Source organism: Salmo salar, chromosome 19 (assembly GCF_965601325.2).
Source record: "Salmo salar chromosome 19, fSalSal1, whole genome shotgun sequence".
Classification (NCBI taxonomy): domain Eukaryota; kingdom Metazoa; phylum Chordata; class Actinopteri; order Salmoniformes; family Salmonidae; genus Salmo; species Salmo salar.
Window position 1 is genome coordinate 52,964,727 of NC_138309.1, and position 72,089 is coordinate 53,036,815.

The 72,089-nt window shown below is 42.6% G+C and overlaps 2 protein-coding genes and 2 pseudogenes across 5 annotated transcripts in view; 3 read left to right on the forward strand and 1 right to left on the reverse strand.

Moving 5' to 3' along the window:
* Positions 1 to 219: 219 nt before the first annotated feature.
* On the forward strand, positions 220 to 23,617 carry LOC106579037 (poly [ADP-ribose] polymerase tankyrase-2-like; annotated as a pseudogene).
* A 20,129-nt stretch (positions 23,618 to 43,746) lies between these two features.
* LOC106579038 (D(5)-like dopamine receptor) lies at positions 43,747 to 44,856 on the reverse strand. Its single transcript, XM_014158468.3, has one exon. It carries the CDS (start codon positions 44,854 to 44,856, stop codon positions 43,747 to 43,749), a length of 1,110 nt encoding a protein of 369 aa, XP_014013943.2.
* Positions 44,857 to 46,109: 1,253 nt separating this feature from the next.
* LOC106578974 (TBC1 domain family member 12) lies at positions 46,110 to 66,968 on the forward strand. Of its 3 annotated transcripts, XM_014158327.3 has the most exons (14): positions 46,111 to 47,735; positions 49,540 to 49,663; positions 52,214 to 52,270; positions 53,903 to 54,033; positions 54,539 to 54,621; positions 55,027 to 55,144; positions 56,526 to 56,632; positions 58,536 to 58,610; positions 59,289 to 59,380; positions 60,346 to 60,417; positions 60,516 to 60,644; positions 61,051 to 61,160; positions 61,332 to 61,590; positions 65,166 to 66,968. In XM_014158327.3, exons 1-14 carry the CDS (start codon positions 46,537 to 46,539, stop codon positions 65,235 to 65,237), a joined length of 2,628 nt encoding a protein of 875 aa, XP_014013802.3. In that variant the 5' UTR covers positions 46,111 to 46,536; the 3' UTR covers positions 65,238 to 66,968. The 3 variants fall into 3 exon arrangements, with proteins under 3 accessions (XP_014013804.3, XP_014013802.3, XP_014013803.3); XM_014158329.3 differs by lacking the exon at positions 65,166 to 66,968 and having other exon boundaries at positions 46,110 to 47,735; positions 61,051 to 61,182; positions 61,332 to 61,471; XM_014158328.3 differs by lacking the exon at positions 52,214 to 52,270.
* A 242-nt stretch (positions 66,969 to 67,210) lies between these two features.
* Positions 67,211 to 72,089, forward strand: part of LOC106579040 (nucleolar complex protein 3 homolog) — a 5,659-nt pseudogene continuing 780 nt past the window's right edge. The window contains exons 1-7 of the transcript XR_014381574.1: positions 67,211 to 67,219; positions 67,840 to 68,052; positions 68,270 to 68,381; positions 69,596 to 69,756; positions 69,960 to 69,985; positions 70,279 to 70,443; positions 70,618 to 72,089. The exon at positions 70,618 to 72,089 is cut by the window's right edge and continues 780 nt beyond it. The product of XR_014381574.1 is annotated as a nucleolar complex protein 3 homolog (transcript). The remainder of the gene's footprint in view (positions 67,220 to 67,839; positions 68,053 to 68,269; positions 68,382 to 69,595; positions 69,757 to 69,959; positions 69,986 to 70,278; positions 70,444 to 70,617) is intronic.

The following is a 72,089-nucleotide window of genomic DNA, read 5'->3' on the forward strand; positions in this document are numbered from 1 at the left end:
AGTGAACAACACCCACAATACATTGCCTGAAAATATCAAGTTAGATCTGAATAGATTGATCCTCTTGATTCATAAAGGATGTATTGTTATTGTTTTTATATCTTATATTACAACTGATATTTTATTTATCAATGTATTTATTTATAAGCAGCAACAGTCATTTTCTAATTTCGAATATGAATCCAAGCATAATCCTTGAATGGATCTACTTAAGCCTCTATGAGGGCCAAGTGCACCTATAAATCCATACCATCTTTCATCCTCAGGATTCGACATCAGGAAATTGCGTGGAGGGATGTGGTGGACTACCTACTACAGAATGGAGCCAATGTGCACTCCCAGGATGGGGGAGGCCTCGTATCCCTACACAACGCCTGCTCCTTCGGCTATGCTGAGGTGATCAACCTCAGCTGGGCTGAGTGCAGGACTGATTCCAACCCCAGGGACAACTGGAACTACACGATCGATGTCTACATAGGTACTGTTGGAGGCTGTCCCCTAGGAAAATATGCATCGTTTAAGCAGTGACTGTCCTCTTGTGGCTTCAAGTATAATGGTCACATCTCCAGAAGACTCAGATTGATACACCAATCTGTAATATGCTTTAAGGCCCACTTTTGTAAGAGCCAAGTGTGGCAACTGATGTGCCCTCTCTATTGTTTCTGTATAACAAAGGCTATTTCTTGATATCTTGTAAATGGTGATATGGGTGATTTGGTGTTGTATTTCTGCTGCAACATGGAGCAGAGACAATGATTCGTAACGCAGATGGGAGGACAGTGCTGGACCAGGCTGAAGCGTCCACTAAAGCAATGCTGAACGGTGAGTGGGAGGACCATGTTCATCACAAGCATTTTATACTCATTAATTGCATGGTTGAGTTAGTTTACACTCATTGCATCTATTTTGGGCATGGGAACAGAATAGCACTGTTTCTTTGGGATAAAAGAATTGCAGAACATGTAGTTGAATTAATCAAAACAATGAAACACAAAAGTTATCTTGGAATATGTTTTCACACTTTCTTCAACACAGGTGAATATAGAAAAGATGACTTGCTTGAAAGTGCAAGGTGGAGGATATCTCAGATGCTTTAATGACCTCCATTCAGATGCCTTGTTATCAACTGTGACCATTCTTGTGCTCTTCATTCTAATACATGTGGTGCTTTCATAGGAGTGGGAATGAAGACAAGCTGATGGCCCTGCTAACACCATGTAATTAATGTAAACTGTCATGCCAGTGACGGTCGGAAGGTAAGTCACATGCTCTTCTAATCTGTTAATGAACAAACTATACATTTTTCATCACATCTCTAAAATTCCAAATGCGCAAAAGTGAGGTAAAAGACATTCGGCCGACTGGATGGTAAAATATATTTTTGCCCAAAACATTTTACCTACAAAGAGTGTGTCAGTCTGGACAAACAAACAAATCCATGTTAAATGGTTATTTGTGGTGTTTCTTTCAGTCCTTCAGCATCTGGCTTTTGGCTACGGCCGCATGACGACAGCGTAGCTGCTGGTACATCATTGGGCGGTCTAGCCTGCGACTCAGAACTAAATTATTCCACTGCTCTGTCATTCCCTACATACTTTAGTCTGAGACTAACATTATTTCAGTTGCTTGTGGTGACGAGGGGCGTTGTACAAAAAGTAATCAGCGATTGGACAAGTATCCTGCAACGAATCCTAAATTGTCTGTATATGTAATACATGATGTTTGCAAAAATAAAAATACAAAAATGAAACTGAAATGTTGTCGTTATTTGAAAGTGGCTCATTAACGTTATTGTACCTCAGAGAGGCAGGAAGGATGGCGGAGCAGGATACTTGTCCCCGTTTTCTCAATGATCCCAGCATGCAACACCCTGTATATTTGGTTTAGATTTACAGGCTTTTGTCGCTGAATTTTTAAAACACACACATCAGCTATATAAGTATATAAACAACATATGTGATACATGTTACAATTAAACGGTGTTTCAAACAAATAAAGTCAAATCTTAGACAAGTTTGTTTCTAGTTCTTCAGAATCATCCACAAGACGGGAGACCAGTTGTGTCCATTGCATACCCTCGCCCGTATGTCGTACATGATTTATGATTTGCTCCATTTTTAGCACACGCTCTACATTAGCCCAGGCATTATGGGTTGTGTAGAATGATACATTGTTCACTTTATTTTCAATAATTTGATGCATCACATTTGTAAGTTCTCTCAAAAGAAAAAACGTATTTATTCTCTCTAACAACGTATGTATATAGTTCCCCATTGCTTTACATCTAAATAACAAATAGGTATTGTCACTCGGTCTCTGGGGTTTTGTTGAGCCAGAAAGTCATCACGTCCTCCACCACAGCTTCCCGGTATTTGTTGTCGTTCACCAGGGTGTGTCGGATTTTTTTGAGTTTCTCGTGGTTGTAGATTGCCTCCTTCAGTTCATGTAGGAAAGCCTCGGTTACCCCGTAAACTCTGGGAATAGACGGCACAAGACCCATAGACTCCAGGGCTCTGACCAGCGCAGGTATAAACCTGCAGGACCACAGTCTTTTCACCAGCTCCTCAAAATGGTTGAAGTAGTATTTTGGGGGCTCGTATAAACACGGATGCCGGCGCTGGCTGGGGTGATTGATCTCACAACCGATGCATTTTTTACGTATATACTCTCCAATCACCACGTTTAAAAGTGTGGCTACAGAGGCCTTGATGGTGTCCACAAAAATAGTACTGACCACCCCATCAAACACATCCTCAGGCTGTGGACATGTAGGGGGTGTCGAGGGTCTTGGCTGGGGGGAGTAGAATTGTTGACTGCTAGGCATACAGTCCTTAGGGTCTGGCCCCCATGACGTATCAGAGTCCAGGTATGTTGTAGGAATATCCATGGTATATGCTGAAATGAAGAAGTGGAGGCTTTAAGGGACCTCCTTTTATTGTAGAACCAGGCCTTCGGGTGGGGTCAGGGCGTGGTTAACGCAGCTGCGTACTTAGTTTTCTTCGGGGACTGACCCTTCTGAGGATGACCCTTCTTGGGATTGCTTTGAATCATAATCCTCAGGATTCGTATATATTCTGCACTTCCTTAGCCGAACAATGCTCTGCCACTGTTGGCTCTGTACAAAAAGAACGTCCAACAACGCTAACATGCTCAATTCCATTAGATCCCAACTTTTAAAAGGAATAAGCATGCGCAACCTGAAATCCCCAGTCAGGCCACCATCACGAATGTTTTGGTTGCGGGTTTCCTCGTTGCTGATATAGAACTCCACGCAGCCACATGGAAGTCCATTCTTTCTCTGTATTTTCACCCTGTGAAATACTCTTCCTGAGGAGTCTGGGGTACCTTCCCAACGGGTCTCGTAGCCCGTGAACAAGCTATACCCCTTGGTGATAACTCTCAGTTCGGGACACAAAACCTTGCGAAAAACCGCCCAGTCTTCAGCCCCATAGTCCACTCCTAAAGTCTGGTCTGTATATTCTCCACCTTCGGCTACGGTATAGAGTTTCACTCTACAGGCCGGGTAATCAAACTGATACCCCCAGTGCTGTCCATTAGACATCATCACTTGATCTTTCAGTGCAGTTGCGGGCGGTATTTGGGTTCTATACACACATAGAAACCGCTTTTTTGGCGCATCGTATATTGTTGCTTTATACTGGGTCTTTTCTCTATGTTTCAACCGCGGTCCTGCTTCTGTTGTTACGGTCATCACTGCTTTACCAAAATCCATGTTTATTTTTAAAATCTTGTTTAGTGTTCTGGGGCCGCATGTGTGTCTGGAGCGTATTTACAAGACGTCTGCCTCCAACACATAACCCCCCGGACATTCCTAGTTCATAGACAACAACCCTAAGAGCAATAAAATAGGGGGGTGTGGGGTCATGCTCTTTGAAATGTTCAAACACAACCCCCCCAGTTCAATGAGGACCCTACACATCAATCATCATGACAACTTCAAAGAGATGCAATATAGATATAACACACACTCTAACACGTGACAGAACAGGATAAAACTATATGACCCTAACCACGTGACACCTTCCCGCCAGGATGTCCAGACCGGATGCCCTTATTTGGGCATGTACGACCCAGCCGGACATAGGGTCATAAATCACGATTTTGACCGATGCCGTCTACTTTATTCTCTCTCGCCTGGTATGGAGGTGCTGGATGGCAGGGAGCTCTGTGATGCACTGGGCTGTCCCCACTACCCTCTGTAGCACCTTGTGGTCAGATGCCAAGCAGTTGCCATACCAAGCGGTGATGCAGCCAGTCAAGATGTTCTCAATGGTGCAGCTGTGGAACTTTTGGAGGATCTGAGTTTCCGTGCCAAATCTTTTCAGCCTCCTGAGGGGATGAGGTGTTGTGGTGCCCTCTTCACGACTGTGTTGGTGTGTTTGGACCATGATAGATTGTTAGTGATGTGGGCACTGAGGAACATGAAGCTCTCGACCCACTCCACTACAGCCCCGTTGATGTGAATGGGGGCGTTCTCGGCCCTCCGTTTTCTGTAGTCCACGATCAGCTCCTTTGTCTTGCTGATTTTGAGGGAAAGGTTGTTGTCCTGGCATCACACAGCTAGGTCCCTGACCTCCTCCCTATAGGCTGTGTCATCATTGTCGATGATCAGGCCTACCACCATTGTGTCGTCTGCAAACTTAATGATGGTGTTGGAGTTGTGTGTGGCCACACAGTCGTGGGTGAACAGCGAGTACAGGAGAAGACTAAGCACGCACCCCTCAGGGGCCCCCATGTTGAGGGTCAGCATGGTGGATGTGTTGTTGCCTACACTCCCCACCTGAGGGCATCCCGTCAGGAGGTCCAGGATGCAGAGGAAGGTGTTCAGTCCCAGAGTCCTTAGCTAAGTGATGAGCTTGGATGGCACCATAGTATTGAATGCTGAGCTGTAGTCAATGAACAGCATTCTCACATAGGTGTTCCTTTTGTTCAAGTGGGAAAGGGAAGTAGTGTGTAGTGCAATAGAGATTGCATCATCTGTGGATTTGTTGTGGCAGTATGTGAATTGGAGTGGGTCCAGGGAGTCAGAGATGATGGTGTTGATGTGAGCCATGACCAGCCTTTCAAAGCATTTCAGATGTGAATGCTATGGGGCGATAGTCATTTAGACAGGTTACCTTGCCGTTCTTGGGCACAGGGACTAAGGTGGTCTGTCTGAAACATGTACACTCTTAGAAAAAAGGTTTCTGCGGCTGTCCTCCTAGGAGAATCCTTTTTGGTTCCAGGTAGAACCCTTTTCGGTTCCATGTAGAACCCTTTCCACAGAGGTTTCTATATCGAACTGAAAAGGGGTTCTTCAAAGGGTTCTCCTATGGTGACAGACGAAAAATAATTTTTGGTTCTTGATGGCCCCTTTTTTTCCTTAGAGTGTAGGTACTACAGACTGGGTCAGGAGAGGTTGAAAATGTCAGTGTAGACACTTGCCAGCTGGCCGGCACATGCTCTGAGTCCTGGTAATCCATCTGACCCCGCGGCCTTGTGAATGTTAACCTGTTTAAAGTTCTTATGTTAACCTGTTTAAAGAGCATGATCATACAGTCATCCGGAACAGCTGGGGGTCTCACACATGGTTCAGTGTTACTTGCTTCGAAGCAAGTGTAACAGTACTCTTCTTGAGTTTTACAAACAAATGTATATAACTTGTACATTCCAATCTACACTTAGGAGTATAAAATCCCTTTTGATGTACAATGCAACAGGTAGCCCTTTCCTGCAGTCAAATTACCAAATGGGTGGAATGTTATTAATATTTTTCATAATTTCATAATTATTCAACATTATTTTCTTTACGCCAAAATTTGTTTATATGCCAAAATGTTTTGTAATATTTCAGTCTTCTGTGATGTTTAAAAGTAATACACAGCATGATCTGGATATGTATGTAACAAAAGTTCAACATTCACCTTCTGCTACCATTTCTGACAAAGTCGTCTACACATACAGTTTGACGGATATGTTAGATACATCCACCGTATGCACCGCACCAAACGCACTGCAACTGCCTCTGAAACGCAATGCTGCAAGGCAAACGCAGCTTTCATTGGAAACGAATGTAATTCTGGTGTACCAAAATGCAATGACGCTGTCTGTGTGTTCGAAGCGTTAGTCCTGTATTGACACTTTGCCATTTTGATGGTTCGGTGGAGGGCGTAGCGTCCCGCTCTAGCCTTTAGCTCAATGCGGATGTTGCCTGTAATCCATGGCTTCTAGTTGGGATATGTACCTACGGTCATTGTGGGGATGACATCGTCAAACCACTTATTATTGAAGCCGGTAACAGATGTTGTAAACTCTTCAATGCCATTGGATGAGTCCCGGGAACATTTTCCAGTCTGTGCCAGCGAAACAGTCCTGTAGCTTAGCATCCGCTTCAACGGTCCACTTCCGTATTGAGCGCATCACTGGTATTTTCTGTTTGAGTTTTTGCTTGTAAGCGGGAATCAAGAGGATAGAGTTATTGGGAGAGCTTTGTATGCATCTCTGTATGTGGAGTAAAGGGGATCTAGAGTTTTTTCACCTTTAGTTGCACAGGTGACATGGTGGTACAAATGAGTTAAAACAGATTTAGCGTGTGTGTGTGTGTGTGTGTGTGTGTGTGTGTGTGTGTATGTGAGATAATGGTGCAATGCATGTGATTCTTGATAATACAAAGTGTAAATATTTTAATTGTATCTGTACTATTATCTCTATATAGGCCAATGCCCTGGACAACCTGGGCCAGACAGCCCTCGCCGTGTAGCCCACTGTGGCCACCTCCAGACCTTCAGCCTGCTGCTGAACTCAGGCTGCGACCCCTCATCATGTGTCTACAGGGCTTCTCTCCATCCCAAATGCCTCTCTTCATCCCAAATGGCAATGAGAGCGTGCAGGAGATATTGTATGGCAGGTAGAGACAGCTGGGAACAGCTAGGAGTGTGGTACATGTTACACAAACAGACAGAAACCTCACTGGCTGTGTTTACACAGGCAACCCAATTCTGATATTTCTTTCACTAATTAGTATTTTTTTCTGAAAAAGATCTGATCTGAAAAGATCTGATGTGATTGGTAAAAATAAATCAGTATTGGGCTGCATGTGTTAACGCAGCCATAGTAGCAGAAGGAGATGTGGTCGGTTTGTCATTTATCATTTTGGGGTTGAAATTTGGTCCCATTTCAAATGTCATTGAATGTAATATTTATCTCTTTCAGATGGAACTTGATCGGAAACTCCAATGTTGACTGGCAGTTGCTAGAAGCTTCCAAGTCTGGAGATTTGGAGATTGTTAAGGTAACTATTTCCAATACATTGGCAAAATCTGACCAATCAATAGCATATTGTTATAACACTCATATTAAAAATGATTTGTTTCAAATGGTAACAGTTTGCTGTCATCTCTGGGTTCGCAGAAGCTGTGCACCATACAGAATGTGAACTGTAGGGACGTAGAGGGCCGTCAATCCACCCTGCTCCACTTTGAGGTGGGGTATAACCGTGTGTCTGTGGTGGAGTACCTTCTACTGCATAGGGCTGACCTCCACGCCAAAGACAAAGGGTGAGCACTGGTCAGGAAAAACACAAGGCTCTACCTGTTCTCCAATGAGCCTGAGGAAGTCATCACTCAGAAGGGTAATGTCTCTCCTCTCTCTCTCTCTCTCTCTCTCACAGTGGCCTTGTCCCCTTTACAACGCCTGCTCCTACGGTCACTAAGGTGGCTGAACTGCTGGTCATCCACCTCTCTGGAAGTTCACCCCTCCGTCGCCAAGGGCAAGTACGAGTTCTGCAAACTGCCAATGCAGGTCAGATGTTAGTTGCCCCATCTTAAAGAAAACACTTGATTAAACTAATTTATCATTATGACCTTGATCAGTTGAATCAGGATTTTAGTGTATGCTGGGACAAAATGCCTGGATAGCCAGCAGCCCTTCAGGATTAGGATTGGACTAACTGATTTAGGAGAATTACAGTTTATGGTAATTGCAGTTTCTGATCATAAACAAATTCTGTGTCTATTGTGTCAGCTGGTTACAACAACTTGGAGGTAGCAGAGTACCTGTTTCAGCATGGAGCTGAAGTCAACTCCCAGGACAAGGACAAGGGAGGGCTCATCCCGCTGCAAAATGCTGCCCCAGATGGGCCAAATCCCAGTTACCCTCATCTACTGTACACTACGCTCACAGTACAATCACACTTGACAGATGTCCGTTGAGTCTTCCTACTGTCTGTACAGTATGATCTCTCTGAGACACAACAGTTAAAGGGATGCATAGAGACCTGATTGACGTGCCATGTTTTTTTCTGAAAGAGTCGGTGCCTTATGCTTGGCATACCAAACACTTACTAAGGTTCTTGTCAAGAGGCTTCTTTAAAAATGTAACCATGAATAGGTTTCAGAGATGACACATCCCTCTGTTCTTTGTTGGAAAAAGGCGCTTCTGCGGCCTCTAAAACATAAGGGCTTAGGTGGTGGGCATGACAGGGGGCGTGGTAATGGGCGTGGTCAGCCCGTTGGCGTGGCAGAAATTTACAGACAATTTTGGAGGCCCCCATCTTGCTGGTGTATAGACATTTTTGCTTTATTTTTGTAAATTACCTACATTTCAGAATATTTTTCTATGGGGCTGAGATAAAATGTTGCAGTTTTAAAGCAAATTTTCTGCAATTCTACACATTTTGCCATGGCTAGTGTGTTTCTTTGCTCAAACATAACAAAATCAATATTGCTAAATTCATTGTTTTTGGAATTTTTGATTCTCCCTGATCGTCTAGCTTTTATTTTGGTGATTGTTAGTTCTCAAAGATTATATTATTTTAAAAAGTTCAATGTCGAAAAAGTTATAAATCCTTTATCTTTTCTACATACTTTATATCTGGTTTAAATCGTTTAAGTTTACACTGAAAAGTTTTTCCACCCCTAAAACATTATTTTTTTTACTGTTTGGACTAGGCGACCCAAGAAACACAGATTGATCTGGTGTTCAGTAATAAACCAGAGAGAGTGACTAAATCATTCAATATGGTTACTTGGCTGTCTGATCATAATCTGACACTTATAGCCAGAAAGCTTTTCATGAACAGGTTTAACCTCTCTACTGTTAGAAAGCCCGATTAGCTCAGAATACCTAAGAGTGAATGAAATTATATTGAAAACACAATTAAGGGACTTAACTGCAATGATCTCTTGTCCTATACAGATGTGGAAGCTGATAGTCAGGTTTTTCTATCCACAATCCAGACTACAATAAATGGTGTCCTAAAGAAAATCAAATCCAAACCTGGCCAAAAGAATAATCTTCATTGGCTAAATGGAGAAATTTGGTAACTGATGAAATAATGAGATCGTGCTCTAAAAACAGCCCTGAAGTTGAAATTAGAGCATGACAGACGTAAGGTTTACCATGTTGAGAAATAAATCAAACAGGCCAAGGCAAACTTTATCAACAAAATTGGTGAAGCAAAGGAAAAATTCTAAATTGATCTGGGAAAATCTAGAAAAGTTAACAGGGAGAGACCATATTAACACAGCAAAAAGACTAGAAATCAATGTGAATGACAGTCTAACACAGGATGCAGTTGAAATAGCAACAGCCTTCAATTCCTACTTTGTTGACTCGGTCAAGGTACTGACACAGAACCCCTCAAAAGGTGTCTTGGGCTCAGCGCTATTGAATGACACTCAACCTAAGGGAGGTTTCTGAGTCAGAGGTGAACAATGTGATTATCTCACTACAGAACTCAAAAGCCGAAGATGTTTGGGCTGGACTTTGCCTTTCTTAAAAACTACAAAGAGTCACTCATTAGCCCCATTACTAAGGTCACCAACACATCTATTGGTCAGGGGGTGTTTCCAAGAGTCTGGAAGTCGGCCATAATTAAGTCGGCCCATTAGTATACTACATGTGGTGTCGAAGGTTGCTGAAAAGTGTATAGCAGAGCAACTGATTGCCCACCTCAACAACAGCCCCTTCACATTACACATTATTTCAGAGCAAAACACTCCATAGAAACAGCCAACTGCTTTGTTCTGGAAAATGTGCAGTCCAAGATGGACAAAGGGGGTGCGGTTAGGGCTGTATTTCTAGACCTAAGGAAAGCTTTTGATACTGTTAACCATAAGGTTCTCATCGCAAAAGTTCAACTCTTCCCCCGATGCTTTGAGATGATTGAAATCATACCTTGAAGGCAGAACCCAGTGTGTCAGAGTGAGCAATGAGCTCTCGCACGCACTCAGCTATGATGTGGGCGTGTCCCAAGGGTCAATACTGGGGTCCCTCCTGTTCAGCTTGTACATGAATGATCTGCCTTCTGTCTGTACTGAGTCTGAAGTTCAAATGTATGCAGATGATACAGTGATATATGTGCCTGAAAGAGCAAACAACAAGCTGCACAATAGCTCACTACTGTAATGGTCCAGGTTACAAAGTGTCTCAGTGATTCATGTTTGCATCTCAATGTGAAAAAAAAGTCTCCATGTTCTTCACAAAGAAGGCAACTGATGCTACTGAACTAGACGTCTATGTGTCAGGGGAGAAGAACAGTCTGCATGTTGTTCACAAAGAGGGCAACTGATGCTACTGAACTAGACGTCTATGTGTCAGGGGAGAAGAATAGTCTGCATGTTGTTCACAAAGAGGGCAACTGATGCTATTGAGCCAGATGTCTGTGTCAGGGGAGAAGCTCCAGGTGGTATAAGATTTTAACTACCATGGCATCATACTTGATTCCAATCTTTCTTTTAAAAAGCAGGTGAAAAAGGTAACTAAAATCACCAAGTTCAATCTAGCTCATTTCCGATTCACATCGAAATTGTTTGACTACTGAGGTAGCAAAACTGTACTTCAATTCTGTGATACTCCCCCACTTAACATAATGCTTGACTAGTTCGGCCCAAGCTTGCTGTACAACATTAAAACCTATTCGTCTGTCTACAAACAGGCTCTCAAAGTGCTTGATAGGAAGCCCAATAGCCATCATCACTGTTACATCCTCCGAAAGCATGAGCTTCTGAGTTGGAAAATCTTGTGCAATACAATGTCTTGTATTCAAGATCCTAAATGGCCTGACTCCCCCTCCACTTAGTACTTGTGTTAAACAGAAAATCCAAACCGTTGGTAGCAGATCCACAAGGTCTGCCATGAGAGGTGACTGTATAGTTCCCTTAAGGAAAAGCACCTTTAGTCAATCTGATTTCTCTGTGAGAGCTTCCCATTATCTGGAACACACTGCCATCAGACACACAACTGCACCACCTATCACACCTTCACAAAAAACATGAAGACATGGCTAAAGGCCAATCAGACTTGTGAACATAATCCCTAGCTGTGTATTGTCGCTTTCCATGTTGTCTGTAGCTTGTGAGGTGTTGAAGCAATGTTGCTTTTATGCATTTTGTTTTGTTGCTTTTGTAGCTATTGCTCTGTCTGCATGCTAAGTGTTGCTTGTGGTATGTTTCTCTGTCTGCATGCTACGTGTTGCTTGTCCTATGTTGCTCTGCATGTGCTCACTGCTCATTGTTTGTCTGTATTGTTATTGTAATCGTTTTTAATAACCTGCCCAGGGACTGCGGTTGAAAATTAGCCGATTAATGTGCACTGTCCGTGTAAAAATAAACTCAAAACCCTTATTTCAATGGCAGAAAAATCCCTGTCTCCTTTTTAAAAATAATGCAACTGTGAATTGGTTTCAGTGATGAGGCGAGGGGTGAAGTATGTGTATTGGCCAAATGATTAGCACTCATGTCTCTCTCAAACACAAAAGACTGTCGGACACAAAAGGTTACTAGATTGCTTTGATCAGTGTGGGTCCTCTCCAAAGACCCTTGAGAAATGAGCTCATCACACCACTGTCCTCCCCCGCTGCCTGGTGCCGCTCTAACTCTGTCAAATAAAGGGGTTTCGTCTGGACAATGTCATGCATTACATTCAATTCACTGTGGTAGAGAGTGCAAAGTAGGATTGCAATACAGATAAGTGCTACACTCGGAGAAAGCAAGGCAGTTGAGAGAGTTCTATGAACGAATGTTACAGTTACCCTTTCTCTCCCAAGAGATGTTTCCCCCTTTTTCTTTGCTTTGTTTCCTCAGCCTGTTGGTTGGGTTTCGATCTCAACCCAGAGAGAAAAACAGAAAGTGAATTAACTTGTAGAGGCCCAGTATAATACCTACTGTATATTCCATTCTGAGATACCAGTTGACATAAAGAACACCAGGAAGTTACTAGAGAGAGTCCAATGTCCAATGTGTTCTCATTTGTAGCACATAGATGTGTCTGCTTTGCTCATCAAGTACGACGTATGCGTGAACGCCACAGATATGTGGGTGTTCACCCCACTGCACGAGGTGGCACAGAAAGTGACGAACCCAGCTGTGTGCCCTGCTATTGGCTCATGGGGCCGACCCCGCCCTCCACAACCAGGAAGGCCAGTCACCACTGGACCTCGTCACGGTAACCATCCTCACACACTTGCTATTCTGAACTCGCAACCCCTCCCGGACACGGGAGCGATTCATCAGGGGTGTCATACTAATTCTGTCCTGGTTGCTGCAATCGGTCTTCAACGAGGTCCAGAGGGCCGCACTGATTTAAAAATATATATTTCCTTGCCATTGAAATTTACAAAGAATAGTCCTCTATCCATAGTTTGGGGAATTTTCTATGCTCCCTAACTGTCTAGCTTTCATTTCGGTGATTATTAGCAAGCTGGAAACAGTGAAGAAACTATATGTATGTAGATCTATTATCATTTCTACAGTTTCAATTTGGTTTTAGTCATTTTAAAGGTTATTGAGTTTGTTTCTGCCCCGGCTTCGCGGACCAGATCAGTCCTGCTTGACACTCCTGGGTTACGTTGTCTGTCACCCTCACAGATAGCCACCACACTCACCTGCTTATCATGTATATTGTTCTTCGATACATTAAATCCCTCAACTCCATATTGACCTATAATATATTGCGTTTGTGATTCATGGTAACAGCATGTTGAACATTGCCTATAGTGTCTTTGAAATTCTTCCCAGAGTTTTGCTGTTGAGGTGATTCAATATTATCTCAATGTTTGTTTCGACACACCTCCGTACATTGTCAGGCCTTCACCGGAAACTCACCGGAAACTCATTGAAAATAATGACATTGTTGATTAGTGCATTTTTTTCATTAATTAGGCTATTTTCTCTTTAACTATATGGCCTATCTACTAGAAACTCATGGACAATATGGACGCAGATATGCAAAAATGAATACTATATACTGTATGAATTAAACAAAAGTTATTCAAGTATACATTTCCAAAGTTACAATAGATTGCCATAGATGTTCTGTTAATTACAAAAATTACTAAAGAATCCGATAACTTTGTTAAATTAAAGGTAGCTTTGCAACCCTAATCATGCCCTCTTTCTGAAAAGACGAGAGGACCTGTCTCTGCCTGGCAAATAAATTCCTGGAAAGTGCTCTCAATTTCATCACTCATTGCTAAATGACTTGAATGGACTGTATGCATGTCATGGGTTAGCTCATATAGAGGCATGTAGCCTTATTCATACTCATGGGTTGTTGATGTGTTGGCATCAATCGCTAATGCAGTTAATTAGTGTTCCTCTGTACGGTTGTACTGTGATTGTCTTCATTATTTTGTGTCATTCTTAATTTCTCCTCTTGGCTTGGTCAATAAGTGACAAATACACCATTTCTTGCTCAATTTCTCTTTCTTTTTTTCAACTTTCGTATTTGCTATTTTATTAGGATCCCCATTAACTATTGTGAAAGCAGCAGCTACTCTTCCTGGAGTCAACTTTCTCCAGGCAGACGATGTTTGTGCCTTGTTGACATCAGCTAGGCCACCTTCAGCCCTGCCCGGTTGCTATAAACCCCACGTCATCATTATGACGGCCCCTGTTGGTCCCCCCCAGCCTCTCAACCAGCTCGACGCCCCTGTCCACCTCGGCCTCCAGCAGCAGTCTGGACAATCAGGCCAACAACATGCACTGCCTTCCCTGAGCTATCTGCTCTCCTAGGACCATCTGTTTAGTAGTGAATGCAACCCTCATGGTTTTTGATTTTTACTTGATCTTCTTGTATGAAAAGACAACGTGTTTCATTGAGTGGATTGAAGTTCACATCATGAAAGAAATTCTGTTCTACTTCAATATATATAAGTTCACATTCATGTGATGTAGGTTTGAACCCATACCTCACGTTGAAAACGGCAAACATTTGAATCTTACTGAAAGATCTGACATCGGACGACAAGGTGTTTCGGTGGAGGAGGAGGAGGAGGAGGAGGAGGAGGAGGAGGAGGAGGTACGACCAACAAGATGAATCACTACCAAAACCTTGTATCTTATTGATCATATCTTGTTGTAAATTAGTCAAAGTTGACACGACGTTGAGTCCTGTTCTGTTTTTGTGAACAGTTGTATGATCAGAGAACACAGAGATGGAGGACATGCCGGTGGGGTTTTCAACAGATACAACATCCTTACGGTACAGTTGGCTGGTTTCATCCACATTGGGAAGGCCAGCTCTGGCTTTATCCTGTCAGCTTTAAACCAATTCTGACCAGTTAATGGAAGTCGATATTCAACCGTACTTTCAATTCGGTTCAAGTGATTACAATTTTATTGACCACCATTGGAATGCATTCTCTTTTAGAGAGTAGATTCTTGTTCATTCACTATTTCCCCCTCTTGAACTGCAGATCCAGAAAGGTCAACCATCGAAGGAGAATCTCGTTCATTCCAATGAACGGATGGTGTTTCACGGTAAGAGAATAACACAGTCAATAGCACAGCCCACGTTCCACTGAGCACCCATCAACCCATGACACTTCAAAAGCCCCCTCAGGTCATATTGTGTTCTTGTGTTCAAGGTTGATCTTTTCTTGTGTGCATCCCCTTTCATTTTGTGTTTTAAACACTCAGAAATCCAATTTACAGTAGTGCTCATTCCAGCATTCATTGGATGACTCATCCACTCTTGGCCAAACAGGTTTTGCCGTTTGTAAAAGCCATCATCCACAAGGGTTTCGATGAGAGGCACACTTACATAGGAGGCATGTCTGGAGCAGGCAATCTACCTTACGGAGAACTCATCGAAGAGTGAACCAGTACGTCTACGGATTAGGAGGGGGCACAGGCTGCCCTCTGCACAAAGACGGGTCCTGCTACGTGTGCCGAAGGTAAACTAGCCGTCCAGTCTTTTTGATCTTTCTCTACTACAGTGAACAATATCACAGCTTAGGTCGTAGTCACCAGAGTTCAACTAAACCAAGCCGTGGCTTGTCAACATAATAAACCAATGAGACTTTCATTAAGAAAGAATTTCTCAAATGTATCAAGTGGATAGGATGGCGGTTCATTCCTGGTGTCACATGATGTCTGATTGTCTGTGATGGGTTCTATGGCTTCTATATGTCTCCAGGCACCTGCTTTTCAGTGCTATGAAGTTGGCCCACTCCCCTCCAGAACACCACTCTGTCACGGGGAGGCCCAGTGTCAACAGACTGGCACTGGCAGAGTATGTCATCTACAGAGGAGAACAGGTATGGTAACTAGTGGCTTTGGCAACTGATTTAGTGTGCTACCTTAATTTTGACACTTTGAGTCAACTACTGAAGTCGCAAGTGTCACTGGATTATCATTTTTTGTCATCAGACTTACAATAGAGTTGTAATAATTCTCCTCTTAGACCCAATGTGTTAGTTGGATGGAAGAACCTGACACCCTCAGCACACAGGGGGACAAACACCTGCCTGGAGGTGACAGCATTCCCTCCCCCATATGCCCCCCTAGGCACAACTATGACAACATAACCAACAAAAACGGGTCACAACTCCTGCAGCTCTGTTGCACGCTGGGTATGTATCTAGGCAATGGTAGGCTTCAAGGGAACACCTATGGTAGGTACACCTATAGCTCATCTCTTGGCAGTAGTACTGTAGACTACTTTATCACTGACCTCAACCCAGAGTCTCTCAGAGCGTTCACAGTCAGCCCATTGACACCCCTATCAGATCGCAGCAAAATCACAGTCTACTTGAACAGAGCAATACTCAATCATGAGGCATCAAAGTCAAAGGAACTGCACAATATTAAGAAATGCTATAGATGGAAGGAATGTAGTGTGGAAACCTACCAAAAAACAATTAGGCAACAACAAATTCAATACCTTTTAAACAACTTCCTGGACAAAACGTTCCACTGTAACAGTGAAGGCGTAAACTTGGCAGCAGAAAAACTAAAGTGTATTTCACCTCTCAGCTTCGCTATCAAATCAAAGAAATTCAAACAGAAAACTGAAGAAAATGAACAACAATGAGAAATGGTTTGATGAAGAATGCCAAAACCTAAGAAAGAAATTGAGAAACCTGTCCAACCAAAAACATAGAGACCCTGAAAACCACATCTACTATAGTGAATCACTAAAACAATACAGAAATACACTACGGAAAAAGAAGGAACAGCACGTCAGAAATCAGCTCAATGTAATTGAAGAATCCACAGACTCTAACCACTTCTGGGGAAATTGCAAAACACTAAACAAACAACAACACAAATAATTATCTATCCAAAATGGAGATGTATGGGTAAACCACTTCTCCAATCTTTTTGGCTCTATATCAAAGAACAAACATCAAAAACATATACAGTTGAAGTCGGAAGTTTACATACACTTAGGTTGGAGTCATTAAAACTCGTTATTCAACCACTCCACAAATTTCTTGTTAACAAACTATAGTTTTGGCAAGTAGCTAAGACATCTACTTTGTGCAAGACACAAGTAATTTTTCCAACAATTGTTTACAGACAGATTATTTCATTTATAATTCACTGTATCACAATTCCAGTGGGTCAGAAGTTCACATACACTAAGGTGACTGTTCCTTTAAACAACTTTAAACAACAATTCCAGAAAATTATGTCATGGCTTTATAAGCTTCTGATAGGCTAACTGACATCATCTGAGTCAATTGGAGGTGTACCTGTGGAAGTATTTCAAATGCCTACATTCAAACTCAGTGCCTCTTTGCTTGACATCATGGGAAAATCAAAAGAAATCAGCCAAGACTTCAGAAAAAAATTATAGACCTCCACAAGTCTGGTTCATCCTTTGAAGCAATTTCCAAACGCCTGAAGGTACCACGTTAATCTGTACAAACAATAGTACGCAAGTATAAACACCATGGGCCCACGCAGTTGTCATACTGCTCAGGAAGGAGACGCGTTCTGTCTCCTAGAAATGTACGTACTTTGGTGAGAAAAGTGCAAATCAATCCCAGAACAACAGCAAAGGACCTTGTGAAGATGCTGGAGGAAACAGGTACAAAAGTATCTATATCCACAGTAAAACGAGTCCTATACTGACATAACCTGAAAGGCCACTCAGCAAGGTGGAAGCCACTGCTCCAAAACCACCATAAAACAGCCAGACTATGGTTTGCAACTGCACATGGGGACAAAGATCGTACTTTTTGGAGAAATGTCCTCTGGTCTGATGAAACAAACATAGAACTGTTTGGAGGAAAAAGAGGGAGGCTTGCAAGCCGAAGAACACCATCCCAACTGTGAAGCATGGGGGTGGGTGGCAGCATCATGTTGTGGGGGTGATTTTCTGCAGGAGGAAGTGGTGCACTTCACAACATAGATGGCATCATGAGGTAGGAAAATTATGTGGATATATTGAAGCAACATCTCAAGACATCAGTCAGGAAGTTAAAACTTGGTCGCAAATGGGTCTTCCAAATGGACAATGACCCCAAGCGTACTTCCAAAGTTGTGGTAAAATGGCTTAACGACAACAAATTCAAGGTATTGGAGTGGCCATCACAAAGCCCTGACCTCAATCCCATAGATAATTTGTGGGCAGAACAGAAAAATCATGTGCGAGCAAGGAGGCCTACAAACCTGACTCAGTTACACCAGCTCTGTCAGGAGGAATGTGCCAAAATTCACCCAATTTATTGTGGGAAGCTTTTGGAAGACTACTCAAATGTTTGACCCAAACGAAACAATTTAAAGGCAATGCTACCAAATACTAATTGAGTGTATGTAAACTTCTGACCCACTGGGAATGTGATGAAAGAAATAAAAGCTGAAATAAATCATTCTCTCTACTATTATTCTGACATTTCACATTCTTAAAATAAAATGGTGATCCTAACTGACCTGAGACAGGGAATTTTTACTAGGATTAAATGTCAGGAATTGTGAAAAACTGAGTTTAAATGTATTTAGCTAAGGTGTATGTAAACTTCCGTCTTCAACTGTACATGTTCAAATACAAGTCTTAGAATCAACTATTAAAGACTACCAGAACCCACCGGATTATCCAATTACCTTGAATGAACTATAGGACAAAATATTGAATGAACCCTCCAACCCAAAAATGCCTGTGGTGTTAATGGTATCCTCAATGAAATGATAAAATATACAGTCAACAAATTCCAATTGGCTGTACTTAAACCCTCTTAAGGATCGGCCCCTTTTTCTCTATTTTTGCCTAGAATGACACACCCAAATCTACCTGCCTGTAGCTCAGGCCCTGAAGCAAGGATATGCATATTCTTGGTACCATTTGAAAGGAAACACTTTGAAGTTTGTGGAAATGTGAAAGGAATGTAGGAGAATATAACACATTAGATCTGGTAAAAGATAATACAAAGAAAAAAACACTTTTTTTACCATCTTTGAAGCGCAAGAGAAAGGCCATAATGTATTATTCCAGTCCAGGTGCAATTTAGATTTTGGCCACTAGATGGCAGCAGTGTATGTGCAACTTTTTAGACAGATCCAATGAACCATTGTATTTCTGTTCAAATTTTGTATCATGACTGCCCAAATGTGCCTAATTTGTTTAACTTTTCATGTTCAAAATTGTGCACTCTCCTCAAACAATAGCATGGTATTCTTTCACTGTAATAGCTACTGCAAATTGGACAGTGCAGTTAGATTAACAAGAATTAAGCTTTCTTCCAATATCAGATATGTCTATGTCCTGGGAAATTTTCTTGTTACTTACAACCTCATGCTAATCGCATTAGCCTACATTAGCTCAACCATCCTGCAGGGGAACCACCAATTCTGAAGAAGTTTTAACATAAACCTTAGCACTGGCATCTTCCCCAATATTTGGAACCAAGGACTGATCACCCCAATCCACAAAAGTGGAGACAAATTTGACCCCAATAACTACTGTGGGATATGCGTCAACAGCAACCTTGGGAAAAATCCTCTGCATTATCATTAACAGCAGACTTGTACATTTACACAGTGAAAACAATGTACTGAGCAAATGTCAAATTGGCTTTTTACCAAATTATCGTACGACTGACCACATATTCACCCTGCACACCCCAATTGACAAACAAACCAAAACAAAGGCTTAAACCCCACCCTCTTCAACATTTATCAAATCAAAGTGTATTTGTCATGTGCGCCGAATACAACAGGTGTAGACCTTACAGTGAAATGCTTACTTAAAGGCTCTAACCAATAGTGCAAAAAAGGTGTTAGGTGAACAATTGGTAAGTAAAGAAATAAAAACAACAGTAAAAAGACAGTGAAAAATAACAGTAGCGAGGCTATATACGAGGCTATATACAGTAGCAAGGCTATAAAAGTAGCAAGGCTACATACAGACACCGGTTAGTCGGGCTGATTGAGGTAGTATGTACATGTAGATATGGTTAAAGTGACTATACATATATGATGAACAGAGAGTTGCAGTAGCGTAAAAGAGGGGTTGGCGGGTGGTGGGTGGCGGGACACAATGCAGATAGCCCGGTTAGCCAATGTGCGGGAGCACTGGTTGGTCGGCCCAATTGAGATAGTATGTACATGAATGTATAGTTAAAGTGACTATGCATATATGATAAACAGAGAGTAGCAGCAGTGTAAAAAGAGGGGTTGGGGGCACACAATGCAAATAGTCTGGGTAGCCATTTGATTATCTGTTCAGGAGTCTTATGGCTTGGGGGTAAAAACTGTTGAGAAGCCTTTTTGTCCTAGACTTGGCACTCCGGTACCGCTTGCTATGCGGTAGTAGAGAGAACAGTCTTTGACTGGGGTGGCTAGGGTCTTTGACAATTTTTAGGGCCTTCCTCTGACACCGCCTGGTGTAGAGGTCCTGGATGGCAGGCAGCTTAGCCCCAGTGATGTACTGGGCCGTACGCACTACCCTCTGTAGTGCCTTGTGGTCAGAGGGCGAGCAATTGCATTACCAAGCACATAAATATCAATGAATTGGCAAGGGCACTAGAACAGTCTGCAGCCCCCTCCCTCACCCTACTACAATCTGAAGTCAAATGTCTACTCTTTGCTGATGATCTGGTACTTCTGTCACCAACCAAGGAGGGCCTACAGCAGCACCTAGATCTTCTGCACAGATTCTGCCAGACCTGGTCCTTGGCAGTAAATCTCAGTAAGACCAAAATAATGGTGTTCCAAAAAAGGTCCAGACGCCAGGACCACAAATACAAATTCCATCTAGACATCGTTGCCCAGAAGCACACAAACTATACATACCTTGGCTTAAACATCAGCTCCACAGGTAACTTCCACAAAGCTGTGAACAATTTGAGAGATGAGGCAAGAAGGGCCTTCTATGCCATCAAAAGGAACATACCAATCAGGATCTGGCTAAAAATACTTGAATCAGTTATAGAACCCATTGCCTTTATGGTTGTGAGGTCTGGGGTCTGCTCACCAATCAATAATTCACAAAATGGGACAAACACCAAATTGAGACTCTGCATGCAGAATTCTGCAAAAATCTCGTTCTGCAAAAAACGACGTAAAACACCAAATAATGCATGCAGAGCAGAATTGGGCCGATACCCGCTAATTATCAAAATCCAGAAAAGAGCCGTTAAATTCTACAACCACCTAAAAGAAAGCGATTCCCAAACCTTCCATAACAAAGCCATCACCTACAGAGAGATGAACCTGGAGAAGAGTCCCCTAAGCAAGCTGGTCCCAAACAGACCCCACAGAACCCCAGGACAGCAACACAATTAGACCCAACCAAATCATGAGAAAACAAAAAGACAATTACTTGACACATTGTAAAGAATTTACAAAAAAACAGAGCAAACTAGAATGCTACTTGACCCTAAACAGAGAGTACACAGTGGCAGAATACCTGACCACTGTGACTGACCCAAACTTCAGGAAAGCTTTGACTATGTACAGTCTCAGTGAGCATAGCATTGCTATTGAGAAAGGCCGCCGTAGGCAGACCTGGCTCTCAAGAGAAGACAGGCTATGTGCACACTGCCCACAAAATGAGGTGGAAACTGAGCTGCGCTTCCTAACCTCCTGCCAAATGTATGACCATATTAGAGACATATATTTCTCTCAGATTACACAGATTCACAAAGAATTAGAAAACAAACCCGATTTTGATAAACGCCCATATCTATTGGGTGAAATACCACAGTGTGCCGTCACAGCAGCAAGATTTGTGACCTGTTTCCACAAGAAAAGGGCAACCAGTGAACAACAAACGCCATTGTGAATATCAAATCAAATCAAATTTCAAATCAGCTGGTATCTCAAAGTGCTGTACAGAAACCCAGCCTAAAACCCCAAACAGCAAGCAATGCAGGTGTAAAAGCACGGTGGCTAGGAAAAACTCCCTAGAAAGGCCAAAACCTAGGAAGAAACCTAGAGAGGAACCAGGCTATGAGGGGTGGCCAGTCCTCTTCTGGCTGTGCCGGGTGGAGATTATAACAGCACATGGCCAAGATGTTCAAATGTTCATAAATGACCAGCATGGTCAAATAATAATTATAATCATAGTAGTTGTCGAAGGTGCAACAAGTCAGTAACACAAGAGTAAGTGTCAGTTGGCTTTTTCATAGCCGATCTTTGAGAGTATCTCTACCGCTCCTGCTGTCTCTAGAGAGTTGAAAACAGCAGGTCTGGGACAGGTAACACGTCCGGTGAACAGGTCAGGGTTCCAGCAGGTCTGGGACAGCAGGTCTGGGACAGGTGGCACGTCCGGTGAACAGGTCAGGGTTCCATAGCCGCAGGCAGAACAGTTGGAACTGGAGCAGCAGCACGGCCAGGTGGACTGGCGACAGCAAGGAGTCATCAAGCAAGGTAGTCCTGAGGCATGGTCCTAGGGCTCAGGTCCTCCGAGAGAGAGAAAGAGAGAATTAGAGAGAGCATACTTAAATTCACACAGGACACCGGAAAAGACAAGAGAAATACTCCAGATGTGACAGACTGACACTAGCCCCCGACACATAAACTACTGCAGCATAAATACTGGAGGCTGAGACAGGAGGGGTCAGGAGAAACTGTGGCCCCATCCGATGAAACCCCCGGACAGGGCCAAACAGGTAGGATATAACCCCACCCACTTTGCCAAAGCACAGCCCCCACACCTTTGGAGGGATATCTCCAACCACCAACTTACCATCCCGAGACAAGGCCGAGTATAGCCCACAAAGATCTCCGCCACGGCACAATCCAAGGGGGGGCGCCAACCCAGACAGGAAGACCACGTCAGTGACTCAACCCACTCAAGTGACGCACCCCTCCCAGGGACGGCATGGAAGAACACCAGTAAGCCCGTGACTCAGCCCTGTAATAGGGGCAGAGGCAGAGAATCCCAGTGGAGAGAGGGGAACCGGCCAAGCAGAGACAGCAAGGGCGGTTCGTTGCTCCAGCCTTTCCGTTCACCTTCACACCCCTGGGCCAGACTACACTTAATCATAGGACCTACTGAAGAGATGTGTCTTCAGTAAAGACTTAAAGGTTGAGACTGAGTCTGCGTCTCTCACATGGGTAGGCAGACTATTCCATAAAAATGGAGCTCTATAGGAGAAAGCCCTGCCTCCAGCTGTTTGCTTAGAAATTCTAGGGACAATTAGGAGGCCCGCGTCTTGTGACCGTAGCGTACGTGTAGGTATGTACGGCAGGACCAAATCGGAAAGATAGGTAGGAGCAAGCCCATGTAATGCCTTGTAGGTTAGCAGTAAAACCTTGAAATCAGTCCTTGCCTTAACAGGAAGCCAGTGTAGGGAGGCGAGCACTGGAGTAATATGATAAAAAATGTTGGTTCTAGTCAGGATTCTAGCAGCCATATTTAGCACTAACTGAAGTTTATTTAGTGCTTTATCCGGGTAGCCGGAAAGTAGAGCACTGCAGTAGTCCAACCTACAACCCATATTTACTGTATGTTTATTTCTTTTCCCTTATGTACTTTAACCATTTGCACATCGTTACAACACTGTATATATACATAATATGACATTTGAAATGTCTTTATTCTTTTGGAACTTCTGTGAGTGTAATGTTTACTGTCCATTTTTTTATTGTTTATTTTTCTTTTGTTTATTATCTACTTCACTTGCTTTGGCAATGTTAACATATGTTTCCCATGCCAATAAAGCCCCTTGAATTTAATTGGTAGCATGCCCTTTGGACTACCAAGCAGTTAAAATTGGGTTGATGTGACACCTCTGTCATTTGCTCCTCTCTAGGCCTGTCCAGAGTTTTTGATCACCTATCAGATGCCTCTGCGGCTGGATAACAGTGGTACTGAGCAGGTGAATTGTAAAGTAGAACCTCTCAGCCTGTTTCTGTTATGTTCGGTGCAGCAACAGCTTTACTAAATGCATGCACAAACAATGGTACTGAATCCATTCTTACAAAGACTGTATCCATTCTAACAAAGACTGTATCCTTTCTAACAAAGACTGTATCCGTTCTAACAAAGACTGTTTACGTTCTAACAAAGACTGTTTACGTTCTAACAAAGACTGTATCCGTTCTAACAAAGACTGTATCCGTTCTAACAAAGACTGTATATGTTCTAACAAAGACTGTATACGTTCTAACAAAGACTGTATCCGTTCTAACAAAGACTGTATCCATTCTAACAAAGACTGTATCCTTTCTAACAAAGACTGTATCCTTTCTAACAAAGACTGTATACGTTCTAACAAAGACTGTATACGTTCTAACAAAGACTGTATCCGTGCTAACAAAGACTGTATCCATTCTAACAAAGACTATGTAGGTCAACTACAAGTAGCTCAAGTCTATCACTGTAATTAAAGAAAAGTATGTGTTACATTAGAGCACATTGCAAAAAGTTGAAGTATTTATTTTTCTTGTACTAGCTTGTTCATTTATTCACATGTCTATGCCCAAGTGTCCTAGGTCGGAGTTATTATAAATGAATGACATATAGAATATGTATTCCTGTCAAAATCTGTGATCTCAAGGTCTGCCTTTTGGGAATGTCTGGGTCGTATTCATTAGGGCACATCGTAAAGTTGTGCAATTGATAATTCATGTTTCTTAGTGGACAAGCCTAGGTGGTTTCAGTCAGTTTTTCTTCCTTTTGGTGACTATTCCTAATGAACACAACCCTGGCTTATTTATCCAGTATTGTAATCAGCAGCTGGACACAGTTTAGGTTATTATCCAGTTAGAGGTTGAATTGTTTGGTCTCCATAGTGACAGTTAAAACATTAGGATCAGTGTCCTTTCATTCAGTAATGGTGGCCGCAACGATTCTCAATTTCTCTTTGTCACTGCCTACAAAGGGCTTCATTCAAATTGTCATCATCTCAAGCCTCTCTACAGTGAAGGATAATCAAAGTCTTTGTTGCTTTGAATGCTGTTTGTTTTATACAACACACGGATGACATGAGACTGTGCAGCGAAAACAACACATGTAGTTTATGTAACTGTTTCCCTGTCCTTAGATTGTTTGTACGAGCCCTGACAGTCATTTGAAATAATGTGAAGTTAATAGACACTTACATGCTGTGGTTGTGTAATGGTCTGGCAGCACGTTGTTCATTCTGCATTGTATTCCTGTCTGGTTCATGTTCATTACAGAGATCTCAGGTTTGAACAGTTGGCTTAGTGCTTCTTGGATCTGGGTGGGGAATCATTTCAACTCCAATAGCCCATCAAAAATAAATGAGCTATTTGTGAATCCTTGGGTGTAAGTTGTTTGATGTACTGTAAATCATTTGTTGTTTAGTTACATGTGATACATTCTGCACCAAACTATGCTCTGTCTGATATCCCAAGGTTTTTGTAGGTGGTGGAATAACTGTCATTGTTGACTAATAACTTTTCGCTTGTCAGTGTGATGCTTCCAAAGGGCGTTACTTCCGTCATACCTAATCATTACCGTCCAGTGTTTTCTTCTAAAGTTGTTGAGAATCCAATAGACGGCACTGTATCACTCTTCAGTTCAAGACGTTTTGACATGCAAGAGAAGACATTTGGGGCATAGGAGTGGGCTTGTTGAAGTTTTATGTAGTGGAACCTATTGTCCTATTGGAATTGATTGTATGTCAGCTTTGTTTATCTGGGCCCTGATTCTGGTGTAGGTCCCGCATTCATTATATGATGGATACTTTACAGAGTATCCATCACTGTCTGGACCCTGAAGATAGATGTATTGTCCAATGATAAAGAATATATGTTGTGTGTTGGAGAAAGGTGTAGCATTGGTGACATATGTGATACAGGTATATGATAAAATGCCAATATCCCCCTCTAACTATTCAACCTTGTTTACAACGAACAATTACACCTCCTGCACAAAGAGGACATCTTAAGTTATACTTAAATCCAAAATGGTTCTCTAGTAAATTAGTAAGAATGTCTCACCCCATGTTCAAGAATGGCCTTTTTCCCTTTATTCAGATTACCACTGCTCACTTTCGGTTATTTGAAAATTAAATCATCTCCAAAATATTTTATTTTGTAAACAAGCCTTAGAAAGTTAGTTGGAATTTCAGTTTAATCCACCTGAAAAGACAAAACAAATGATACAACAAATATCCACTTAGTTATCACTGAGCCACTTAGTTATCACTGAGCCACATAGTTATCACTGAGCCACTTAGTTATCACTGAGCCACTTAGTTATCACTGAGCCACTTAGTTATCACTGAGCCACTTAGTTATCACTTAGTTATCACTGAGCCACTTAGTTATCACTGAGCCACTTAGTTATCACTGAGCCACTTAGTTATCACTTTTGCCTTATGGCAAGGTGCTCAATCATGCTGGAAAAGGCATTGTTCGCCACCAAACTGTTCCTGGATGGTTGGGAGAAGTTGCTCTCGGAGGATGTGTTGGTACTGTTCTTTATTCATGGCTGTGTTCCTGGCCAAAATTGTGAGTGAGCCCACTCCCTTGGCTGAGAAGCAACCCCACACATGAATGGTCTCAGGATGCTTTACTGTTGGCATGACACAGGACTGATGGTAGCGCTCACCTTGTCTTCTCCGGACAAGCTATTTTCCGGATGCCCCAAACAATCGGAAAGGGGATTCATCAGAGAAAATGACTTTACCCCAGTTCTCAGCAGTCCAATCCCTGTACCTTTTGCAGAATATCAGTCTGTCCCTGATGTTTTTCCTGGAGAGAAGTGGCTTCTTTGCTGCCCTTCTTGACACCAGGCCATCCTCCAAAAGTATTCGCCTCACTGTGCATGCAGATGCACTCACACCTGCCTGCTGCCATTCCTGAGCAAGCTCTGTACTGGTGGTGCCCTGATCCCGCAGCTGAATCAACTTTAGGAGACGGTCCTGGCGCTTGCTGGACTTTCTTGGGCGCCCTGAAGCCTTCTTCACAACAATTGAACCGCTCTCCTTGAAGTTCTTAATGATCCAATAAATGGTTGATTTAGGTGCAATCTTACTGGCAGCAATATCGTTGCCTGTGAAGCCCTTTTTGTGCAAAGCAATGATGACGGCACGTGTTTCCTTGCAGGTAACCATGGTTGACAGAGGAAGAAAAATGATTCCAAGCACCACCCTCCTTTTGAAGCTTCCAGTCTGTTATTCAAACTCAATCAGCATGACAGAGGGATCTCCAGCCTTGTCCTCGTCAACACTAGCGCCTGTGTTAACGAGAGAATCACTGACATGCTGTCAGCTGGTTCTTTTGTGGCAGGGCTGAAATGCAGTGGAAATGTTTTTGGGGGATTCAGTACATTTGCATGGCAAAGAGGGACTTTGCAATTAATTGCAATTCATCTGATCACTCTTCATAACATTCTGTAGAATATGCAAATTGCCATCATACAAACTGAGGCAGCAGACTTTGAAAATTAATATATGTGTCACTCTCAAAACGTTTGGCCACGACTGTACATATATGTGTATATGTATGAATGTTTATGTGTGTGTATGTGTATATGTATGTATATATATGTATATGTATATGTATATGTGTGTATATATATGTGTATATATATGTGTATGTGTGTGTATATATGTGTATATATATATGTGTATATGTATATGTATATGTATGTGTGTAGATATATATATATATATATATATATATGTGTATGTGTGTGTATATATGTGTATATATATATGTGTATATATATATGTGTATATGTATATGTATGTGTGTATATATGTGTATATATATATGTGTATATGTATATGTATATGTATGTGTGTAGATATATATATATATATATATATATATATACCAACAACAAAAAAATATATACAAAAAAAAATAATATATATATATATATATATATATACCAAAGAATATATAGGGGATTGGAAATGATGCAGACAATTACATTGATGGAAGCAACAATCTGTTCGTAATACTAAAGCTGATCCACCCCTTAAAAAAAAAGATTTCAAAAAAAGAGGACATCATAAGAATAAAACATCCCACACAACACAGAGGTGTGCTGCAGCTAGTCACACACAGCTTGCTCCATTAAGTGGTTGTGTGACTGTCTGCCATACAAATGTTGCTTTTCAGTACTGGAAGAGGAGGTGAAGTCAAACTGTGTATTGTAGCGTTTCTCTTAGTCACCGTGTTGGGGTATTCACCTACTCCTCACGTCTCTTCAGTGTGACTATGCTTCAGGGTTGGCAGTTTAGTAGATTAAGAAACCTTTTTCAATCAATTGAATGTACAAATGTATACATGTAAATGTATAAAGCCTTTTTTACATTGGCAGCTGCCACAAAGTGATTTTACAGTAACCTGGCCTAGACCCCAAAGAGGAAAAACAAATCAATGCACAACAAAAGGATGATGCTAGCCAGGTTTGTTGTGCAAACACTTTGAAGACCTTTGTAGATCTTCAGATGTAAAAAAATACAAATAATACAACATTAAACTGAATAAATCTACTGAATCTATTTTGGGGATACGCTCATCATTATTAATGATTTATTCATAATTATCCATAATCATGGTAGCATCCGCAATAATGTAGAAGTGTTCAGAAACATCTTATATTCTTATTTATAATAAACGTTACTCCAAAATGACACAATACATTCATTATTCACCATTAATTTCTATACCTTCAAATAAAAGGTGACATTCCATACTGTCGCCTCATATCAAACATTTGACCTCAAATCCAAAATGCTGGAGTATAAAGCCAAATAAAAACAACAAGAATAGCTTGACCGTCTAAAAACAACGGGAGGGGAGTGTATATGCAGGCAGCAGGGTGCTGATATGAATGAACGTGACTGTTGGAGTCGTTCTGAACCATCAAACCTTTAAGAGTAATAACCACAGAGCGCTTGGTGCTTCTGCAATCAGGCCCCATTCACCATGATTAGACAGAGATGGAGCACTGGATACTTTTCCCAGAAAGACCCCTGCCCTTTTCAGTTCTGACCTTAAAGAAGTGTGTGTGTGTGTGTGTGTATTTGCATACTCTGCAAGCTTTAATGTGTGTAACGAAGATAAGATTTTGATAATTTTTTGGGCACTCGTCCAATGCAGGTGTTACTTTAGCTGGTCGAGTTTCATAGCAACAATCTCTCATCTAATCAGTGTCTCTCGTCCCATTCATCTGACGGAAACACAGATGTCTCCTGTCACATCCCGTTCTCTGCTACTTTCAACTCCCGGATTCATCGCTCTCGTCATAAGTCTTGTCAGAGACTGGCAATGGCGCAGCTTTGAACAAAAACTTATCTGTGCTTTTTCTCTTGATGCCTTTCGAGAAACTTCTCAAGGACTTTTGAATACCCAAATGTGATATTTGTTCAAACTCCGGTTGTTTTTGTGGTTTCTTTTACTGTAGCTTTGTTACTGAGTGACCTTGTTTAGATGCTGGATTAAAAAGAGGTGTTTGTTTCATACCTCTCTTAAATTCCTCCTGAGACCTCCACAACTGTCTGTCTCTCTCTCCTCACTCTCTCTCTCAGTTAAATGTTTTGAGCATCTTATTGTCTTCCCTCTCTCGTATTTCATCTTTAGTTTTTCATCGTCTCACATCTCTCTCTGTCTCTCTCCTTCTCTTCTCTTTCTGTCTCTCTCTGTCTCTCTCCTCGCTCGCTCTCTCTCTCTCTTACTCTCTCTCGGATAAATGTTTTGAGCAGCTTATTGTTTTAGCCCTGTGTAATTGCTGTCAATCAAAATGTCTCTAGTCGAAGTCCTCTACTCTGTTACCATATATTATTCAGAGAGATTTCAAAGTTAGCTATTCTGATCTCACAGACAGATCCCCCTCTGAATGTGAAATATTACAGGTAAAGTCTCCAACAACTAAATTACATTTTCAACCCATTTATATTGTGTGTTGGCATGGTAACCTTTTTATGCAATCCTCAAGGAGTAAGCAATGAAGAAGGTGTATAAAAATGGCGGCCCTGTGCACTTACAACAAATTCTTCTTTTTGCTAAATTTACCATATTGTTCATGTTCTCTGTTAGTCTTTTTTTTGTATGATCATTAGCAGAATATTTGAGGCTGATCATTTTTCTTGGTCCTGTGCAGTTGTAAATCACACAATTTCACATGTGAAGACCAATTTTGTTCTCAATTTGAACTTATTTTTGGAAAATTAGTTAATTATTTTTTAAACCTGCAATGGCGCAAATATATTACAGTGCAACTGTACAAAGTGTTTCACAAAAGACATTGTTTTGCCTCTACTTTTATTAATAAATGAAAACGTTAAAATAATATAATGTTGTTGCCCCAGGCTTGTTTATAGGCTATGTACCTGAGTTTACTGTATTAAGCCCTACCCCAAGTAAAAAAAAACTGTATGTAAAAATGGCCCCAAATCAAATTTCATCTTCATATATTCTCTTGCATTCTGTCTGTGTTTCAGTTTCCCCAAATTCTTCCATCTAGGATTTTGTAATATTTCCTTATTATTTATATATTCATGGTGTAATTTGTTTTTCAGGGTAGGGTGCATCATTGTTATCCTCTCTGCAGTATGTCTGTGGGATATAATTGGCAAGCGTAGCAGCAGGTTCAGAGATAGAGATACTGGTGGAGCCCACAGGGGGAGAGCTGTCAGTCATAAGCACTTCATCACTATTTCTCCTCAGACCTCTGCTACTGCGGAGAAGGCTCTTCCCTCTCTCGTCTATCTCCCCTTCTCTCGTCTCTCCTTATTTCCCTTCTCCTTTTCACTCTCACGTCTCTCTCTCTCTCGTCTGTCTCCTCTCCCATCTCTCCATTCCTCTCCTCTCATCACATATCTCTCTCTCTCTCTCTCTCTCTCTCTCTCTCTCTCTCTCTCCTGCCAAGAGATGGACCCCTCTGATAATGCAAGACTACTATAGTTACAGTGGATGAAATTATTGTGATGCCAGCCAGGAGGTGATACACTGGGGGGCCTGTCATTCAATCAAACTTTACAGCTGATTTAAGCTGTTGATTGGTGGCTATTAGAAAGAGGTACTCAAGTACACGTTTTTGACGTATTTCCATGAAAACTTCCCCCTTTCATGCAACCAGAATAAGATAGTTCAACTGTAGGCACACTGTGGAGCCCAATATTACTTTGTTTTACCATTGAACATTTCCCTTAAAACTATTAAAGCTTAACTTGTGGTACATTGCCTCTGGCTGAATAAATTAAACATAGACATTTCTAAGTTACTCTGGGGGGGTTGTCATGCACATCAGATTTAATAGACACTCAGGACTAGAGGTCGACCGATTTATGATTTTTCAACGCCAATACCGATTACTGGGTCCAAAAAAGCCGCTACCGATTAATCGGCCAATTTTTTTGTTGTTGTTGTAATAATGACAATTACAACAATACTGAATGAACACTTATTTTAACTAAATATAATACATCAACCAAATCAATTTAGCCTCAAATAAATAATGAAACATGTTCAATTTGGTTTAAATAATGCAAAAACAAAGTGTTGGACAAGAAAGTAAAAGTGCAATATGTGCCATGTAAGAAAGCTAACGTTTTAGTGCCATGCTCAGAACATGGGAACATATGAAAGCTGGTGGTTCTTTTTAACATGAGTCTTCAATATTCCCAGGTAAGAAGTTTTAGGTTGTAGTTATTATAGGAATTATAGGACTATTTCTCTCTATACGATTTGTATTACATATACCTTTGACTATTGGATGTTCTTATAGGCACTTTAGTATTGCCAGTGTAACAGTATAGCTTCCGTCCCTCTCCTCGCTCCTACCTGGGCTTGAACCAGGAACACATCGACAACAGCCACCCTCGAAGCAGCGTTACCCATGTAGAGCAAGGGGAAAAACTACTCCAAGTCTCAGAGCGAGTGACGGTTGAGACGCTATTAGCGCGCACCCGCTAACTAGCTAGCCATTTCACATCGGTTACACCAGCCTAATCTTGGGAGTTGATAGGCTTGAAGTCATAAACAGCGCAATGCATTGTGAAAGCTGCTGGCAAAACGCACGAAAGTGCTGTTTGAATGAATGCTTACAAGCCTGCTGGTGCCTACCACCACTCAGTCAGACTGCTCTATCAAATCATAGACTTAATTATAATATAATAAACACACAGAAATATGAGCCTTAGGTCATTAATATGGTCGAATCCAGAAACGATCATCTCGAAAACAAAAAGTTTTTTTCTTTCAGTGAAATACGGAACCGATCCGTATTTTATCTAACGGGTGGCATCCCTAAGTGTAAATATTCCTGTTACATTGCACAACCTTCAATGGTATGTCATAATTACGTAACATTCTGGCAAATTAGTTCGCAACGAGCCAGGCAATGAACGCAAGAGCAGTGACACAATTTCATGTTAGCAGGCAATAGTAACTAAATATGCAGGTTTAAAAATATATACTTGTGTATTGATTTTAAAGAAAGGCATTGATGTTTATGGTTAGGTACATTGGTGCAACGACAGTGATTTTTTTCACAAATGCGCTTGTTAAATCATCACCCCTTTGTCGAAGGTGGCTGTGATTCGGTGAGAAATTAACAGGCACCGCATCGATTATATGCAACGCAGGACACGTTAGATAAACTAGTAATATGATCAACCATGTGTAGTTAACTAGTGATTATGTTAAGATTGATAGTTTTTTATAAGATAAGTTTAATGCTAGCTAGCAACTTACCTTGGCTTCTTGCTGCCCTCGCGAAACAGCTAGTCAGCCTGCCACGCAGGCTCCTTGTGGAGTGCAATGTAAGGCAGGTGGTTAGTGCGTTGGACTAGTAACCAGAAGGTTGCAAAAACGAATCCCCGAATCCCCCTGAACAAGGCAGTTAACCCACGTTCCTAGGCCGTCATTGAAAATAAGAATTTGTTCTTAACTGACTTGCCTAGTTAAATAAAGGTATAAAAAATAAATTGTTTAAATCGTCAAATCGGTGGCCAAAAATACCGATTACCGATTGTTATGAAAACTTGAAATCGGCCCCAATTAATCGGCCATTCCGATTAATCGGTCGACCTCTACTCAGGACATGATGTTCACACTATGCTCCAGTAAAACTGATGCCCGGATCAAGTCCAAACGAGGCCAACTATGGAAAGACATAGTGTGTGTGCAAAGGAAGGAGAATCAAAAGTATAATACTGTAACAACAACAACAAAAATCACAGATGTGGCAATTGTCAAAAATGGGCCCTTTAGTGGTCTCAAACATATCTTTCAACACAGCCATGAACAGAAATGTTTTCTGACAAACTGCTTGTGAAGAGCAACAGTCGGTTGAAATAGGTTCCATTCAGAAAGAATACATCTTCTGTCCAGTAATACCTCTGGAGAAAATGTCATGGCCACCTTTAGAGAGGAATAAACTATTGGTTGGCAGTCTGACTATTATGGCAGTCTATACTTCAATTAAAAATGATGCTTGATATCTGAGATTAATAACTGAGTTTCATACTGTATGTAATTGGATTCCTGTGGTTAGAAAAATACATTTCACCAGTTATTGATCATTAGTCTTTGTGTCCCTTTTTCATAGTCACATAAAGAGACTCAAGGCTTTAGAACAGCAGTGTGCAGACACTGTCGCCTTAGCTGTGCGTGGGCAGTTGTAAACTTCTGCCATACAATTATTTTAGACCATGGATAGAATAAGTCACTTAAAAACGTTTTATCTGATTAGACAAAATAGGAAGAAAAATACTTTGCCCATTGGTATGCATTTTGAGTGGAACAGTATGTCGTAAACTGAATACAGTGCCTTCAGAAAGTATGCACACCTCTTTACTTTTTCCACATTTTGTTGTGTTACAGCCTACATTTTAAATTGATTAAATTGAGATTTTATGTCACTGGCCTACACACAATACCCCATAATGTCAAAGTGGAATTATGTTTTTAGAAATTCTTACAAATTATTAAAAATGAAAAGCTGAAATGTCTTGAGTCAATAAGTATTCAACTCCTTTGTTATGGCAAGCCTAAATAAGTTCAGGAGTAAAAATGTGCTTAACAAGTCACATAATAAATTGCATGGACTCACTCTGTGTGAAAATGATTGTGTTACCATGATTTTTTTATGACTACCTCATCTCTGTACCTCACACATACAATTATCTATAGGTTCTCTCAGTTGAGTAGGGAATTTGAAACACAGATTCAACTACAAAGACCAGGGAGGCTGTCCAATGGCTCGCAAAGAAGGGCAACTATTTGTAGATGGGTAAATTTAAAAAGCAGACATTGAATATCCCTTTTAGCATGGTGAAGTTATTAACTACACTTTGAATGGTGTATCAATACACCCAGTCACTACAAAGATACAGGCTTCCTTCCTAACACAGTTGCAGGAGAGGAAGGAAAATGCTCTGGGATTTCACCAATGGTGACTTCAAAACAATTACAGAATTGAATGGCTGTGATAGGAGAAAACTGAGGATGGCTCAACAACATTGTAGTTACTCGACCATAATACTAACGTAAATGACAGAGTGAAAAGAAGGAAGCCTGTACAGAATTAAAATATTCCAAAACATGCATCCTGTCTGCAAAAAGGCATTAAAGTAAAACTGAAAAAATGTGGCAACTAAATGAACTTTATGTCCTGAATACAAAGCGTTATGTTTGGGGCAAATCAAACACAACACATCACTGAGTACCACTCTTCATATTTTCAAGCATGGAGGTGGCTGCATTATGTTATGGGTATGCTTGTCATCTGCAAGGACTAGGGGGTTTTAGTACAAAAATAAATGGAATAGAGCTAAGCACAGGCAAAATCATAGAGGAAAATCTGGTTCAGTCTGCTTTCCAACAGACATACAAGGCCAAATATACACTGGAGTTGCTTACCAAGACGACATTGAATGTTCCTGTGTGGCCTAACAGTTTTGACTTAAATTGTCTTGAAAATCTATGACAAGACTTGAAACTGCAATGATCAAAAACCAACTTGACAGAATTTTTCTAAGAATAATGTGCAAATATTGTACAATCCAGGTGTGGAAAGCTCTTCGAGACTTACCCAGAAAGACTCACAGCTGTAATCACTGCTAAAGGTACAGTACCAGTCAAAAGATTGGACACACCTACTCATTCCAGGGTTTTTCTTTATTTTTACTAAACACAATTATTTTCACAGAGTGAGTCCATGCAACTTATTATGTGACTTGTTAAGCACATTTTTACTCCTGAACTTATTTGGGCTTGCCATAACAAAGGAGTAGAATAATAGTGAAGACATCAACACTATGAAATAACACACATGGAATCATGTAGTAACACACACATATATATACATATATTAGATTCTTCAAAGTAGCCACTTTGCTTTGATGACAGCTTTGCACACTCTTGGCATTCTCTCAATCAGCTTCATGGGTCACCTGGAATGCATTTAAGTTAATTTGTGGAATTTCTTTCCTTCTTAATGCGTTTGAGTCAATCAGTTGTGTTTTGACAAGGTACGGGTGGTATACAGAAGATAGCCCTATTTGGTAAAAGACCAAGTCCATATTGTGGCAAGAACACCTAAAATAAGCAAAGAGAACCAACAGTCCATCATTACTTTAAGACATGAAGGTCAGTCAATGCAGAACATTTCAAGAAATTCGAAAGTCGCAAAAACACGGCTCGTATGAGGACCGCCACAGCAGTTACCACTGCTGCGGAGGATAAATTCATTAGAGATACCACTCTCAGAAATTGAAGGCCAAATAAATGCTTCACAGAGTTCAAGTAACAGACACATCTCAATATCAACTGTTCAGAGTAGACTGTGTGAATGATGCCTTCATAGTCGAATTGCTGCAAAGAAACCACTACTAAAGGACACCAATAAGAAGAATAGACTTGCTTGGGCCAAGAAACACAATGCAAGGCAAAGGCCTGCCTGGGGTGATTTAATACCGCCAGTGGAATCATGCTCAGATTACATAAAGAATTTGCGATAGTAACGTTTTTTAAAACGTATTTGTTATTCAAATGAAAAGCGCAAGAATACTCGCCTTTGTGTAATGATTTAACTCCCACCACTTGTGGGACATTTATTTTGAAAGCACGTATAAATAACAACTGCACGAGGACAGACAGTGATTCACAGGCTGACACTCGTCACAGATACAAATAGTAAATAGCTAGAAATTGCGCTTTTTTTTTTTTAAGATTTCAAAGAAAATGAAAGTAGACAATGAATGTAGGGTGTTGCAGCAAGAGTGGACATCGAAATATTTTGTTATTGAGGTATCTTGGAAAGCTGTGTGCTTAGTGTGCAAAGAGAGCATCGCTGTCGTGAAAGACTACAACTTGTCCGGACACTTCCAGGCGAAGCATACAGAGAAATATAGGAATATGTCCTCTGAGCAGAGGGCAAGTGCATCGAAAGAGTTGCTTTCTCAGTTGCAAAAGCAGCAAGGACTTTTCACGAAACTGCATTCAACAAACGACAGAATTGCGAGAGCTAGCTATGCATTGTCCCACAAAATTGCTAAACATAGCAAGACATTCGCTGAGGGCCAATTGATTAAATCATGTTTAATTGACTCTGCAGCAATACTTTACCCCAACAAGAAAGAGCTGTTTGAAAATTGTTTCCCTGTCCTGATGAACAGTGACACGGCGTGTTGAGGACATCGCAGAGAATATGGAACAACAGTTGAAAGACGAGGTAAAGGATTGCACCTATTTCTCCTTGGCCCTGGATGAGAGCAGTGATGCACGTGACACGGTGCAGTTGTTGATATTCTTACGAGGCATAACCCCAGACTTTCATATTACAGAGGAGCTTGCTTCAGTGCAGTCAATGAAGAGCACAACCACATGGAAAGATTTATTGGAGGAGGTTAATAAGTGTGTGGCAAAGCTGGGACAGAGTTTTTAAAAGTTATCCAGTGTGACCACTGATGGGTGCCCAAACTTGACAGGAAAAAACATTGGCCTTTTGAAAAGGATAAAGTAGCTGAGCTGAACCCAGATCAGAAAATGATTTTCCTGCATTGCATTATTCATCAAGAGGTGCTCTGTAAATGTGTTCTGAAAATGAGCCATGTTGTGGATACAGTCACAAAAGTGGTAAACTTCATAAGAGCAAAATCTTTAAACCACAGGCATTTTGTCTCTGTTGGAAGAGACAGAGTCGGGTCATGCAGATCTCCCCCTTGGGGAAGGTGCTTAAAAGTGTGTGGGACCTGAAGTCGGAGATTGCTGAGTTTTTGCAAATGAAAGACAAATATACAGATTTCCCTCAACTGCAAGATAAAGAATGGTTGGCTGATTTTGCCTTCACCGTGGACATCATGGCCCTCATGAATGAACTGAATTCCAAACTACAAGGGAAGGGCCTTTTTGCACGTTATATGTACAGCCTTGTCAAAGCCTTCAAGGGAAATTCACTCCTGCTGACCCACCAAGTAGAAGCCAACAATCTGACCCAGCTTCTGACACTACTAGTCTGTTCCCTATCAGATGACCAGTGGGAGAAGTATACATCGCTGCTGAGTGCTTTGAACGGTGAGTTTTCTTGTTGTTTTGGGGATTTCAAAGTGTTGGAAAATGACATGCTGTTGGTTTCCTCTCCTTTCACCATCAATGTGGATAACGCTCCCACTGACCTGCAACTTGAGCTTATCGATCTTCAGTCTGATGCAGTGATTGGAGAACTATTCAAAACAATGTCACTGACAAGGTTCTATGCATCTCTTGATTCACAAAACTTTCCAAAGATTAGGAGTCATGCTCAGAAGATGTTTGTATTGTTTGGGTCAACCTATGTATGTGAACAGACATTTTCAGCGATGAAATATAACAAGTCAAGGCACAGATCATCTCTCACCTCTCAGCGATCCTGCGCATAGCGACATCAGAAACTATACCTGACTTCACTGCTCTAGTCAATGCCCATCAGAGACTTCACTCCTCACACTGATTGAGTAGTTTAAACGTAATGTTGAGCTCTCTCACATTCTTGTGTTTTTGTGCCTACCCGTTAACAAGAGTTCTGTCCGTGGTACTGAATGCACAGTGTACTTTCCCTCCGTATAGTTCATTGCATGTTTAATAATGAAAATACCTACCAAAAGGAGAACATGGATGTGGTTTATTTCTGTGCATGTTAAAACAGTCAAATATGTAGTATATCTGGACGTGATTTACAGTAGATATATCTGTCAACACTGTCAACACTTTTTTAACATGATGTATAATCCTGTTATATGATTCTGGCCCGCGGTGACAAAAAATATATTCTAATGTGCCCCTCAATGGAAAATAATTGCTCAGGCCTGGTCTAATGAGTCCAAATTTGAGATTTTTTGGTTCCAACCGCCGTGTCTTTGTGAGATGCAGAGTAGGTGAACGGATTATCTCTGCGTGTGTGGTTCCCACCGTGAAGCATGGAGGATGAGGTGTGATGGTGTGGGGGTGCTTTGCTGGTGACAGTGTCTGTGATTTATTTACAATTCAAGGCACACTTAACCAGCATGGCTACCACAGCATTCTGCAGCGATACGCCATCCCATCTGGTTTGCCCTTAGTGGGACTATCATTTGTTTTTCAACAAGACAATGACCCAACACACCTTCAGGCTGTGTAAGGGCTATTTGACCAAGAAGGAGAGTGATGGGAGTGCAGCATCAGATAACCTGGCCTCCACAATCACCTGACCTCAACCCAATTGAGATGGTTTGGGATGAGTTGGTGTAACGGCTGTCGTCGGAAGAAGACCAAGGTGCAGCAGAGGTCTGGTGGGCGACCCTGACTGCGCCCGGCTGGCGGGCGGCGATGGCTGCGCCCGGCTGGCGGGCGGCGATGGCTGCACCCGGCTGGCGGGCGGCGATAGTTGCGCCCGGCTGGCGGGCGGCGATGGCTGCGCCCGGCTGGCGGGCGGCGATGGCTGCGCCCGGCTGGCGGGCGGCGATAGTTGCGCCCGGCTGGCGGGCGGCGATGGCATGCGCCCGACTGGCGGGCGTCCCTGGCGGCTCCGGCGGCACTGACCCAGGATTCACCAGGCTGAGGAGACATGTTAGAGGCCTGGTCCTAGGCGTAGGCACAGGGCTGGCGGGCGGCTCTGACTGCTCTGGACAGGCGGGCGGCTCTGGCGGCTCCGGACAGGCGGGCGGCTCTGGCGGCTCCGGACAGGCGGGCGGCTCTGGCGGCTCCTGACTGGCGGGCGGCTCTGGCGGCTCCTGACTGGCGGGCGGCTCTGGCGGCTCCTGACTGGCGGGCGGCTCTGGCGGCTCCGGACTGGCGGGCAGCTCTGGCGGCTCCGGACTGGCGAGACCCACTGGAGGCCTAGTCCTGGGAGGTGGCACAGGACGGACCAGGATGGGGAGACCCACTGGAGGCCTAGTCCTGGGAGGTGGCACAGGACGGACCAGGATAGGGAGACCCACTGGTGGCCTGGTCCTAGGAGGAGGCACAGGACGGACCAGGATGGGGAGACCCACTGGAGGCCTGGACCTAGGAGGAGGCACAGGACGGACCAGGATGGGGAGACCCACTGGTGGCCTGGACCTAGGAGGAGGCACAGGACGGACCAGGCTGGAGAAACCCACTGGAGGCTGGACCGAGGAGGAGGCACAGGATAAACCGGGCTGTGGGGGAGCACTGGAGTTCTGGTATGTACGCTCGACATGCTTACTCCAGGCTGAATGCCCACTTTGGCCCGGCACGGGCGGAGAGCAGGCATTGGGCGAACTGGACCCTCCCAGCTCTCTGGAGACACAGTACGCAACGCCGGCGCAGGATAACCTGGCCCGAGGAGGCGCACTGGAGACCAGACGCGCTGAGCTGGCACCATCTGCCCTGGCTCGATGCCTGCACTCGCATGGCACTTGCGGGGGGCTGGTATGTAGCGCACCGGGCTATGCACGCGCACTGGGGACACCGTGCACTCCACAGCATAACACGGTGTCTTACCAGTACCACGCTGCTTCCGGTAAGCACGGGAAGTTGGCTCAGGTCTACCGCCTGACTCCGCCAATCTCCCCGTGTGCCCCCCAAAAAAATGTTGGGGGGGGCTGCCTCCCGTGTCCGTTGCGCTCCCTTTCCTCATACCAGCGCCTCTCAGCTCTCGCCGCCTCGATCTCCCACTGTGGGCGGCGATAATCCCCAGCTTGAGCCCATGGTCCTTTCCCGTCCAGGATTTCCTCCCAAGTCCATGACTCCAGATAGCTTTTCTCCTGGTGCCTCTCCTTGTGCTGCTCCTTCCTCCGCTGCTTGGTCCGTTGTTGGTGGGTAATTCTGTAACGGCTGTCGTCGGAAGAAGACCAAGGTGCAGCAGAGGATGTGTTCATCATTAGAATTTTAATTACAACGAAGAGAACACTACAAAAATAACAAATACACGACAGCAGAACAGTCCTGTTGGAAATTACTCTAAACAGAAACAATTACCCACAAAACCCAAAGGAAAAACATGCTCCTTATGTGTGACTCCCAATCAACAACAACGAACTTCAGCTGTGCCTGATTGGGAGCCACACACGGCCCAAAACAAAGAAATACAAAAAACCTAGAAAAGAACATAGAACGCCCACCCAATGTAACACCCTGGCCTAACCAAAATAAAGAACAAAAAACCCCTCTCTATGGCCAGGGCATTACAGTTGGAAGGAAAAGCAGCCAACACGTGCTCAGCATATGTGGGAACTCCTTCAAAACTGTTGGAAAAGCATTCCAGGTGAAGCTGGTTGAGAGAATGCCAAGAGTGTGCAAAGCTGTCATCAAAGCAAATGGTGGCTACTTTGAAGAATTTCAAATGTTTTGGTTACTACATGATTCCATGTGTTATTTCATAGTTTTGACGTCTTCACTATTATTCTACAATGTAGAAAATAGTAAAAATAAAGAAAAACCCTTGAATGAGTAGGTGTGTTACCTTTTGACTGATACTGTAATTCTAACATGTATTGGCTCAGGGCTGTGAATACCTCATGCAAATGAGATATTTCTGTATTTAATTTTCAATAAATTTGCACACATTTCTAAAAACATGTTTTCACTTTGTCATTATGGGGTATTGTGTGTAGATGGGTGAGGGAAGAAAATAGATTGAATTGATTTTGAAGTCAGGCTGTAACACAACAAAATGTGGAGTAAGTCAAGGGGTATGAATACTTCCTGAAGGCACTGTACATGCAGATGCAAAGTATTTAGGACTGTGTGTTGGATCCAGAATCACACTGGATTTTTAATACTTCTTATAATATAATCCTGTAACACTCCTGTGTTTGAAGATGCTACTATTTCAATGTTTTATGAATTTTCATTCCCCTTGCTTTAATAACTAGGTGATCATTTTTAACACAATGGTTCACTCAAGCTGACATGGAAAATTGAATATTACTTCGGATAGACTTCTCTTGTGAATATTAGCAGATCTTTACAACATTTCTCAGCTTAAATCCAGTTTCACACAAGTGGGTGCTTCCCCAGAACACACATCTGGTTTCTCCTTGTACTATAATGACATTACAAGGGGAAATGTGAATACTTGAGGGGTGTGTGTGTGTGTGTGTGTGTGTGTGTGTGTGTGTGTGTGGTGTGTGTGTGTGTGTGTGTGTGTGTGTGTGTGTGTGTGTGTGTGTGTGTGTGTGTGTGTGATGTAAGGTTTAAAAATTAAAGTAACTGGAATTCAATTTATTTTCCGGTGTTACTGCCATAGTAACAACAAGAGTCACTTCACTGAAAATAACTGTTCATGTATATATATTGACTTCACCCTCTTGACTGCTTATGTATTTTTCCACATTATCATTTTCTCTGTGAATTTTTGAGTGAGAAGCAGAAACATATTATTGAGGTGAAATCTATTCTTTGAGCAACAGGTGGCAATGAGAAAAGGCATGTTGTGAATCAAACAGTTGTCATATCTTTGACACCACAGCTCCCGTACAGAGTGATAATGCATCTGCATCATCAACATCAACCCTTCAATTTCACTCACTTCATCCCAGCTCAGCCCTGCCAGCTGACAGACAGAGAAGCTTTTAGACAGTCCCCATTTCGGGTACAAATAAAGCAGCTTCTGTGTGTGTGTGTGTGTGTGTGCTTTGTTCCATGGAGATGAAAGCAGTAAAATAGCTTTCAGGGACAGTTTTGTTTGTTCTATGTCTTCAACTGACACCCTGTCGATCAAGTGTGCTTCTGAACGTCCAAAAAGGCTTCAAAGGTTTGCTGGACTACAGCAACAGTGACAGGAAAAAAATGAATAAAATAATATTAAAAGCCTTTGAAGTGTAGTTTAGTATCTCACCAGTTAGAGATCTGTTTGATGCGCACTCAGACCTGGCGTGTACTTAAAATCTTAATGATGTCGCAACACACAGTAGGTGGAAATCTGGTGGCACTTTGAAATAGCTTGGGTGTCATCATACCTTTAAATTACTTTGTATCTATCTTGTATCTTTGAGATCTTTGAGATACCGTTCAGTAAGGTGCTTCTATTCTAAGAACTGAATCCAACACTTCAAAAATTGACAAGCATTGACCAGAGAGGTGATACTGCAGGAAGGCCATCTTTAAAACAAGTGGAGAGTTTGGGGGATGGAAACTTAGATTGAGGAATACCAATCAGTTGATTAGAGATTCAGGAAATTAGTTTGGAAAGGTAATGTATGTGAGGGCAATGCAAAATGAAAAGCAGCCAAAGTGATTGGTGGAGGGCCTTTTGGATTACTCTGCCTGTCCTTACAACCGCAGCAGAGTAAGCAGAGGAGGTACAAACGTGTGGCATTACAAAGTGGCACACTGGCAGAGGAGCAATGACCTTCCATCTGCTGCTTGCTGTTCACAGTTTGGATGAGACCTGTGCAGTAGGGCCTAGGATCCAGGGCCCTTATTCACTGAAGCATCTCAGAGAAGGAGTGCTGATCTAGGATCACATCCTGCCCTCTCTTATTCATTATGATTTAAAAGGCAGAGCTGTTCCTAGATCAACACTCCTACTCTGATACGGTTTGTGAGTACAGGCCAAATTGTACTCCCACTGACAGATTAAGCCTGGTCTTGGACTAAAAAGCACACTCTCCATTGTCCAGGAAACTGGCCTGTTTACTTTGGCTCCATTGTATGTTTGTTTTCAGGGTTGGGGAGTAACTGTTTACATGTAATCACTTACATGTAATCTGATTACAAAAAACAGTAACTTTAATCAGTTATGTTACCAGTAAAAATATTGTCATCAGATTACAGACACTTTTAAAAAACTAAATGATTACATCTTGGATTACTTTTCAATTTAGAAAGGATGTTTGCGAGAAAAAAAAATACATTGATGCCTTTCTGTTTTCTCAATGACATTCAATTCACTATTGAAAAAAGGCGCAAGTTTACGTTTATTCCACCTGAGCGAGTCTGACTACAAGTCAAAGACCACTATAATGACTCACCAAATACTTTTGATGGATCATTTTAGTCTTATTTTAATGCCACTTAAGGGGAAAGTACTCCAAAAGTAACTGAAAGTAATCAGAACTTTTGGATTACCCAAACTCAGTAAAGCAATGTTGCTGATAAAAAATGTAAACAGGTAACTAGTAACTGTAATGGATTACATTTAGAAAGTAACCTACCCAACCCTGATTGTTTTTAATCAACAAATGTTTTGCAAACCTATGCTCTTTACTCTCTACCTCTTACCTGGGGTGGGTATGCTTTCATAGTTTAACCTGCTGCTACATTCCCAAAATAACTACCACAGAATTGCCACTGCAATTAAGCAGGCAATTATCTGTAATTATACTACTTGGTTCCTGTATCTTACCATATCAAAGACTCACTCACACAGAGATGTCTATTTTATTTCCTTTGAGTGGCATGGTATTTTACATAGACAATTTATGGTACCGACATAATTACATTTTGTTATAAATTGTATATATATAAAAAAAATGCTATTTACTGATCAGTCATTTATTTATTTTTTTCATATTCAACTCAATTACCTGAGGTTTGTACCAATGTTTTATATACACTGCTAGACAGAATATTGTACACTATAACACCATGTGAAGATCAGAAAATAGCTATAATAGTGTACTGTATATCAATCATAAAAAAGACACAAAGTAGACTAGTTTCACATATCCTCAATTTGACCTGGAATCACACAGCACTCACTGGGCCCAGTTGAGGGGAAAGGCATCATATCTAAGGATATTTCTGCTTCACATTCAAACTGTAATGTTGCAGGCAGGATAAGGTTTCTTGGGTTACGTGAAACATCCGAGATAATGGAGACTTTGTCAAACGGTACGTCCAAGTCTTCACCGTGTGAGACCACGGGCTGGCGTTGAGCACAGTGCGCAGAGGCAGTGATATTTGTGTCTCTCTGGAGCGTAGTGTCGTGGTGGTAAGACACCAACTCGTTGCTGAAATTGACAGCTTCTACAGTAGAACTGGAACAGTATCTATTGCAGCCCAGAATGGTGGAGAATGCTTTCCTGAAATCAGCATTAAATGCGTATATGACTGGGTTTAACGATGAGTTGGCCCATCCAAACCACACAAACATGTTAAAAGTGGTGTTACTTACACACAGGCGATCACCAACATTATTGATGTCACAAAAAGGTACTATGCAGTTGACCACGAAAAAAGGTAACCAGCAAAATACAAAAACTCCCATAATGATAGAAAGTGTCTTTAAAACTTTCGTTTCTTTTTTAAAAGTTCTTTTTAAGCAGTTTGTTTGCTCGGTTGCTTGCTGATTGTTCTGCGCGTGTTCCACGGCTCTCTCCAGCGATGATATTCTGCGGATCTGGGTTTGGGCAATCCGGAAGATCCGGGTGTAAGTGCCAACCATAATAACAACTGGAATGTAAAAACTTATCAGTGAGGAAGATATGGCATATGTGCTATTCAAGCTTGCGTTGCAGTCCTCGATTTCATTAATGTCGTTCCCTGTTGCATTTTCCTCCTCTGCTCTGTGCCAATTGAGCTGAACTGGAATGAAGGAGATAAGAATAGAGAGGGTCCATGCCACTCCGATCATAACGAAGGCAAACCTCTGGGTCATTTTACGCTCATATCGAAAAGGGCTCGAAATTGCCCAGTATCTGTCCATACTTATTATACAAAGATTGAGAATTGACGCGGTGGAGCACATGATGTCAAAAGCTATCCAGGTATCACAGAAGCTGCCGAAGATCCAGCAGCCGGCCACCTCAGACATAGCCTTCCACGGCATCACAAGAACGGCCACGAATAGATCTGATACCGCCAACGAGATGACAAAAAAGTTGGTAACTTTAGATCGAAGGTGTCTAAATTTGATCACCGCGGCGCAAACGAGTGTATTCCCAAGAAGCGTTGAAACGATCAGGATGAACAGGACGCAGCCGGTGAGCGCACGGACGCTGCGCCCGGAGCTGTCCATTTCAGCACCTGCGGTTTGGTTGTCAGATTTCTCCATTGACAACTAATTTCTCCGCTTTTCTCCACATATAAAAGTTTGCATCTTCTACACTTGGCGTTCAGCACTACCCATATACATTATTCTTTCCACATCGTTTTGGAGACCCCACTTGCGGATTTGGGAACTCATGCGGTAGCTATTTCATAAGTTGCTTAATGTTTTTTTAATTTTAAATATAGCATATCTACATCATAAACAGTACGTGGGCCAATTTAAGAGGCTCAGTTTAAGAATCTCCGTTATTTTCTTACTCTGATCTAGTAAAACATTGTCCATGGTCGTGAGTTAGTGCACTGAACATAACCCATTGTGCACGATCGCACCTTTTTGACAGTGAATGGTTGAATAGCAACTCTCGGTGCTTGATGATGGCAATGAAGACCCCTCCTCTTAACAATGAGATATGACGAAAACGTGTGAATGCTTTCTGATCAGGGGTAATACCATCAACCGTAGAAAATGCAGTTAATGATGCCCCATGATTGCGATATTATCAGAAGTCTGGCGTCTAGGCAATTTCAGAGAAATTCGGAAATCGGACAAGAAAAACATCTATACAATATATTTATACTTTGTTTATAGAACATCTAAAGAAAATATATATAATCAATCAGTTAGCTATTGAATGAATGCGGACGTAATCTGCACTTTCAGTAGCCTATGGAATAGCCTCTAAGCAGCTAAATAAAACGTTATTTCATTGGCGCTGTCTATGGTGCTGAAACTAAACTGGGCACTACAGGTACCCTGTGTAGGCTACGAAGTGAACCAAATTAAACTTCTCCATTGTGTGATCAACTCTTTCCAGGTCTTAGCCTGCCACCGTTGTTGTGAGTCCCTTTACAAAAGACCAACGGGATACTTCATGTTAAAAACCTATGCTGAACGAACAAATCCTGAATACCTGCGCATTGTGCTGTTTAAAAAAAGTGTCGGATAAGCCAGGCGTGTTATAGCTCCGTACGGACAGCAGATGTCACCTCATCCCAGATTTTCCGTCTGCAGTGCTGGGGGATTTGCGCTCCCCCCTACGTCATTGGAATCTCAAAATGGCTCCTGCTCAAATTCGCCGTCCAGGTGGGGGCGGCTGCCGGTTTTTCTAACATAAATTACACACGACCATACGACTGGCATTCTCTCTTTTCCTGCCGCTATCTCTCGAAATAGAAACCGTATTTTGATTGCGTCATCATCGTGTAATTAGGGATACGCTGAGATCATGATAGGCATAGCCTACAGGGAACAACCGGGACCGAGCAATTGTAGCTGATGCAGCCACCACAGCGTTTTTGTTGTGGAGCGGTGGTGTGGGGAATGTGAATGACATGGAAAAGGCAGAGAATGGCATTTTTCCACCGGCTTTGTCTGTGAACGAAAAGTGGACCAGCAGCACATCTCTCAACCAGCCACTGTCTGACGATACCGCCAAAGCCGCAGGTCCTCTCTCTAAACATGTCAACAGGGATGAGACGTGTTGGACTGACAGCGGACGCAGCTTGTGAAGCAGGAGAGGATATTTCCCGTTCCACAGTAGCGTGTGTACGTGTCGGGAGTACGATAATGCTCGATTTAGTTACTGACAGCCCATCTGGTGGCACTATAAGCAATTGTGTCATTCCTGAGCCAGGTAGCGACTCTGCTACAAACGGGTTTACTGGGTCAATAATGGTTGCCTCCAAGGCAGGGAGCTGCTCTGCTATCACTGCAGTGAATCGAGAGGAAATGGACAGAAGTGCTCTCTGGGGGATCTCCCTGGCTCAGAAGAACAATGATTGCTCTGCAGAAAGACTAGATGCCTGTGCGACAGCAGCTGAGCCACTGCAGTCATTGGCACACTCCTGGAATGGACAGCTTGAACAGAGCTGCACAGCAGCCTCCCGGACTGGTCCAGAGGGGTTCTCGATTGGAGACACCGTCTGTGTTATACAGAGTCCTCTTCGCAGTGATGCTGTTATTGGACCACATATTAACCAAAGTACGACCTCTGACAAGGAGGACAAAATGGCAAACGGTGGATTATTGATAGGATACAACAGTGCCAAGTTACACACAGAGACAGCTCTAACAATTATTTCTGATGGAGCTGCAACCTGTATCTCTAACCCACAATGTGAAAAACTCTCCTTGTCTGCAGTGAGTGCAAGGGAGGGCCATCACGAATCCTGCAATGTCAGAGAGGAACCTGACGGAGCCGGGGCCCAGCCTAGAAAACAAGCTAATGTGGCAGGAGAGCTATCTGATGGTGCTACTTCCAGTCTCACCTCTCAGGGTTTACCATCAAGCCCAGCACCAATGAAAGACCCCTGCAGTGTCAAACCAGACACCAGGCAGGGAGCAGAACCATCATCTGGTCACCCAGGAGGTGATCCATCCTCCAGACTCCATCCTCAGTCCCACAAGACCACCAGTCTGAACTATGACCCGTCCAGCATTCTCAGCCCAGGGGACGAGGATGAGGATGGGGAGACCTTCGTGGAGCTGGGGGCCCAAGGCTACAGTGACCTCAGGTTCATGGACGTCAGTCTGAGCTCCAGGAACACCTATGAGTCCAGCAGACGTCAGTCCGCCCCAGGACATATAGGACTGAGTGTGGACTCCTCTGAACTGGCCTTACAGTCAAAAAGACCCGGCATCGCTGAGTATTTCGGCAGGTAAATGAGTTGTTTTCTTTGTGCTCTCAGGTTATTTGCGGGGTGCCGAGAGGATTTTTTACAAGGACAAGAGCGGTACAAACTTTTTCAGCCTGCTTACCTCTCTTCACGTCATGTTTGCATTTATACTGTGTATAGCCACATTATTGCTGCAATATACACCCGTTACAATAGCAGTCACTGCTGCTAACCATGCTCTCCTAACAGAGATGTGTCCTGATATTGTGACAGCACAACAGGACATAATGAATAAAGCCAGAACTAGAACTTGGTCTCAGTCAACATTTAGTGCAGGCAGAGACCCACCTGGTGGAAATGGAGCCAGCTGCAGTGAATGCTGTTATATTAGTGTTCCCACAAGGACATCCCCTAGGTGCTTACACTTTACATTAAAGGGATACTTCTGGATTTTGGCAATGAAGCCCTTTATCTACTTCCCAAGAGTCAGATGAACCAGTGGATACCAGTTGTATGTCTCTGCGTGCAGTTTGAAAACCTACAGTAGTTAGCTCTCCCGGAACAGAGTTGGAGAGCCCTGCTTTAAGGTGTAAACGATTTAGAAACAGTTAATTATTACTTCATAGATCGTTTATAAATATGTAATAAATACTTATAACTTGATTGGTATATATAATAATAAACAGTTTATAAACTATGTATAACTCCTTTATAAACACTTTTGAGTACACCTTAATGTAAAGTGTTAACCCCTAGGTTTATAATCCCACATAGGATCAGGTGAAATTGATTCAATTGATGAAATAAGAGTGCCAGCAAATCTCTCACTCAGCTGAATGGACCATATCAGTATGACTTATTAGTATGAATTATTGGCACCCTTGAGAAAGATGAGCAAAACATACTGTATATAATAAATAATGAAAATACTGAGCTATATCATCTGCAAAAAATAACTGCATTCCAGGTGACTACCTCATGAATCTGGTTGAGAGTGTACAAAGCTGTTATCAAGTCAAAGGGTGGCTACTTTGAAGAAAATCTAAAATATATTTTGTTTTGTTTAACACTTTTTTGGTTACTACATGATTCCATATGTGTTATTTCATAGAAAATAGTCAAAATAAAGAAAACCCCTTGAATGAGTAGGTGTGTCAAAACTTTTGACTGGTACTGTATATATGTATTATTTTATACTAATACAATTGCTCAGAGAAAGAGATTTTGTTAAACAAATGATATATATTTTTTTAAATAAAAAAGATAGGGGTCAAAATGATTGGCACCCCTGTTTTCTATTCTCTTCAATACCTCCCTTTGCAAGGATAACTTCACTGAGTCTTTTTCTAAAATGTTTTACGAGGGCAGTCCATAAGTGCAGATGAATGACCAAAGATCTGGAAAGATTTTGTATGGAGAAATGGTCTAAGTTCCCTCCCAATGTGTTTCTTCAATCTCATAAAACATTTTCGAAAAAGACTGTTATCCTCGCGAGGTGATCTATTGAAAATAGGGGTGGCAATAATTTTGATCCCGATATTTAAAAAAATTATTTGTATTACTTGTTAAACAAAATCCCTTTCCCTGAGCATATACAATATAGCTCAGTATTTCTATTATTTATTTGATATTCTTTTTTGCTTCTCTTTATCAAGGGTGCCAATCATTTTGGACCTGACTGTATGTCAGATCTAGGAAATGATTCTGAGACTCAGAGAAACCTTAATTTCCCTGTTTTCTCAGTATGTCTACTCATCAAAACTGTTTCGCTGACCGGAGGAATAAAATGAAAGTGTGTCATCATTAATAATTACCCACACATTGTCCTGGTTTTCTGTCTGTTCAGGGGTTTATTTTCCAAGAAGCATATAGAGCCGAAGAGTCCGTCCCAGAATGTACCTGGGTGGAAGCTGTTTGGAAAGGTTGCTGCCAGAGAGAGCCCTCCCAAGGACTCCAGGACCATACAGCAGGTTGGTACCCCGGTCCTGTATTCTTCAAGCGTGTCAGATTAGGAGTGCTGATCTAGGATCAGTTTTGTCTTTTAAATCATAATAACTAGGATTTCATTGACATGGAGGACCTGGGTCCGTATACATCAAGAATCTCATCGTTGGAGTGCTGATCTAGAGCTTTTATACCCACCCTTCAGCTACTTTCAGTCCATTCTACCTATCTCCGTAAACTGCCCGTTATGATTTCCATGTGCCATATATTTTTAAACTGTGCTGTGATGTTTCACATAGATTCTGAACCTGTCTAATCGCGTAGTATCTACAGATTGTAAGTTCAAGATCAATATTTTACTAAAAGTATTATTATAGTGTTGATTGATTGACTGTGGTTTTTCAAATCTCCCAACACTACTATTTGTAGTGTTTATTTTAGATAGATGTTGTGATTTTTCAGAAGTTCCTGAACCTGTGACCAGAAACAAGCTACATAGAGGCAATACCAAATAAGTGATCAAATGATTCTGTCTCTTTGTAGCAAAATCCGCAGAGCTGAGCTGGTTTTATGCCCCATATACATAACATTCTGTTCAAATTTTTTCTAATCATTTAAATGGAGAAACTCTTAAGTTTTTGAATCAAGCATTGTGCTCTGAGAAGCTTTCTGAATGCAGGCTCTGATGTCACTGTGCTCCTAAGTCTACAGTAGTTATTCACTAACCTATTAACTGACCGTCTAACTTTCTGTACAGTTTTGTGTTTGGGAGTGAAGCCAGCAAGTCTAGTTCAATGCAATGAGCTCAATATTTAGCCCAGATAATTTCCCCTACGTGTTAGTCAGGACTTAATCCCTATTCATCTAGGTTATGTCAGCCTTACATACCTACAGTAACCTCACTTTGTTAACATACGTAGCTTAAAGCTTTAAAGAAAGTCCAGAACTACCGTTATTTCATTTAAATCAAGTCATTTACACCCCTTCTGTTCAACTCCTTCACCAACGATACATTGCATTTACAGCCCTTTGTTTTATTGTACCACACGAACCATTAGTTTAATCGCAGCCTTCTGCAATATGTAATGCCACAGCATATCAATCAATCCCTAGGCCCTATTCTCACAATAACTCACCTATACCAGTCTGACCAGGTAGCAAACTGATAGCAACTCACAGCTCAAGTAAATTCTTTATATCCTTCCTTCTGTGTCTCCTGTAATAGAGCATCTTGTAATGATGACACCAGAGCTTATAGATAAGTGTAGCAAAGGCTGTAGTTAGTCTGTACTTGGCCTACTCCTTCCCAACACTTGACAAGAGCGAGTAGGGTGTGGTAGGAGTAGGGTTCAGGTCCTCCATGTTGGAGGCTGGCAGCCCACTACAGCTTTTACGGGTGTATGCTCCAGCTGCCTCTGTGCCTGGGGCTGGCTGCCTGGCTGCCTGGGTAACTAAGGAGCTGGTCTTACTCAATTTGGATGCCTCTTGCCTGCTGTGTTGAGCCTCGGCTGGGCTTGAATTATGCCCATCTCCTAGCCCCGGCCATGCGGCTTGTCTCCTGCCCCTAGCTCTGTTCTTCCTCTCCCTCTCTCTCCCTCACTCCCTGTCTCCTACTCTACCTCCCCCACTCTACCCTGCAGGTACTGTTCTGTCTCCACACTCGTCGGAGGCAATAATACATGTTTTCATGCCTGGATGGAAACAGACACTAAAGCCAATTACATTTGTCCCTTCACTGGATTAGTAGTGCACTTAACTCTAGTACTCTACAGCTGCAGAAGGGGGTGAGAGCATGTATATGCCTCACTACTGAGATTATGACTAGACAAGAGTGATCTCATCTAGAATGAGCTAAATAGGTTAGAGCAGGGATTTACACTCGTAGAAAAAATGGTACCAAAAGGGTTCTTTGGCTGGTTCCACGTAGAATTATTGAGTTTCTATTGAAAGGGGTTCTATTGAAAGGGTTCTACATGGAACCAAAAAGGGTTCTATCTGGAACCAAAAAGGGTTCTCGTATGGGGACAGCCAAAGAACCATTTTAGGTTCCAGATAGCACCTTTTTTTCCCCTAAGAGTGTAGATGTTTTTTTATTTTAGTCAGTTAAGTACAAATTCTTATTTTCAATGACGGCCAAGGAACAGTGGGTTAACTGCCTTGTTCAGGGGCAGAACAACAGATTTTTACCTTGTCAGCTCGGGGATTCGATCTTGCAACCTTTCGGTTACTAGTCCAACGCTCTAACCACTAGGCTACCTGCCGCCCCAGGGAGTAGACGTCAGAGGGTTCATCTGTAATGTGTTACACAAATGTGCCGTACAGAAACTCGGATGATGGGAAGTTTATTCATGCAGTTAGCCTACATGCAAGGGGAGGGTGGGACTGAGTTTGATCTCCAACAGAGGCCTTTTTTAATAAAGTTGACTATCTTCTTAACCCTATCCGAAGGGCAAAGATGCTTATGTGGATTGGAAGTACTTGTAATAATTGTTTAGTTTGAAAGACAGTTTGGAGTTGTTTTTGGAGGGATTGAGCTATTTAACTCTTGAGTGCAAACTCTGTTTTTCTTTCATCAGGAGAGTATTCCAGGTGGTCTCACGTCTGTGTCCGCACCCAATCTCTTAAGCGAAGGGGTATGGACTTTCTCAAGTTTCCCTTTGTCATCTTCTCAATCTCCTATCTGCATGGGGCTGCCAAGCAACCATTTCCATTGAACATCCAACTCATGCCCATGCCAACCCGTAGCACTTTGACAGGAGAAGGGAAATAAATGCATGTTAGAAAATCTAAAAAAGATTCTACAACAATACCAAGGTCTCTGAGACTCTTGCCATAGCTCCAGCAACTTAGTCTCTGTGGCTCAAAATGTTGGAATCCAAAGTATGATTATATTTTTGTTCCAGTTGTCCTAACATACGGTACATTCGAGCACATGTTTCTCTAGTGCAATATATCTATTCCATATTGATTGTATTCCTTTTATTCCTTATCTGGGAATGTAAGGATTTTTGGTTTGCTGGTGTATTTGACTTGAGGATTATGAATACACAGTTGATTACGTGATTGTATATACACTTTGATATTACAAGTGGTGCCAGAGCTCTATCTGCTTCTCTGCTATACCATTTGTGAATAGAAATGCATGGGTGTTGGTTATACACAGTTCATCTCTGACTTTTCTTAGTACTATGGGACAGCAGCAATACATTTGGAGAAAGTGCTGTGACTATTTCTCAATTTTTACTATGGGGGGGGCTGTTCTTCTTCACTGGTGTTGGTAAATCTAACTCTCCTTAGAGGGCACTCCCCTCCCCTGTCCCTACCAGCCATTTCCTCTGATAGCACCAATGTAATTCATTTATTTTATTTAACCTTCATTTAACTAGGCAAGTCAGTTAAGAACAAATTCTTATTTACAATCACGGCCTCCCCTAACCCAGACGACGCTGGGCCAATTGTCCGCCGCTCTATGTGACTCCCGATCAAGGCCGGTTGTGAAACAGCCCGGGATCAAACCCGGGTCTGCAGTGACGCCTCTAGCACTGCAATGCAGTTCCTTAGACCGGTGCGCCACTCAATCCCCCAAACTATACCAATAAATGCCTTGAAGGAGCCACAACACAAGTTGACATCCATACAGAAGCAGTTTCATGCATCGTGAAAGGCCAAAGGTGAGACTTTTTATTGTGTAGTGGAGGTGAGGGATGTATGGTCACTAAGTCTAAGATACTCAATGTATCAACTCGCACGAAACAAACCCATAGGATATCAGTGGCGTCATGTAGAGCGACTGAACGTAAAGTCATTCATTCAACAGGCTCTGATGCATTAAGCATGGCTAGGTATTTATTGACCCCTCTAGAAATGACTCATAAGATCTCTCTCCGCAGTCATCAACAACCATCATACTCCTCAGTCCCCCATTTGTTTTTTCTCTCTCTTTCTCTGTCTCTCTCTCTGTCGCTCTCTCTGTCTCTCTCTCTCTCACTCTCGCTGTCGCTCTCTTTCTGTCTCTCACTGTCTCTCTCTTTCTCTCTGTCACTTTCTGTCTCTCTCTCTCTCTGTCACTTTCTGTCTCTCTCTCTGTCTGTCTGCCTGTATGGGCTTTGTGATCTCCATCATCCTGTCAGCTGATCCTGTCGCCACTCTATCTTTCCTTCCTTTCAAATGTAAACCCAGAAGTCTAGCTGGGCTAGTTGAAATGCATATACTGGGGCTGTGTTTTCCAGTTTCTATGGAGATTTAGGTTTTTGATGTATCTGCAGGAGTACGAGGCCAGGGCGGGCAAGGCTGGATCTGGGGGAACGTCTCCTACTCAGCCTCAACATGGCCGGAGGAAGAACCTGGACTTTGAACCACTGTCCACCACAGCTCTTATATTGGAGGACAGGCCTTCGTAAGTCCCCACTATCTCTCCTTTTATCTTTCTCTTTCTTTGTCTGTTCCTCTTTTCTTCTTTTTTAGTTTATTCTGCCCCCCGGTTCATACAAGGGGAAAGGCCTAATCTCCCAGACCTGCAGCCATATTACTTATACACATTCCATTGTTTTCAACTAGGCTCAGGCCAGGGTGTGGTGTCTATGAAGAACACAGTAAGAAACGCAGCGTCCAGAGACAAGCAGTGTTGTGTTTCTCCTCAGCTGCTCTCTCTGATCCAAGACCTCGGGCCCTCATTAAGAATAGATACAGTATATGAAATATGAGCGTGTCGCCTGAACCATGACAAACACACTGTCTGCAAGGAAAAGTCTCTCTCATTTGTAGGTCTTACTTTCTCTTAAGTCCTCAATGTGTTAAACTTGACTAAAAGTAGACATTTTGTGTCCTCAGTTGCTGTGATATGCACGGATTACGGTGAAACCGGCTGATACTGTGTCCCATCTCCTCTTGTCTCTCTGCAGGAACCTTCCTGCCAAGCCCGTGGAGGAGGCCCAGCGTCACCGTCAGGAGTATGATGAGATGGTGGCCGAGGCCAAGAAGAGAGGTACTTGTACTGTTACTTGTACTGTTGCTGGTGCTGTTGCTGGTACTGTTGCTATTGCTGGTACTGCTACTGTTACTGTCTGTCTCCTCAGAGCTGTGTAATGGAGGTCAGCAGCATCGAGCCTGTCGACTGAACAGATCTCCAGATGGCACTTAGCTCAGTCTGTCTGTTGTAGCTGTTGCAAATGCTTTTGTAACTTTACATGTACTTTAACAATTGTAAAGCTTTATGCAAATTATTATAAAGCATTTATAAGCATCTGTTAACATGTATAAGCATCTGTTAACATGTATAAGCATCTGTTAACATGTATAAGCATCTGTTAACATGTATAAGCATGTATAATGGCATATTCATTGAAGTTATTGTAAAGTGTAACCAAAGGATTTGTGTCCCCATCCCCAGAGTTAAAGGAGGCCCAGAGGAAGAGGAAAGAGATGAAGGAGAGGTTTAAGCAGGAGGACAGCATCGCCAACGCCATGGTGGTCTGGAACCACGACATCCTGCCCAACTGGGACAACATGTGAGCCACTTCCTGCTAAACAACTCTCCACTGGCACGGAGCAGCTATGTACACTATCCAGTCAGTCAGGCAGTCCGTCTGTCAGTACAATATTCAGTCAGTTACTCAGTCAGTCAATTATTCTGCCAGTCAGCCAGACAGACAGACAGTCAGTCACTGAACCAGTCAGGGAGCCAGTCAGTGAACCAGTCAGTCAGTGAGTCAGTCTGTAAATCAGTCAGTCTGTAAATCAGTCAGTCAGTGAGTCAGTCAGTCAGTGAACCAGTGGGTACATAAATCAGTCAGTGAGCCAGTCACTCAGTGAACCAGTCAGTGAGCCAGTCAGTGAACCAGTCATTCAGAGAGTCAGTCTATAAATCAGTCAGTCTGTAAATGAGTCAGTCAGTGAACCAGTCAGTCGGTGAGTCAGTCAGTCAGTGAACCAGTGGGTATATAAATCAGTCAATGAACTAGTCAGTCAGTCAGTGAACCAGTGGGTATATAAATCAGTCAATGAACTAGTCAGTCAGTGAGCCAGTCACTCAGTGAACCAGTCAGTGAGCCAGTCAGTGAACCAGTCATTCAGTTATTCTGCCAGACAGACAGACAGACAGTCAGTCAGTGAACCAGTCAGTCAGTCAGTGAACCAGTCAGTCAGTCAGTGAACCAGTCAGTCAGTGAGTCAGTCTGTAAATCAGTCAGTCTGTAAATCAGTCAGTCAGTGAACCGGTCAGTCAGTCAGAGAACCAGTCAGTCAGTGAGCCAGTCAGTAAATCAGTCAGTCAGTCATTGAACCAGTCAGCGAGTCAGTCAGTCAGCGAACCAGTCAGTAAGTGAACCAGTGAGTCTGTCTGTAAATCAGTCAGTCAGTAAATCAGTAATTCAGTGAACCAGTCTGTCAGTCAGTCAGTAAATCAGTCAGCCAGTCAGTCAGTCATTGAACCAGTCAGTCAGTGAACCAGTCAGTCAGTGAACCAGTCAATGTGCCAGTCAGTCAGTGAACCAGTCATTAAGTGAACCAGTCAGTCAGTGAACCAGTCAGTCAGTGAATCAGCCAGTCAGTAAATCAGCCAGTCAGTCAGTGAGCCAGCCAGTCAGTCAGTGAGCCAGTCAGTCAGTCAGTGAGCCAGTCAGTCAGTCAGTGAGCCAGTCAGTCAGTCAGTGAGCCAGCCAGTCAGTCAGTAAATCAGTCAGTCATGCAGTGAACCAGTCAGTCATGCAGTGAGCCAGTCATGCAGTGAGCCAGTCAGTCAATGAGCCAGTCAGTGAGCCAGTCAGTCATGCAATGAGCCAGTCAGTCATGCAGTGAGCCAGTCAGTCAGTGAACCAGTCAGTCAGTGGGCATAGGTCAGGGCTCCGTTGTTCAGTAGGCCCATGCTGGTCTGTTTGTGTCCCTCTGTAGGCGTAACACTCGGCGGGTGAGAGAGCTCTGGTGGCAGGGCTTGCCCCCCAACGTCAGAGGAAAGGTCTGGAGCCTAGCCATCGGCAACGAGCTCAACATCACCCCAGGTATGTATGGTGTTTCAATAGTCATAACTCATAGAACTCCCATCATAATTGTGTATTCCCATTGGCATGCCAAAATATGATTTGCCTTCAGAATAAGATATACAAAGTGAAGGATGTCATGTACATAAACTCAGCAGAAAAATAAACGTCCTCTCACTGTCAACTGCGTTTATTTTCAGCAAACTTAACATGTTTAAATATTTGAATGACCATAACAAGATTCAACAGCTGAGACATAAACTAAACATGTTCCACAGACATGTGACTAACAGAAATGGAATAATGTGACCCTGAACAAAGGGGGGGTCAAAATCAAAAGTAACAGTTAGTATCTGGTGTGGCCACCAGCTGCATTAAATTCTGTACTGCATCTCCTCCTCAAGGACTGCACCAGATTTCCCAGTGCTTGCTGTGAGATGTTACCCCACTCTTCCACCAAGGTACCTGCAAGTTCCCGGACATTTCTGGGGGAAATGGACCTAGCCCTCACCCTCCGATCCAACAGGTCCCAGACGTGCTCAATGGGATTGAGATCCTGGCTTTTTGCTGGCCATGGCAGAACACTGATGTTCCTGTCTTGCAGGAAATCACGCACAGAACGAGCAGTATGGCTGGTGGCATTGTCATGCTGGAGGGTCATGTCAGGATGAGCTTTCAGGAAGGGCACTACATGAGGGAGGAGGATGTCTTCCCTGTAACGCACAGCGTTGAGATTGCCTGCAATGACAACAAGCTCAGTCCGATGATGCTGTAACACACCGCCCCAGACCATGATGGACCCTCCACCTCCAAATCGATCCCGCTCCAGAAAACGGGCCTCGGTGTAACGCTCATTCCTTCGACGATAAACGCGAATCCAACCATCACCCCTGGTGAGACAAAACCATGACTCATCAGTGAAAAGCACTTTTTGCCAGTCCTGTCTGGTCCAGCGACGGTGGGTTTGTGCCCATAGGCGACATTGTTACTGGTGATGTCTGGTGAGGACCTGCCTTACAACAGGCCTACAAGCCCTTAGTCAAGCCTCTCTCAGCCTATTGCGGACAGTCTGAGCACTGATGGAGGGATTGTGCGTTCCTGGTGTAACTCGGCCAGTTGTTGTCACACCTGTCCCACAGGTTTGATGTTCGGATGTACCGATCCTGTGCAGATGTTGTTACATGTGGTCTGCCACTGCGAGGACGATCAGCTGTCCATCCTGTCTCCCTGTAGCGCTGTCTTAGGCATCTCACAGTATGGCCATTGCAAATTATTGCCCAGGCCGCATCTGCAGTCCTCATGCCTCCTTGCAGCATGCCTAAGGCACGTTCACGCAGATGAGCAGGGACCCTGGGCATCTTTCTTTTGGTGTTTTTCAAAGTCAGTAGAAAGGCCTCTTTAGTGTCCTAAGTTTTCATAACTGTGACCTTTATTGCCTACCTTCTGTAAGCTGTTAGTGTCTTAACGCCCGTTCCACAGGTGCATGTTCAATAATTGTTCATGGTTCATTGAACAAGCATGGGAAACAGTGTTTAAACCTTTTACAATGAAGATCTGTGAAGTTATTTGGATTTTTACGAATTATCTTTGAAAGACAGGGTCCTGGGAAAGGGACGTTTCTTTTTTTGCTGAGTTTACATTGAAATGTATTAAAATAGCCAAGGTTATACTTGTAGAAATGTAGTACCATATTGTTTGTTTTCTAACAAAGCAACACGTTCACCTCTTTCAGCTGGAATATATTTACGAGTCTGTTGTGTATGTAGTGGAAGGGATTTCTGGATGAAAAGGCCGACTGGTTTTACTGCCAGGAAGTGCCTTTGTGGGTTACACAAAAATGCATAATAGACGTCTCAGCTGGAGGACCCACCGCCTGACTCATTGCGAGAGATCTTCTTTCATTTCCCTCTTTTCTTCTCTACAGAGCTGTATGACATCTTCCTCTCCAGAGCCAAGGAGAGGTGGAGGAGTTTCAGTGAGACGGGTTCAGAGGCTGACGGTACGTCTGAGATGGGGGGGTGGGGGGCAGGGGGGAGGCTGTCACGTGGCAAGACTGTGAATTAAAGCCAAGCTCCTCGCATGTCAGACTGAACTCCTCAGACCCTAGACTCATCCATTCTCCTCTCTTCCTCTTTGAGGCAAAGCTATTTCCTCATGTTGCTTCACATCTATCGGCCATATTGGTGTCCCACATTGCTGCACAAATCTCCCTCGTTCAGCAATCATTTGCAGGCTTGGAGGAGACTGGAGAACTTTCTGCAAAGGCTTTCTGTTGTTTTTACTCCAGTGTTCTGCGAAGTGTCTGTTTCTGCCATCATGTCAGACTATCTGCCCATTGGTGTAGTGCTGAGAGCCAACAGTGACACATTCTCTCCTCTAGCTCGTCAGAAAGACTGTGTTGTTGCCAACGAGAGCCTCAGGAGATGGATCCAGCAGGACTTAATGGAGCTGAACAGAGAGATTTGCAGGATGTCTTCCTCTTGGCATCGTTTTAGGGTTACAAAATATTGGCACAGCATCAGTGTCTCTATGTATCATTGGTTACCGAGTTACTCGGTCTATCATGCACAGACAACGATACAGAGAGGTCGAACCAGCAGGAGATCAGTTTATTTGAGTAAATTGAAATTATAAAGTTTTTCCTTTCGTTAATAATCTGTTTGTGTTTCAATACTAGATGGGGCATCGCTGGCAGACAGAGAGTCCAGTCTGGACCTGATCAAGCTGGACATATCCCGCACATTCCCGCCTCTTTTTATTTTCCAGAAGGTACAGTACATCTCTAATCCACTACTGTGTGTGTGTGTGTGTGTGCGTGTGCGTGTGCGGCTCCACGTACGAAGCCTCCAGTGATGATCAATGGTCCGAAGTCTTCAGTGATGATCCATGGCCCAGAGCCTGTAGTGATGATCCATGGCACGAAGCCTCCAGTGTTAATCCATGGCATGAAGCCTCCAGTGATGATCCATGGCACGAAGCCTCCAGTGATGATCCATGGCCCGGAGCCTGTAGTGATGATCTATGGCACGAAGCCTCCAGTAATGATCCATGGCAAGAAGCCTCCAGTGATGATCCATGGCACGGAGTCTGCAGCGAGGGTCCCAAGTCCGGAGCCTCCGGCGACGTCCCCCAGTCCGGAGCCTCCGGCGACGTCCCCCAGTCCAGAGTCTCCGGCGGTGATCCACGGTCCAGTGACACAAAAGCGGAGGGATCAGCTGGCGGAGCGGGGGCTACGCCCTGAACCGGAGCTGCCACCAAGATTAGATGCCCACCTGGACCCTCCCCTATAGGTTCAGGTTTTGGGGGGGGGGGGGGGGGGGGGGGGTACTGTGATGCCCTGACCTTAGAGAAACGTTTTATTTCTCTATTTGGTTAGGTCAGGGTGTAATGTGGGTTGGGCATTCTATGTTGTCTATTTCTTTGTTTTGGCCGAGTATGGTTCCTAATCAGAGGCAGCAGCTGTCTATCGTTGTCTCTGATTGGGAATCATACTTAGGCAGCCTTTTCCCACCTGTGTTTGTGGGTAGTTGTTTTCTGTTTTAGCATTCTGTGCCTGACAGAACTGTGCGTTTTCCCCTTTGTTATTTTGTTTGAGTGTTTCGGTGATTAATAAAAGAAATCATGAACACTTACCACGCTGCGCTTTGGTCCACTCCTTCCGACGAAACCCATTACAGTGCGTGTGTGCGTGCGCTCCATGTCAGTTCTCATCCTCTGATTGTCTTCCACCACAGGGTGGGCCATATCATGATCTCCTCCACAGCGTGCTGGGGGCCTACACCTGTTACAGACCTGACGTGGGATATGTGAGTAACACTTCAAAACAGCACTCTTTAAGTCTTTATTTTATGCCATACTGTACATGCGGTGATTGTGAACTAAAATGGCGGTTCTGTTCTCTCAGGTTCAGGGCATGTCCTTCATAGCTGCAGTGTTAATCCTCAACCTGGAGGAAGCTGATGCCTTCATTGCCTTCACTAACCTGCTCAACAAGCCCTGTCAGCTGGCCTTCTTCAGAGTGGACCATGATCTAGTGAGTCCTACTTCCAGTGGCCACAGTAAAAAAAAAAAAAAAAAAAAGAAGTCCTCTCTAAAACTAATTTAAAGGGATACTTCACCCAAATTACATATTGGTTTCCTTACCCTGTGCGCAGTCTATGGACAAGGTATGACAGCAATCTATGCTTTGGTTTAGTTTCCCAGGCATTGTTTCCACATGCTAACGTTTTAGCATTTGTGGCACAAATTCCATTCAAATCATGGGACTGATATTAGCATTTTTCCCACATGTTCATATAATCTATAAGTGACTTTGTTGAGCTTCACAATAAATTTGAGATACTTTTGGATGACTTTGACATGATGCACGATTAGCTCTTTAACAGTACTGAATTAGTGGTCCCTGAATCTGTCTCTGACCTTTTCTTCTTCTCCTCTAGATGCTGAAATACTTTGCTGCGTTCGAGGTGTTCTTTGAAGAGAACCTCCCTAGACTGTTTAACCACTTCCAGATCTCCAACCTCACCCCAGATCTCTATCTCATTGACTGGTGAATAACTATATGAAAGCATGTTAGTGTGGCCTTCAAGCTGTTTTCTCACACATTTAACACCAGCCATGCTGTCAGTTCATTATTCACAGTTATCAGAGTACAGCTGCTGTGCCATTCCGCTAACTGCCATATTTTGGCCTGTGTGTATCTGTCTGTGTCTGTTTACAGGATCTTCACTCTGTACAGTAAGTCATTGCCGTTGGACGTGGCATGTAGAGTGTGGGATGTGTTCTGTCGTGACAGCGAGGAGTTTCTGTTCCGGACGGGTCTAGGGATCCTGCGTCTCTACGAGGATGTGCTCCTACAGATGGATTTCATCCATAGCGCCCAGTTTCTGACACGCCTCCCAGAGGATATAGACTCAGATAGGCTGTTCGCCTGCATCGCGGCCATGCCCATGCTCAACGGAAACAAGAAATGGTCCCAGGTCAGTTCCTCTAAACATAAGAAGACAGGGAAGTGAGAAAATGGACACGTTTGCACAAAGTGACAATACATACAGTGCATTCGGAAAGTTTTCATACCCCTTGACTTTTTCCACATTTTGTTCCGTTACAGCCTTACTCTAAAATGTATTCAATAATTTCCCCCCATCAATCTACACAAAATGTCACGTTCGTTAGATGAAGGATCGGACCAAGGCGCATCGTGAGTAGCGTTCCACATAATTTATTATAAAGTGAAACGTAATGCAATTACAAAACAAATAAAGAATAGACGAACCGTGACTACAATGCAACTATACAAAAACAATATCTGTCACATCTGTCGTCAGGAATGGACCAAGGCGCAGCGGGTTGCGTGCTCAACATACTATTTATTAAATACGTGAACACGAAGAAAATACAGAAACACGACAGGAACAGTTTTGCAGGCTAACAAAACGCAGTGTAAAAACAACTACCCACAAAACACAAAGACAAACACACCCTATTATATAGGACTCCCAATCAAAGGCAACTCAACACACCTGCCTTCAATTGGGAGTCCCACCCCAATTAACTATACATAGAAAAACAAACCTAACTAGACAAAAATGCTGCAATACAACCTAGAACATACAACCTAGAACATACATCCAAAACCCAGGAACACATAAATCAAACACCCCTCACAACACACACAAAAACCACCACCATACAAAAAACATCCCTCTGTCACGTCCTAACCAAAATACTAAACCACTACTCCCTCTGCTGGTCAGGATGTGACAATAACCCATAACCTCCAAGTGAAAAACAAGCTACTTAAGTATGATCCCCAATTAGAGACAACGATTACCAGCTGCCTTTAATTGGGAATCATACCAATCACCAAACATAGAAAAACTAAACTAGAACCCCACATAGAAAATAACAACTAGAAAACACCATGTCACACCCTGACCTACTCTACCATAGAAAATAAAAGCTTTCTATGGTCAGGACGTGACAAAATACCTCATAATGACAAAGCAAAAACAGGTTTTTAGAAAAGTTTTGCAAATGTATAAAAAAATTCAGACCCTTTACTCAGTATTTTGTTGAAGCACCTTTGGCAGCGATTACAGCCTCGAGTCTTCTTGGGTATGACGCTATAAGCTTGGCACACCTGTATTTGGGGAGTTTTTCCTATTCTTCTCTTCAGATCCTCCCAAGCTCTGGCTGGGCCACACAAGGACATTCAGAGAGTTGTCCCAAAGCCACTCCTGCGTTGTCTTGGCTGTGTGCTTAGGGTCGTTGTCCTGTTGGAAGGTGAACCTTCGCCCAAGTCTGAGGTCCTGAGCGCTCTGGAGCAGGTTTTCATCAAGAATCTCTCTGTACTTTTCTCCGTTCATCTTTCCCTCGATGCTGACTAGTCTCCCAGTCCCTGCCGCTGAAAAACATCCCCACAGCATGCTGCCACCACCTTAGGGATGGTGCCAGGTTTCTTCCAGCTGTGCCGTTTGGCATTCAGGCCAAAGAGTTCAATATTGGTTTCATCAGACCAGTGAATCTTGTTTCTCATGGTCTGAGAGTCTTTAGGTACCTTTTGTCAAACTCCAAGCGGGCTGCCATGGTCCTTTTACTGAATAGTGGCTTCCGTGTGGCCTGATTGGTGGAGTGCTGCAGAGATGGTTGTCCTTCTGGAAGATTCTCCCATCTCCACAGAGGAACTCTGTATCTCTGTCAGAGTGACCATCGGGTTCTTGGTCACCTCCCTGACCAAGGCCCTTCTCCCCCGATTCTCAGTTTGGCCGGGCAGCCAGCGCTAGGAAGAGTCTTGGTGGTTCCAAACTTATTCCATTTAAAAATGGAGGCCACTGTGTTCTTTGGGACCTTCAATGCTTCAGAAATGTTTTGGTACCCTTCCCCAGATCTGTGCCTCGACACAATCCTGTCTCTGAGCTCTACTGACAATTCCTTCGACCTCATGGCTTGGTTTTGCTCTGACATGCACTGTCAACTGTAGGACCTTATATAGACAGGTGTGTGCCTTTCCAAATCATGTCTGATCAATAGAATTTACCACATGTGGACTACAATCACGTTATAGAAACATCTGAAGGATGATCAATGGAAACAGGATGCACTAGAGCTCAATTTTGAGTCTCATAGCGAAGGGTCTGAATACTTATGTAAATAAGGTATTTCTGTTTTTTATTTGTAAAACATTTGCAAAACCTTCTAAAAATAGGTTTTCGCTATGTCATTATGGAATGGTGTGTGTAGATTGAGTAACAATTGTATTTAATCAATTTTAGAATAAGATTGTAACGTAACAAAAAGTGAAGGGGTCAGAATACTTTCTGAATGTATAGGAATATTATTATGTGTTAAAGGTGAAGCCATTTCTAGAGTGTGTGTGAACTGGGACCTGCTCCCAGAATTCCTCACAAATATCCTGTAATTATGTGTCATACTGGTGTGGCTAGGAACGATTTGGGAATGATACGTCACTCAGACACTGCAATGTAAAATAATTCAGGTTATAATCAAATCAAACTTTGTCACATGCGCCGAATACAACAAGTGTAGATCTTACCGTGAAACGCTTACTTACAAGCCCTTAACCAACAGTGCAGTTCAAGAAGAGTTAAGAAAATGTTTACCAAATAAACTAAATTATAAAAGTAACACAATAAAATAACAATAACGAGGCTATATACAGGGGGTACCAGTACCGAGGCCAGGTTAGTGGAGGTAATTTGTACATGTAGGTAGGGGTGAAGTGACAATGCATAGATGATAAACAGCGAGTAGCAGCAGTGTACAAAACAAATGGAGGGGGGATCAATGTAAATAGTGGCCATTTGATGAATTGTTCAGCAGTCATATGGAACGGGGGTAGAAGCTGTTAAGGAGCCTTTTGGTCCTAGACTTGGTGCTCCGGTACTGCTTGCCGTGCGGTAGCAGAGAAAACAGTCTATGACTTGGGTGACTGGAGTCTGACAATTTTTTTGTGCTTTCCTCTGACACCGCCTATTATATAGGTCCTGGATGGCAGGAAGCTTGGCCCCAGTGATGTACCTGGCCGTACGCACTACCCTCTGTAGTGCCTTACGGTCAGATGCCGAGCAGTTTCCATACCAGACGGTGATGCAACCAGTCAGGATGCTCTCGATGGTGCAGCTCTAGAACTTTTTGAGGATCTGGGGACCCATGACAAATCTTTTCAGTATCCTCTTCATGACTGTCTTGGTGTGTTTGGACCATGATAGTTTATTGGTGATGTGGACACCAAGAAACTTGAAACTCTCAACCCGCTCCACTACAGCCCTGTCTAAGTTAATTAATGGGGGCCTGTTCAGCCTAACTTGATCATAGATTCAAACTTGTTAGGTCCTACAATTCATACTGTACAGTACCTGCAGAGGTGAATGTATGTCAGTTAAAGAAATGCATAAGAAATAACCCATATAATAGTCTGCCTTTTTGTGGAAATGCAGCACCACCTACAGGTATGTATTGTGTGTGCCTAAAAAGAACGATCGGTTGCAGTTTTATATTGAGACTTGTTCTCCTTCTTCTTTCTCCTCTCCAGGTGTTTAATGCATTGATAAAGGAGAACAAGGACGTGGACAGGAATTGCAGCCAAGTAGTGAAGAGTTCATGATTCAGCCGTGGAACATTTATCATCACATTCCTCTCTTTGAGAGCCTTTGATCACATTAGAGTCATAATGGTACATGGACCTTAAAGAATGACATCATACTTGAAGATGGAGGCCTCAGACACCATTGCCAGTTTGATTGAAGTGAGAGTATTTATGGTAGTATACCATGAATATATGATGATATACTGTAGGTAGATGTGATGAATTGGGTCTGTCTAGTCCCATCAGAAAGGTATTGAGTGAGGCCCTTTGTTACACCTGTGGATTTTCTCACTAACGTTACAATATATATTTTATGAAAGTGCACCTCCAAGCATTGATATATTTATATGACTTAATTGACCAAGCCAATTTTACAACATAGAAGGAAAATTATGAAATAATTAAGTGACAGAGCCCTTCCGTTTCATAAGTGTCTGAAGCTTGACATCGAATAGTTTAACTAAACTACCAGCAATAGGTTTTCATTACAGTGAGCAATTGTTTCCGAAAGGATTTGCAATAGAGAAAATGTGTGACATGTGGCACTAGCCCAGTATTGGACTAAAGGAGCCTACCGTTACTCCTTAGTCCAATGACCTTGCATGCTCTGTTTAAAGGGCGAATTGACTCTGAAAGACAAAACTGCCAAATACTCCATCTAAACGTGAATCGATTCTCAATTACGGTTCTAGAAACATAGATCCCTCTACTTTCATATCACATCTAAATAATTTCACAAATGCGAAATACACACTGGTTTTAACACAGTTGCGGTCGACAGTATTTTTCAGTGACAACACGTTTGTGTCGTCTGTCTTCTGTTTACACACAGGTGTTCGGAGATAGTCCACTCTGTCCTCCGTCTGTTTTCCGTAAACAATCGCTGTAACATGGAAATATGGCCGTATGGGAACCCTAACGCTTTACATTTTACCTTTAGTTTTTGTCATTCAAAAGGCACTAGCACATATGAGCTATCTTTGTTGCAGGTGCAACAGTTGAATACGATGACAAAACCCGCACACTGCTCTTGCTACTGTCACTTCTCTTTATTAAGCTAGCTTTATGAAGGCATTGAGGCCGATACGTAAAGCTTAATAAAGAGCAGTTATACTAGCAAGAGCAGTGTGTGGTTTTCTTTTTTTTTTCTCAACCTTTAGTTTTTTGAAAATTATTTCTCGCGGATGTGAAAGGTTACGCTTCCGAAATCTTACCGTAAGCGACGCGTGTTAATGTTCAGAACGTGCGTCGCGGCTCGTACACCCCCGTACAGAAGACGCCTTCGTCCAATGACTCTTATGTGTAATGTAATAGAACTGAGAGTTATGATCAAGGGCTGTTGTGCCACGTGAGGTTTCAGTGTTTTGCTGGATGAGTCCACAGTGAAGCTATTATATTGTTGTGAATAAAACAGCAATGGGACACCTTTTCAAAGTACCTATTCATGAAACATAATTCACTTTTAAAACTTGGTCTTGTTTGTGATGTTGCTCACATCTATTGTTACTTTACATTTGACCAAACACTTATGTTGAGGTCTAACATTTTATTATCAATACTGTAATTTATGGTTCTACAGTACATGTTTCATATCTGATTGTATATTGTTTCTTATGCTCTCTTGTATAGTTTTCATACTGAGTACTAAGAACAATTAAATATATTTTAAATGAATTCAAAGGTACCTCTGTGATACTGTATCAGACCAGAAGTTATGAATTATGTAAATAAATCAAAGAGATGATTATTCCCAATGGTCAACAGTTTTTTTCCTGACTGCCAGACACCACACCTAAGCGCAACCGTTTCCTCAACCAGTGGGTGGCGGTGTTTTCAAATCAATTTGTAGAGAACACAGTTTACTTCAATGGTCTTCACCTACGCCTAGCTAGTAGAAAATAAATACTTCCGGTAAAGGAAAGAAACACGTGTGGCATCATTTTACATCGATTCAAACAGGCACCCCATCTTTTTTAAATAATTCATTTACGATGGCTCCGGTAAGTACCTCTTGTTATATATCGCTAGATAGTAGCTAACGCTAGCTCAATTGCTTGCCAATCTTTACTCGTAGCTAAGCAGAATGTATGCGCAGTTTCTCATCAGTCAATAGCTTTAATTTTCACTGAACAGAACATTTTGTCTACTAATGTAACGTTACTCACCATTATACTAATATCCACATCAATAGTTACATTGTTAGACATTTTTATTTTACTAGGCTAGTCAGTTAAGAACAAAATCTTATTTTCAATGACGGCCTGGGAATAGTGGGTTAACTGCCTTGTTCAGGGGCAGAACGACAGATTTTTTTACCTTGTTGGCTTGGGGACTCGATCTAGCAACCTTTCATCTACTGGCCCAATGCTCTGACCACTAGGCTATCTGCTGCCATACATTCAGCTACTGTATTTATTATGGATCGACATTAGCTGCAGGTGCATGGTAACCCTTCATGGGGTCCAGCAAAACCAAGGCAGTTATACAATGTTAAAAACAATACATAAATTAACAACAGATTTCACAACACACTACTGTAGCGAGTGACTATGCAATCCCAATTCATCACCCAAGTTGTTCTTTTGAATACAAAGCACTAACGACCTTTTGTCATCAACAGCCAAGGAGCAAAAAGAGGAAGCCGAGCTTTCAGAGCTTTCGCAGACTGCTGAAGACGAGCAACGTGAAGCTTGACAACAAGCTGAAGAACCGTCAGTTCAAGAAGGAGAGCACAGACAAGAAACACGCAAGGAGCAGAAGAAGCTCTGAGCAGCTATCAAAGATGCCGCCTTGAAGTCCCCCCTCCCCCCAGAGCACTACAAGAAGAGGCCAGGTGTGTGCAGCATGACAACCCACCCATACAGCAGGATAGCCTAATATCTAGACCCTGACATCTAGCACTCAAGATGAATGATGCACTGTTTACAATGCACCGTTCCACACTATGGCACTGAAATAATTCCCTAATTTATATAAAGTTATCGTCATCATATTTTGTTTGTGTGAGACCTGTTTGGTGGCGTTAAATACATGTCTGGTGTCTGTTCCAGAGGAGGAGTTTGTGGAGTCCCTGCCAATAGACATGATTGATGAAGATGACCTGGAGCAGATTAAGGCCATGGCTCAGAAAGCCTCCTTCCTCACCAGAGACCTGTCATCGAGGTAATGACAAACGATGGGGGAAATGACACAGTCCATACTGTATTTAGATTGTTAGGATTTCTTTATAGTGTTATGGTGTGATGTACCATCTGTCTATTAATTTCATGTACATCCCAACAACAAGTAGATCATAGCAAAGTGCACACATGTTGAAATGTATAGCTATAGGTAACTGCCAAAATAAAGGAAACACCAACATAGTGTCTTAACAGGGCGTTGGGCCACCACAAGCCAGACCAGCCTTATTGCACCTTGGCATCAATTCTACAAGTGTCTGGAACTATATTGTAGGGATGCAACACAATTTTTCCATGAGAAATTCCATCATTTGGTGTTTTGTTGATGGTGGTGGAAAACGCAGTCTCAGGCGCCACTCCAGAATCTCCCATAAGTGTTAAATTGAGTTGAGATCTGGTGACTGAGACGGCCATGGCATATGGTTTACATCGTTTTCATGCTCATCAACCACTCGTACCCGGTGGATGGAGGCTTTGACATCCTATGGGAGCATAGCCATGGTATCCAAAATAATGGCCTGCCAAGCATTTTTATACATGTTCCTAAGCATGAGGTTTTTGGATATCCGGATTGTCTAAATATGTTTGAAAGCAAAACATTTTTTGGGGGAAACTTAAATGGAGAGAGAGAGAGACCAACTTGCGCAAGTTAAACAAACTTGTTAACCTATTGCAGCAACAAGTTTGTTTATCTATCATACCATCTGGTAGTGCCTGTCTTGACTGCATCATATCGTTGTAAAGAAGCTAGTTAATTAGCTAGCTAAAGAGGCAAAGCTATTTTGAGGCATCCTACAACAACCATTCATATCAAACATCAGCCTACCTGTTGGTGTCTTCTTTTTATGGGGCTCACTCATAAAAATTCATAACTGTTGTTTGTATTAACATTTGAAATGTAATGGTCTATCCTTGTATTCTATGTAGCAATGTCACATAGATATTTTAATTAAATGAATACTCTCCCAAGTAATCAAATACTAACGTCCGTTCTGATATTCGAATAACCGAACCCACCTCCAAGCATGATGGGATGTTAATTGCTTAATTAACTCAGGAACTACACCTGTGTGGAAGCACCTGCTTTCAATATACTTTGTATGCCCCATTTACTGAAGAGTTTCCATTATTTTGACAGTTACCTGAGCAACACATCTTCTCACTTAACCTTACTTGTTTCTACTTGAATACCTGCAGTGGTCCAGTGCATGCAAAACAGCGCAAGGGGGAGCAGCAGGGGCCAGAGAGTTATGAGAAGATGCCCAGAAAGATGCAGCTAACAGAAGAGGAGGTCATTCACCTCCTGTCAATCAAAGACAAGATCAGAGGCCTCGTCCCTCAGAGCATGGAGAAACCTGGTAGGATCATGATTCGAATGTGTGTTTCCCTTGTACATCTTCATCTGAAAATGTCAATTTTTAACCTAAGTCATATTGTACTAACTGTACGTCGCTCTGGATAAGAGTGTCAGCTCAATGACTCAAATGTAAATATTGTTAAAACGTTTTAGAATTTACAACTCTGTTGATCCAAATTGGTTTTATGGTTTTGTCTCTTTCAGTTGAACCCAAAAAAGCTGAGGAGGAAGCAGATGCCCCGACTGGCTTGGAGCCCATGAACCCCTTCTTCGCTTGAGTCAGCCATCCTCTCTGTGTAGAATGTGTTGTTAGACCAACTATTGGTAGCCCAGTCCTGGTCAGTAGATAAGGTGCTTCTCTCTGATGTTGCTGGGGTGTATTCATTACGCCATTTATGTTAGAACAGAAACGGTTCACGGAAAACGGAAATGAAAGTTTCTATTGGACAAATTCAGGTAGGTCCTGCCCCGTTTCGTTTGCTTCCGTTTTGGTTCTCAAACGCTAAACGGTTTCCGTTGCAAGGCGTAAAAAAATCAACCCTGATGTGTGTCCACAGAGGATGAGGCTGTGACTGGGCCGGCCCTGACCCCTCAGGAGCAGCTAAAGCTCCACACACAGAAGCTGACGGACAGGAAGCTACGCATCGCCAGTCTAGGATCAGACATCCTCTCAGAACCCACCATCAACGTAAGGCTGCTCGGGCTACTGTTACATCCTTGTCCCCATAGCTACATTTTAAAGTATTATCTTATGTCACATAGACCAATAATCTCATAGCACATAGAAGCGGACTTGGGAAATGTTTTGTTTGGTTCTCCTTGATGGTTTCTGTATGAAATCACTCTGTCTGTCTGTGTTCAGATCATGAAGCTGCAAGAGCTGCGATCCATGCTGATGGAGACCGACCCCTACATGGCCGTGACGGTCAGAAAGCTGGTCATGGTCTCTCTGATGGTCTTCAAGGACATAGTCCCCTCAAACAGGATAAGACCACTGACAGAGACAGAGAAAGCCTCAAAAGTGAAGAAAGAGACACAGCAGTTGAGGCAGTTTGAGGAGGGCTTGGTGAGCCAGTACAAGTTCTACCTGGAGAACAGTCAAAGGTACACTGATAACCTGAATGACCCTAGAAAGTTTTGGAAGGCTATTAAGTCTATGTCTGGTAACAGTAATGCTAATGAATTACCGTCATGTGTTTTGAAGGACTCTGTTGCTGTATATGACAAAACTGAAATGCTGAATTGTTTCAATGAGCACTTTGTATCATCTGGTAGGCTGTTTGATTCAGTGTCCTCTGTCTCTGTACAACCTTGTGTGGATGAACCAGTGAGAGCTGGTCAAACTTTTAGCTTTTTGCCATTCTCAGTGCAGGTGGTACATAAAGCCCTGAAATCCTTAGATCAGAGAAAGCCTGCAGGTCCTTTTGGATCCGAGCTTTTTAAATCTGGCAGCTGATTTCATAGCTGAACCACTTACATATCTGTTTAATCTAACCCTGCAATGTAAAGAAATTCCAAACATCTGGAAATCAGCATTTTTCCTGCCACTTTTTAAAAGGGGGAGATCCAACTCTTTTAAATAATTATAGGCCAATCTCAAAGCTGTCACCCCTGGTGAAAATACTTGAAACCCTTGTGAGTGAACAGCTAAAATAGTTTTTATTTACTAACTCTATTTTATCAATGTACCAATTGGGTTTCAGGAAAAAGCATAGCACAATTACAGCAGCCATGAAGGTTTTAAATGATATCACTGAAGCTCTTGACAAAAAACAGCATTGTGTCTCACTTTTTATTGATCTCTCTAAGGCTTTTGATACAGTTGATCATGCTATACTAAGGCAGAGATTGTTGAGTGTAGGTCTTTCAGAACATGCAGTTGCATGGTTTGTTAACTATCTGTCTGATAGAAGTCAGTGCACTCAATTTGATGGGCTTAGGTCTGTTAAATTGTCTGTCTTTAATGGTGTGCCCCAAGGCTCTGTACTTGGTCCTCTCTTATTCACTATTTCTATAAATAATTTAGACAAAAATGTCCAAAATGCACAACTTCATTTTTATGCTGATGATACTGTTATTTACTGTTGTGCCTCATCTCTTACAAAAGCTTTCCAGAACTTGCAAACTGCTTTTTATACTGTTCAACATACCTTGTGTCAATTGAAGCTTATCCTCAATACTGACAAAACTAAACTACTGGTGTTTTCTAAAGCAAGAAATAGACCTCTGAACCTTTCACCTATTACTACCTGTCAGGGTAAGGAGATTGAGGTTGTAACCTCATAAATATCTTGGAATTTTGATTGATGATGGCCTCTCTTTTAAAATGCATAT

Bases quoted from the DNA above. Each gene is read 5' to 3' on its own strand.
- LOC106579038 (XM_014158468.3), bottom strand. From the start codon at position 44,856: ATGCCGTGGAAGGCTATGTCTGAGGTGGCCGGCTGCTGGATCTTCGGC.
- LOC106578974 (XM_014158327.3), top strand. From the start codon at position 46,537: ATGTCAACAGGGATGAGACGTGTTGGACTGACAGCGGACGCAGCTTGT. The intron at 52,271-53,902 runs GTATGGACTTTC...ATGTATCTGCAG, and splicing joins CCAATCTCTTAAGCGAAGGG to GAGTACGAGGCCAGGGCGGG. The intron at 56,633-58,535 runs GTATGTATGGTG...TCTTCTCTACAG, and splicing joins CGAGCTCAACATCACCCCAG to AGCTGTATGACATCTTCCTC.